The sequence below is a fragment of the Alligator mississippiensis genome, chromosome 13 (genome assembly GCF_030867095.1).
Source record: "Alligator mississippiensis isolate rAllMis1 chromosome 13, rAllMis1, whole genome shotgun sequence".
Lineage (NCBI taxonomy): Eukaryota > Metazoa > Chordata > Crocodylia > Alligatoridae > Alligator > Alligator mississippiensis.
The window spans coordinates 40,973,957-41,046,045 of NC_081836.1; positions in this window are offsets into that span (position 1 = coordinate 40,973,957).

A 72,089-nucleotide genomic window follows, 5' to 3' on the forward strand; every position below is an offset into this window, starting at 1 on the left:
AGCTGATCTGAGAATTCCTGGTCCAGTTCTTCTCCCTAGATAGGTGGCCTGTAGTAGACCCCCACCGTTAGGTCCCTTTCCCCCAGACCCCTTGTATTCTGGCCCAGACTACCTCCGTCTGCCCTACCTCAGACCCAGTGCTGTTTGCAGAGGACGTGTATTGCTCTTTGAAGTAGAGCGCCACACCCCCACCTTTCCTCCCTGTTCTATCCCGCCTATACAGCCTATAGCCCTTGATGTTTACCACCCAGTTGTGCGTTGGATCCCACCAAGTTTTGGTGAGCCCCACTATGTCTGGGTTTGTGTTAGCTAGCAGGAGGGCAGGTTCCTCCTACTTGTTCCCCATACTGTGAGCATTAGTGTAGAGGAATTTAAGGCTTCCTGATGGTGTATGCACCTCCTTCCCAATCCCCGGACTGTCTGGGCCCCTGTCTCTTACCTGGGTATTTCTTGTGCTCGTCGCCTGACTTGGCCGGGCTGTTCTTGTGGGTGTCTCTTGGTTTGGTGTTCTGTGGCTCCCTTGGTCCTCTTCCTCCCCCTCCCCCAACGTGCCTAGTTTAAAGCCCACTGGAGGAGATCAGCCAACCTGAAAGAGAACACATGCTTACCTTTGGGGGAGAGGTGAAGCCCATCCCACCCGAGCTTGTCTCTCATTCTGAAGTGAGGGTCATGATCCAGAAAGCTGAAGCCCACTGCAAGACACCATTCCCGAAGCTATAGTTTGGTCTGATTTAATCTGTATAGTTTAATCACTATAGTTTGGTCTGATTTAATCTGTCCTTTAATCTCCCCATTTATGATCTTATTTTACTTTGATAACCAACTTATGGTATCTTTAAAGTCAAAAGTATACTGGGATAAGTGTCTAAGGACACCATACTAACTACACTCACACTCATATGCCTGCAGGGAGTTGCAAAGACAAACATATTAATAAATTCATAGATTGTAGTCAGAAGGGACCACAATGGATCATTGTGTCTGACTCCCTGCCCCTGGCAGGAAAGAGGACTGAGGTCAGATGACCCCAGCCAGGTGACTATCTAGCCTCCTCTTGAAGACCTCCAAGCTAGGTGATGGTACTACCTCTCTTGGAAGCCCGTTCCAGATTCTGTCCACCCTTACTGTAAAAAATGTCTTCCTAATGTCTAACCCAAATCTACTCTCCACTAATTTGCACCTATTATTCCTAGTTAATCCCAGGGGCTCTCTGGTAAATAGCGCATCTCCAATTCCCTGTTGTCCTCCCTTGATAAACTTATAGGCAGCTACAAGATCTCCCCTCAGAGGTTTCTTGTGAAGGCTGAAGAGATCCAGATCTCTCAACCTCCCCTTATAGGGTCTTTCACGGAGGCCACTAATCATGTGAGTGGCCTTCCTCTTGACCCTCTCCAGATACTCCGTGTCCCTCTTGAAGTGCGGTACCCAAAACTGGACACAGTACTCCAACTGCGGCCTGACAAATACTGCATAGAGGGGAAGCATCACCTCCCTTGATCTGTTGGTCATGTATCTACTAATACACGACAAGGTGTGATTGGCCTTGTTGATGGCCTCATTACACTGCCGGCTCATGTTCATCTTGGAGTCAACTATGACTCTAAAATCCCTCACAGCCACTGAGCTGCTGAGGAGGTCATCCCCCAACCTATAGGTGTGCTGGGGATTCCTCATTCCTAGGTGGAGTACCTTACATTTATCTTTGTCGAACTGCATCCTATTTCATTCTGCCCATTGATCCAACCTCTCCAGGTTGGCCTGTATCTGCTCTCTGCCCTCTGGTGTGTTAACTTTGCCCCATAACTTGGTATCATCTGTGAATTTGGAGAGGGTGCTCTCTACACCATCGTCCAAATCACTGATGAAGATATTTAATAACACCAGTCCAAGGACCGAACCCTGTGGGACCCCAATGCCCACTTTCTTCCAGGCCGAGAATGACCCATCCACCACCACCCTCTGGGTATGGTCCCTAAGCCAGTTGGCCACTCACCTAACTGTGTAGGCATCCACTCCACAGCCTGCTAGCTTCCCTATGAGAATAGGATGTGAAACTGTGTCGAAGGCCTTCCTAAAATTCAGGTAGATGACATCAGCCTCAGCTCCTGTGTCAAGGCAGTGTGTGATCTGGTCATAAAAGGCTGCAAGGTTTGTCACGCAGGATCTAACATGTGACAAACCCGTGCTGGTTTCCTTTCAGCATCATTTCCCCCGCTGGGCCTTCACAAATGCGCTCTTTGATGATTTTTTCCAGTATTTTCCCTGGGATAGAGGTAAGACTGACTGGCCTAAAATTACCCAGCTCACCCCTTCTCCCCTTCTTAAAAATAGGCACCACATCGGCCCTTCTCCAGTCCTCAGGGACCTGGCCGGAGCACCATGAGTGCTGAAACAGCCATGCCAGTAGCTCAGCTATGACACTGGCCAATTTCATCAGCACCCATGGATGGAGGTCATCTGGGCTGGCTGACTTGTACCCATCCAGCCCTTCCAAGTGCTTCTTAACTAAGTCAGCACTAACCTTTGGCGGTCTGGTTCCTTTTGGACATCTGTCTATGCTCAAGGTGGGGGAATTGTCTTGGTCAGTACTTAGGAATACTGAAGCAAAGAACTAATTGAAGAGCTCCACCTTTTTCCTTGCATCAACCACCAACTGTCCTGATTTGACCTGTAGGGGCCCTATGTTACTCTGGGCTTTCCTTCTGCTCGCTATGTATCTGTAGAAGGACTTTTTATTGTCCTTAATTGTTGTAGCCAGCCTAAGCTCCAGCCCTGCCTTGGCCTGCCTAACTGATTCCCTGCAATAGCGTGCTAGGGAGGTGGGTGCCCCCTGCTTCCACTGCCTATAAATCTCTTTCTTTGCCCCCTGTCTTTTCTGGAGATCCCTGTTCAGCCAAGGGGGATTTTTATCCCCTTACCCCCTTTCCTGCATAAGGGGATAGACTCCTTTTGTGCCCCAAGGATTACTCCCTTGAAAAATCTCCAGCCTTCCTGGATCCCCCTTTTCTCAATACTCTTGAGTTCTGCCACCTCACTAACTAGCCTTCTAAGTTTACTAAAGTTGGCCCTTCTGAAGTCTAACACTTTATCCTCACTGGATATTTTTCCCACCCTTCGCTGAATAGTGAACTCTACCAAGTGATGGTCACTATCTCCCAGGTTACTGTGTACTTGCAGGCTCCCCACGAGATCATCCCCTGTTGCTAAGACCAGGTCTAGCAAGGCGCTACCCTTGGTGGGACTGGATACCACCTGGGTTAGGTGGAGGTCCTGCACATGATGTAAGAACCTACATGAGTGGCTTGTTTTGGCTGTCTGCTCCTCCCAGCAGATGTCTGGGTAATTTAGATTCCCCATGACCACTGCCTCCTTCACCTGTATGGCATTTGACAGCTGCCTGGAGAATACCTCATCTAGCTCGTCATCCTGGTGATGAGGTCTGTAGTAGACACCCACTACCAAGTCTTTTTCCCCTGGCACCCCCTGGATCCTGACCCACTATGCCTCAGTATTCCCCTTCTCTACCCCCTTCTCTGATGATGGAGGACGTGTACTGCTTCTTAACATAGAGAGCTACACCCCGGCCTTTTTTCCCACTCTTCTGCTCCAATACAACCTGTACCTCTCAATGCCTACTGCCCAGTCATGGGTAGAATCCCTCCATGTTTCAGTTAAGCTGACTAGCTCATAGTGGACAAGCGCAAGTAAGAGTGTGAGCTCCTCCTGCTTATTCCCCATACTCCTGGCATTTGTGTAAAGACATTTTAGCCCACCAATGGGTGTTCTTGGTGCCCCTTTGCCTCGATAGTTTGTGTTCCCCTTAATGCTTACCTGGTTAGGTCCGGTGCCTTGTTGTGGCTTTCCAACCTGAGTTCTCATTGACCATCAGTTCCCCATTCCCCGTCGAACCTAGTTTAAAGATCTTTGGAGGAGATCAGCCAAACTGCGGGAGAACAGATGCTTACCTCTGGGAGAGAGATGAAGATCATCCCTTCCCAGGAAGCCTCTTCCCTGGAAGTGCTGGTCATGGTTGTAGAATCCGAAGCGCTCCTGAAGACACCATCTCTGGAGCCGCCACTTGACTACCCTGATGCAGGCATCCTGGTGCCTCCGGCTGCTGCCATCTAGAACGATGGTGAAGAATACCACCTGTGCCCCCGAGTTCCTGTGCCCGACCCCCAGCTCATTGAAGTCCTTCATGATGTGGTCAGGACTAATCCCAGCTGCATCATTAGTGCCCACATGGACAAGGACCATGGGGTAGTAGTCGGAGGGCTTGATGAGATCAGGAATCTTTTCAGTGATGTTGCTGATCTTTGCTCCAGGCATCAGGAGACCTCTCTCACCATAGAATCTGGTCGGCAGATTGGCCCCTCCATGCTTCTCAGGATTGAGTCACCTACCATAATAACCCGGCGTTTCTTCTTCTGCCTGGGTAATGGTCCCCCAGCCTGCCCAGTGGGGTTTGCAGGGAGCACCTCCTCTGCATCCTCCTCTGCTGGAGAAAGTTCCTCTGCTGCTTCCTCCACCAAGGCTGCCAGGGCCCCGTACCTGTTCCCCAGATGCGATGGGGAAGCAGACACTGGCTCCTGATGCCTGGGTCCGGATGTGAAAGTTTTCCACTCCTCTGCTGCAGATTCTTCTTGTGGGGTTTCACCCGTAGGCATCTGGAGCTGTAAGGAATGGAAATACCCATCAATCACAGCCTCATCCTCCCTGATCCCTCCCAGCCTGCTCACTGCCTCCTGGAGTTCCCTTACCTGCTCCTCCAAGGCCCAAAGGTGGACACATGAGGGACAGGTGAGGGGGCTCCCCCTCTCCTCTCCCATCTCCGATGGCAGGGTCCCCACCAGGCCACCCGTGCAGACAGGGGGGCAGGGCTCTACCTGGGTGGAGACCTCCGAGGAGCTGGGGGTGGGCAGCACTGCCGGGGCAGGGTCCCTAGCAGCAGCACCCTGTGCCCTGTGCAGCACAAGTGACACTACATTCTTTATTAGGGTTGTTGGTTGTAGCCACATTGGTCTAAGGACATAGGAAGGCAAGGTTCTTTGGGTAGATGTGATGTCTTTTTTTAGACCAACTAAATAGTTGGGAAAATTGTTCTATACAAGCTTTTGGGCAGAAACACCCTTCTTCAGGCATAGGGAGAGTTTGTTGGTGTTTGTGCCCGAAAGCTTGCAAAGAACATTTTTTCCAGTTACTTAGTTGGTCTGATAAAAGATATCACATCTACCCAAAGAACCTTGTCTGCCTATGTCCTCTTTTACCTTTTTATACCTGTGTTTGCAAATTATACTGGATTTTCATGAGACTTGCCTCTTGCTTACAACAACTATTATTGAGAGACAACAGTGAGAAAATATGGGTGGCTACAATTTTTTGAGACCAAGAAAAGGGCAGCATTTCTTATAAAATGGAGCAGCTCAGTACAGGATTGCTTCCAGCCTGTTCTGCCTCCCTGTAGCAGCCGGAGGTAGTTTCAGGATCTTCCCCGTATTAGCCCAGGAGCTGGCCAGGGGGCACAGGGTGGTCCCTGTGGGCATGGGGCCAGGAGAGCTCTATCAGTACCAGTAGCAGCTGTCTCCTGGCCCTGTGCACATTGGGAGGGGACTTGATGTGCACAGGGCCAGGAGAGAGCTGCCACTGCAGTGGGCAGAGCTCTCCTGGCTCTGTGCACATCCTGACAGATATATGCTTGGCCAGGAGTTTGCTTGGAGCTGTCCAGGGTGTAAGGCAGCTATGGGTGAGCCTTCTGCTTGGTGGGAGGTCACAGGGCTTGCTGGCAGCTGCCCTGCTTGGCATGGAGACTGCTGCTCTGGGGAAGAGGTGGAGGGGCTGGAAATCCACCCAGTATGGAGCTGGCTGTTCTGGGGAGCGAGCCTGGGCTAGGAATCCAGCCCTCACTTACTCCCCGGAGCAGCCAGCTCCTCACAGAGCTGGTTACTTTGGGGAGCAAGGGGGGGCTGAGAATCTATTGCACAGTAAAGCGTCTCATGTAGACATACCCTTAAGCATGCCTTAAGTTTGCGCTTAAGTGAAAGTAGGGATATTCCTCTTACCATCATCCAGTTAGTGTCAAATAAGCTCGTCCTCCTGTATTGACTGTATATTGTAATTTTAAAATGACACATTTTAGCATTGAGCTGATAGACTTAAATCGGCCCAATTGATGACAAGAAGAGCAAGGAGTACTAATTCAGAAATTTACTGTAAATTGGTTCCTGAAGGACTTTCAAAGTCAGTCTAAGAACCTTTATAAATTAATAAAACTTGAGTGGTAACTAGAGTGCCTGGGACAAAAGTCAGGCCATGATGGAATGTCTTACAGCAGTCAGATTTCTAACTGCTACATGCTATATTAATGGAAGATTATTGATCGAACAGTTTGGCATACCAAAGTCAAGTACAGCAGGAAGTCACACAGGGATACTTGTCAGAAAACTAGCACCAGTAAATTAATAAACTGAGTGAATTCTCTAAAAATGTAGGAGAGGTAAAGATGGAAGAGTATATTGTATATGACAATTTTATTTAATTAACATATAAGACATCATGTTTTAGTGTCCTTAAAAAACAGGCAGTAAAATATGAAATGTAGAAGGCAGAGCAGAACCTATTCACTTGTCTTGTTTAATCCAAAAGAAATAAGTAAATCCTTAATAACAATGTACCAAAAGAGAATCCTAGGACCTAGGGAATATAAAAGAAAAAAAATTTGCAGCTTACAGTAATATGTGGCAAGGTAAAGGTAAAAAAAAGCCAAAAAACTATCATTTTTGGAAGGAAAAAAAAAACCTGCCTTCAGTTTGTGAGATCAGTGATACCCAAATGTAGCCAGAAATTATGATCATTCAAAGCTGATAGCGCTTTTCATTAGTTCAAAGAATTGTTACATGCACTGCGAAACAGAACGTTCACTTTAAAAACAGTATGCTCTGTGTACAATAAGTAAGTTGCAAAACTGTCTGTCAATACTCTAAAAGATTGCTAGCAACAAAATGTCAAGACAATTGCCTGACTGTGACCCACTTGAGCACTTCTGCTTGAAGGAGTAAATTAAACATTGTTCAATAATTGGATGGTACATCATGATCTAATTCACTTTCTTTCTTTAAAGGACTAAGGTTTCAGAAGGCAAGGCTTAGGAACTATAGCAGTAATTTAATATAGTTGAGAGTTATTAGCACGTTGCTAATGAGCATCAGTAAGCTTAGGGATCAAGAAAACAGAGTAGAAATGTATGTTTCTGAACTAGTTTCTTGACCTCAATTTACTAGACAGCATTAAACTTGGAAATTGTTGGACTGGAACTAAATAGTATGTAACTGTTGCCTGTTAATCACCACTGTAGAAATGAGAGATGTAGTGAACTTTGAAGATCTTCAATCTTCTCTTTTGAAAATGCAAAAATTCCTGTATCAGGGAGAATCTGTCACTTTACTGCCATTATGTAAAAGAAATTGATCCAAGGTTTTAAATGGGGTTTCTTTGAGATTGTCAGAACCATCCATAACAAGACCTGTCTACTGCTTCTCCCTAAGTAGTCCTGTAGACTGACTGTATTCAAGAAGGTATTTTTTTAAGTAACTTGCTGAATAATAAAGGTAGTTGGTCATTCTAATGATGTTTGAGTTTACAATTTCTCAGCTTCTGCAGCTGGCTGGTAAACCAAGGGGCAGAATAGTCCTGGAGATCCAGCATTGACATAATTAGGACACTTGAATTTATCATGTTAGGTGCCTGATAGCTTAATATCATTATCCAGTTTGGTCAGACCTTCCCACCCTTCCTCCCCCTCCTTTCCCCACCCTTTGTATTCAGATCACTCACTTCACTCAATATACTGCGTTATGCTGTCTTCTCACAGCATCTAATGAAGTATAAACTTGAGTTCACAAAAGTGTGTGCTCTCTATATATCTTGTATAGTTAAAGTGTAAGGTGTATAGCTACCTGACTGCCAGACTGCAAATGGCCAATACGTAATGGAAGCGGGTAAGGAATTGCATTCAGGATCACGGGACTGAGGATAACACTCACTTGAACACTGACCAGTTCAACCTGTATCTGTATTTCCCAAATGTTTGTTAAGCTTTTTCCCCTAGTTTTATCACATATTGAAAGATCTCTAAGTATGAGTATTTCTCTATACAGTGCATGCTTTTCTGGTTTCAGAGGCAGCTTTTAAAGAGGGTCTTGGAACTGTATCATCATCGTTTTAAATAACAAATTAAAGATTAGAATAAATTATGTATCTTACCTAAAAAGTAAGAGAAATATATTATATCAATTAATATTTGTACAGTGTATACAGAGAGGATAACCATGGGACATAAAATCCATTTCTATTTTCAGTTCATGTGAAATATTTAATGTTAAGCTGTTATAGGGTTTTTTTAAAATGTAAAACAATTCACAGCCAAGTAAAAGAGCAGATCTGAAGGTCCCTGACTGAAGGCTAGCTAAAAGATCTAAGTCAGCAGGAAGATGACACCTTTGAGGATTTCCAAGACATAGTGGGTAGCATGTGAAATGATGTAGACTTAGGCAATCATCAATCCTTCTGGATCATGGTGTATATGTGAGAAGTCACCAGGACCTTTAATGCATGTGCTTATGCAGGAGTAGAGGCTGCCCAGATCTTCCACCCCGACTTTAGACAGACTCCAAAGGCTAGACTAAGTCCAGGCATTCAGTGCCTTGATGGCTGTGGTTATTTGTGCATCCAGGAATCAAACCTGGATCTTCTGCATGGCAGGGAGGGATTCAACCAGTGAACCACAACAGCAAGTTGATCTAGATTTAATTGTAGAAGAATGAGAGCAGTGTCTTTATGTATATGAAGTGAGTTTGCTAGGTACAAATAGAGCAATAGGAGATTGTAAATGATGCATTTTGGCTTTCTCATTGCAGGTTAGCAGCTTGAAACAAGGTGAAGAGCCAGCATCATGTGTTCAAAACAGTCTGCAACACGTATTCCACAGATTACAAATTAGGCATGGCTATTGTAGAAAAACCTTGACCATGGTGTGGTTCAAATTGAGGTTATAGATAAATATATTAATAATTCTTTTAAACAGAACTTTATTTTGCTGCCAAAGCATGTCAAGTTTCACTTGTAGTTATCTTTGATCTTTCAATCTGGGTCCCTTTCTAAGTAGCAACTTTCAATTGTATGTCAAGTTTGCCAGGCAAACGGGTAAAAATGGAAACTACCTGTTATTCATGAACAAAACCTGAGTCAGAATTTGACCCCTAAGGTATATCCTCTAATGGAAAGTTTCTGACATGAAGATTTCTAGGTGTATTATCATGAAATTAGATCTTTTTAAATGGCAGTTGTAGTTTCTCACTTAAAAATTCTTGCCCATTTTTTATTTTTGCCCATACTTCCCCACATTTCAGATGCTTGGGCTGTCTGTTTGGAATCAAATATGTTACTGTGACAGGTTCATGCCCAGGGAGGCTGCCAGAGAGTAGAGGGCATGCTTTGTTCACCTGGTCACAATGCACCGTTCCCCTTTTGCCTGCCACAACTTTGCTGTTTCTCTTGGATGGAATCTGAATTATGAGGAGGTGGTATCTGTGGTTCTTTGGTGGTTCTGGTGTGGTCGAGTTTGGGTAGAACTTCTTGGAACTTCTGTGGGGCTTCTCCTCCACTACACCTCACTCCTTTCCACTCAGGTGTTACTGTCACACCTTGATGGTGAGTCAGGTTCATATTTGCTTCTTTTAGAATGGTGCCTGTGCCTCTGTCTCAGGAATTACAACACAACAGGTGAGGAAACTTAAATAGCCCAAGTGCATTGGCTGGACAGGGTAGCGATGCCTCTGTGTGAGCTGGGCTACCTTCTCCTAGGGTATTGACCTTAGTCTGGGGTGCCATGGGCCCTGCTCCCTGTGCCTTCTGGCTGGTTACCTCTAACCAGCAGTCTCTCCCTGCCTGGGTTCCTGGCAGGGTATCATGTGGCTCAGGCTAGCCCACACTGGCCTTGTATGGGACTTGCAACCAGCCGGTCACTTTTTGGTGCATTTTGGGCGTGCAGATTTTCCTCCGAGTCCTGAAGAGTTAGAGAGCCAGCTTGGCATGACTCCTCTAGCTGTTCTCCTGCCCAGCTTCTCTGTGCCACCCACTCACTTTCCCACATGACATGCATTATTGTGTGTGTGGTCCCTGGTATGGATAGTGCCCTGACAGCGTTGAATGCAGGGCAATTTCCTGCTCCAGTGGCAGGAAGGATGCATGGCTCTTTCTTGGGAGTCCCAGCGTATCCCCCATCCTTTCCTTCTGGCTCATTCTTTAGCCCATTTCCTTTGAGAACTGGGCCAATTGACATTTCCCTTCCAGCTGTTGTGGCACTGGCCAGACAGATTGCACCCTGGCTGGCCAGATTATACCCTGGCCACCTGGGTCCAGGCTCATTTGGAGCACATGGGTGTGTGGGTTTTTGGGTGGGTACCTGTGCTCTTCTTACCAGGGCCTGTGCTGACCACCTGCCGTTTGGTGAGTTGACAGCCTATGTGATGGTACAATTAACTGCTGTTTCTGTTCTTGGCTGACACAGAATCTGGACTTTTGAACATCAGGGTAAAACCTTTCACTGAGCATATCTATACAAAATGTTTACTGTGGAGTAGACTAATTAGCTCCTCAGTAAACATTGTTTATCTACACATGCATCCCTATTGGTTTACCCCTATTAGACTGGAGTAAACTAATTAACTCTGCAGCAGGGTAGTACTTGTAAACACAAGTACTATCCTACCGTACAGTTTTTTTACTCTGCAGTAGCGCACATGTAGATGCTGCCCCAACTGTCTGGGGCACAAAGGTACTTCAGTGCATGAGCTGCCTGCTGCCTTCTAGAGCACCCTCTTGTCCTAGCCAGTCCTCTGCAGCATGCTGAGCTGGTGGCTGGGTGGGGAAGGGGGGCAGGGATCAGCCCTTTGGCTGGCAGGCAGACCCCAGGGGCCTTTGTCAGCTGGGGCTGCTCAGACCTGACTCAACATGTTGCAGTCCCAAGGACATGTTCAAACAGTGTGCCCAGGAGCAATAAACTCTGCAGCAATAAGCTTTGAAGTTTATTTCTTCTTATTAATTGTATGTGTAGACACACCCACTATTTTAGAAACATTTATCCTAACTTTACACCGTGGGTCAAAAACAGTTCTTTTTCCAAATGTGTTCATTCCTCTGAACTCATTTTAATGGGTACTCTCAAAGGTATTTCCTGATAGCTAAATAGCATGCATAATTTCTTAAAAGAGAACACAATAGCAGACAGAGTAAGTAGAATGCTAAATAAATGTAACTTATTCTTTACAGTTCTTAATTTTCTGTAACCTTTTGCTCTCTGTTTGCATATTCACATATTCTCAGATTTAAACAAAATGGTATTAGTTGATTAAGTTTGTCAAGTTTTCAGCCTCAAATGTGTTTACTACTTTCTAAGGAAATTGCTTGGAGACTCCTTTTTTTTCTTAGGTTTTCTTCAGCATATTTTGCTGCTTCCCTCATATGTGGTCTTTGGCAATATTGAATGCAAAGAGGCACCAAGGCCCCTCAAAACCTAAACAGATGGAGACCTTATGTGGGTTTCCTGATTTACTTATTCATTTGCACTGTTGGGAAAATTCAGAGTCCCAGTGTGATATGGTTAAATCTGATTATCTAAATCCTGCAGAATAAGCAACTCAGTTTGTTCTCAAACTGAACAGGTAATACAGAGGTATGAATGGGGCAATATATTCTGACTAGTTCTTGTAACCAATAACAACAATGTGTGTGATATACAACTATATAGGTAAGGGCTATATCTAAGATGGTAAAGAGTGCACATTTTAAACATAGATTCATAGAGTCGGAAGGGACTTCAGTGGGCCATCTAGTCTGACCCCCTGCCTTTGGCAGGCAAGAAGAGAAACACCAACCCTGGGGTCATGTGATCCCAGCCAGGTGCCTATCCAGTCTCTTCTTGAAGACCTTGAAGACCTCCAAGGATGGGGCAAGCACCACCTCCCTTGGGAGCACATTCCAGATCCAGGCAGCCCTGACCGTGAAGAACTTTGTCCTAATGTCCAGCCTGAATCTTCTCTCTAGTAGCTTATGGCCATTGTTCCTTGTTGTTCCAGGGGGTGCCCTGGTGAACAGATTGTCACCTACTTCATGTTGTTCTCCCCTTATGAATTTGTACGCCACCACAAGGTCCCCTCTCAGCCTTCTCTTGGAGAGGCTGAAGAGGTTAAGGTCCCTTAGCCTTTCCTCGTAGGGCCTTCCCTGCAGGCCTCTAATCAGATGAGTGGCTCTTCTTTGGACCCTTTCCAAGTTGTCTACATCCCGCTTGAACTGCAGTATCCAGAACTGGACACAGTACTCCATCTGTGGTCTGACCAGTGCTGCATGGAGGGGGAGAATCACTTCCCTGGACCTGCTTGTGAAGCACCTACGGATGCATGACAAGGTGCAATTGTCTCTGCTGACTACTTTATCGCATTGATGACTCATGTTCATCCTGGAGTCAACAGTGACTCCAAGATCTTTTTCTGACTCAGTGGAGCTGAGAAGGTCGCCCCCCAGCCTGTAAGTATGATGGCAGCTCTTCCTCCCTCGATGCAGCACCTTGCATTTGTCCTTATTGAATTGCATCCTGTTGCTCTCTGCCCACTTCCCCAGCCTGTCTAGGTTGGCCTGGATCTGGTTCTTCCTCTCTAGGGTGTTAGCTGCACCCCATAATTTTGTGTCATCCATGAACATGAAACCATCCACAGTTGCACAGATCAATGTACAATTCCATTAGCTGAAAACCTGGCCAGCTTTTATAGTCTACAGAAGTCTGCACCCTTTCAAAAAGCTTTCAATCATGTCTCTTCTATGAAATCTAGTAACAGCCTGTCAAAGGCCAGATTATTTTAGCTTTTATGTAGCACCGTATGCTCAAGACTTGTTCAAACATTAGCTACTAAATCTTCAGCAGTAGGGGAATACATTTTATTTCCTTGTTTTGTTGATGTGAAAACTGAGATAAAGAAGGGTTTTAAGTGACTTTTCCAGCGTACCTGATGGAAGACTCAGACGTGAAACGCATGCTTTTTTTGGCTCCCCATCCTTAAATACAAAAGTTCCAAACATCCCTGTTCATTTTCCCAGGCCCACTGGAAAAGAAAGTGACACTTTTATCTCTTATTTAAATAATATTAAAGTTAGGGAAAAAAAGTTTTGAAATATCCTACTCAAATATAAACATGGTGAGGAAGAGAACTGACAATTATTGTGAGAGGAACTAAGAAAGATGAGGTGATGCTCAGAGATGAACCTCTTCCTATTCTGCTCAACTGCTAGCTGTGTCTATTTTTCTGTAGAATGTGTGGAGCAACCAGCTGGGCTATGACGCTTGGAAGAACCTGGATCAGTGGAGCAGGGATGTGTGGAAGTCCTTTGTAGATACAATTACACAAATCTACACATATACATGTGCACATGCACCACTTAAGAAACTACAGGAGTGTTAGAGTGGCAGTGTGGCATGCAGGACAATGCAATTATCCTCAGCAGGGATGTGCAGGCAACTGCTGTGCAACTATAGCAACGTCTGTAACCTCGTCTGGAGAGGGATTCAATTAGGACAATGCAAGGTGTGGTGGAACAGTCAGAACTCAGTCTCAGGGAGCTTTTCTTATGATGAGGCTAAACAAGAACACAGTTGGCACAGTTGATTTCTACTAACTGACGGACCTAGGGATAATAATGTACCATTTTAAATAGCCGAAGTCATACAAAGACGGAAAGGAATTCCCTCCTGTCTTGTTTGTCTGTCTGGATTAGACAGCTCTGCTTAAGCCCAATTGGGTCACTGAATTGCATGGTGAAATGACATTCACTGACTCTCCTGATTGCATCAGGTTGGGTAAGCTAGCTACAGACCCAGAAGAAGCATTAAAGGACAGACTCTCAGTTAGTGTAAATCGGCACCATCCGTTTATGGTTAAAATTAAACTATATAGTAGCTGAAGACCTGACCACATATGTGGTCTTTTATAGTGGAAATGGGAGTAGTGGACGGTGTCCCCCAGTGCTTGCAGATATCAAGATGGAATTGAAGTTTCATATCCTGCTCTTTTGAAAATTTCATATATGTAAACTAAAGAATAATATTTCTGGTTTTTGACTACAAATGTAAATTAGACTTAGGTAGATTTTGAGTATGTTTGAGGTTTAAACTGAATGTTCTGCACATATCTAGTTGCAAGAAATATTCTATAGCATCTAGATCCAGAAAGGGATTAATGTATGTAATTCTAACATAGAAGCCACAATTAGGATGATGCATATTAGTTAACAGTTTTTCTAATAGGTGACCATGGTTGATTCATAGATTCATAGATGTTTGGGTTGGAAGGAATCTTAGCAGATCATCAAATCTGACCCTCTGCCCTGGGCAGGAAAGAGCGCTGGGGTCAGACGACCACAGCCAGGTGCATGTCTAGCCTCCTCTTAAAGACCCCCAAGGTAGGGGAGAGCACCACCTGCCTTGGAAGCCCATTCTAGATTCTGGCAACCCTTACCATAAAGTTCATTCTGATGTCTAACCTAAATCTGATCTCCGTCAGTTTGTGGCTGTTGTTTCTAGTTACTCCAAAGGGTGCCCTGGTAAACAGAGCATCTCCTATTCCTTGCTGTCAGCCCCCCGCTCTCCGATGAATTTGTAGGTGGCTACAAGGTCACCTCTCAGTCTTCTCTTGCATAGGCTAAAGAGATCCAGGGCCTTCAATCTCTCCTTGTAGGGCTTTGCCTCCAAGCCCCTAACCATATGAGTGGCCCTCCTCTGAACCCTCTCAAGATTCTCCACATCCCTCTTGAAGCACGGCATCCAAAACTGGATGCAATACTCCAACTGCAGCCTGACTAGTGCCGCATAGAGGAGAAGTATCTCCTCCCTGGACCTGTTTGTCATGCACCTGCTAATGCATGATAAAGTGTGGTTAGCTTTACTGATCACTTCGTCACATTGACGACTCATGTTCATATCTACAGGTATATTTAACTAACACTGAGTTTATATTGTGTTCCTATATGTAATGAGTTGTCTTATAGTATTTTAACTGATAACTCGGGAACCAGCAGCGGGAAGGAGAGGAGGCAGCACACGTGTGTCCCGCACGCACGTGTGCCCTTCTTACCAACCAACTGACCGGAGGCGGCGGCGGCAGCAGCAACAACAGAGGAATCGGCAGCGGGGGCAGCAGCAGCTGATCCCCTGAAGGTAAGTGGGGCAGAGGGACCCGGCGCAGCTGAGCCGGATCCGGAGGGGAAGCCCCCCGGGTCCCATATAGCTGAGCCGGTAGGGAGCCGTGCTCCCGAGCTGCGCGGCGCGAACAGAGCACGCAAACAGGGAGGGCTAGGAAGGGGACTGTCCTCCCAGGCCAGGGGGCACCCCTGGGGCTAACCCTTGGGGGAGCAGGCTCCTGTGGCAGCGGATCCCCCCAGCGGGGGAGCGTAGAGGCAGAACTGCCAGCAGGCACTTCCGGGTAGACCGGGGCGCCTGATTGGCCGTTGGAGTGGGGCGGGTAATTCAAACCGCGGGCTTTAAAGCCACGGAGTGACGTAGTTCCCAGCACTCGGGAACCGGCAGCGGGAAGGAGAGGAGGCAGCACACGTGTGTCCCGCACGCACGTGTGCCCTTCTTATTTCATAGATTTCATAGATTTCATAGACATTAGGGCTGGAAGGGACCTCGGAAGATCATCGAGTCCAGCCCCCCGCCCAAAGGGCAGGACGTCAGCTGGGGTCATAGGATCCCAGCAAGATAAGCATCCAGTTTCATCTTGAAGGTGTTCAATGAAGGCGCTTGAACAACCTCTGGCGGCAGGCTGTTCCAGACCTTGGGGGCTCGGACAGTAAAGAAATTCTTCCTTATGTCCAGCCTGAAACGATCTTGTAGTAGTTTGTGACCATTCGTCCTCGTCATCCCTTGGGGCGCTCTGGTGAACAAACGTTCCCCTAGATACTGGTGATCACCCCTAATAAACTTGTAGGTGGCCATCAGATCACCCTTGAGCCTGCGCTTTTCCAGGCTAAAGAGCCCCAGGGCTCTCAGCCTGTCATCGTAGGGTCTGCTTCCCTGACCCCTGATCATGCGCGTGGCTCTTCTCTGGACTCTCTCAAGCTTCTCCACATCCTTTTTGAATTGTGGAGCCCAAAACTGGACGCAGTACTCCAGCTGCGGCCTCACTAAGGCCGAGTACAGGGGGAGAATGACGTCCCGGGATTTGCTTGAGAAGCATCTATGGATGCAAGCCAGCGTTTTGGTCGCTTTACTAGCCGCAGCATCGCATTGCAGGCTCATGTTCATCTTGTGGTCAATGATGACCCCCAAGTCTCTTTCTTCCATAGTGCTAACCAACATAGCACTGCCGAGCCTATAAGGATGCTGCGGGTTTTTCTTCCCAAGGTGGAGAACCTTGCATTTATCGGCGTTGAACACCATCAGATTCTCATCCGCCCACTTGCTGAGCCTGTCCAGGTCAGCCTGGATCACCCGCCTGTCTTCTGGCGTGGATGCTTTGCCCCAAAGCTTGGTGTCATCGGCGAACTTGGCCAGTCCGCTTCTGACTCCAGTGTCCACATCGTTAATGAAGATGTTGAACAGTATGGGTCCAAGGACAGAGCCCTGGGGGACCCCACTGGTCTTACCAACCAACTGACCGGAGGTGGCGGCGGCAGCAGCAACAACAGAGGAATCGGCAGCGGGGGCAGCAGCAGCTGATCCCCCGAAGGTAAGTGGGGCGGAGGGACCCGGCGCAGCTGAGCTGGATCCGGAGGGGAAGCCCTCCGGGTCCCATATAGCTGAACCGGTAGGGAGCCGCGCTCCTGAGCCGCGCGGCGCGAACAGAGCGCGCAAACAGGCGCACTCTGTAAGAGCACGCCGGCGTTTGCGCGGGCGTTCGCGCCGGAGGGCGGGCCAGGAGGGCCAGGAGTGGGACTCCTGTAGGGGTAGGGCGTAGACACCGCGCAGGTCTACAAACAGCAGCTTGTAGAATGGTGTCTACGAGGAGTACTGCTAGGGCCTCTGCCCAGGGGGACAAGGCTACCAGGGGCAGGTCTGAGGCCTCCACCCAGACCGAGCCCATGGGGGAGCCGGTGTCCCCCTACCTCCTGGCCTGCGGGGGATCCCCAGCAGGGCCAGGGGGAGCAGAGATTGGGGGCTCCCACACCTGTCCAGCAGGTGCCCGTCTTAGGGCTCTGGAGGCGCAGGTGAGGGAGCTCCAGGAGGAGGTTAGCAGGCTGAGGGGGATCAGGGAGGCGGAGGATGAAATTGACAGTTATTTCCTTTCCCTGCAGGCCCAGGCACCCAAGGAAGAAGCACCCCGGGGAATACCCTCCACAGCAGAGTGGCAGACGGTCACAGCCAGGACCGGAGCGGCACGCAGCGAACCGGTACCAGCTTCTCCAGTCCGACTGGTGAACAGGTACGAGGCCCTGGCGACCCTGCAGGAGATGGAAGGGGAGGAGGAAACCCTTGGGCAAGAAGAAGCACCACGTTCTTCACACGCCAAACAGATCAAGAGATCCACGAGGACCCAGAGGAGGAGGCGACGAGTGCTCGTCATAGGAGACTCCATCCTGAGAGGTACGGAAGGACCCATCTGTCACCAGGACCCCTCGGCACGAGAGGTATGCTGCCTCCCTGGAGCAAAGATTCGGGATGTGACGGAGGTAATCCAGGCCAGGATCAAGCCCACCGATTATTACCCCATGGGTCTAGTCCATGTGGGTACTAATGATGCGGCCAGGAGAACCCCCGATCACTTGATGGCGGACTACTGTGCTCTGGGCGGCGTGCTGAAGGAGTTCGGTGCCCAGGTGGTTTTCTCTTCCATCCTACCAGTGACCGGATGAGGAAGACGGCAGGAGAACTGCATCAGAGAGACCAACTGGCGGCTTCGGCAGTGGTGTCTCGAGGCAAGCTTCGGCTTCCTGGACAATGACCCGCACATCACGACGAGGGACATACTCAGCTGGGATGGGCTTCACCTGTCCCCCAAAGGTAAGCGTGTGTTTTCTTCTAGGTTGGCGGATCTCCTCCGGCGGGCTTTAAACTAGGTTCGTCGGGGGGAGGGGAGTACGAGGGCAGGGGAAGCTGTGGACCACCAAACCATGTGGCACCCACAAGGACAGACCAGCCTGAAGAAGGAGAACATTGGAAACCTGAAAGCCATGGAGGCCAGTACAACAGAACAGGTAAGGAACAAGAAGGTAAGAAACAATGGGCCCCATGGGACTGGGAGCGGGGGGGCAGCAAAGGCACCAGTCGCAGGGCTCAAGTGCCTATATACTAATGCTAGGAGCATGGGGAACAAGCAGGATGAACTAGCGCTCCTGCTTGCACTAAACACCTATGACTTAGTGGGGCTAACAGAGACCTGGTGGGATTCATCCCATGACTGGGCGGTACATATTGAGGGCTATAGATTGTATAGAAAGGACAGGTCGGGGAAAAAAGGGGGGGGGGGTTGCACTTTATGTCAGTGAGCAATACACATCAACCCTCATCAAGACAGAATCCGAGGCTGAGGAAGTAGAGGGATTGTAGATTAGGCTACATGGGGGGCAAGGAGAAAGGGATTTGGTGGTAGGGGTCTGTTACAGACCCCCACACCAAGGGGAAGAAATAGATGCGGGGCTCCTGAGGCAACTCTCGGAGACCATAAAAGCTAAAGAGGCGGTAGTCACGGGGGACCTAAACTACCCGGACATCTGCTGGGAGACGCAGACAGCAAGGTCCCATCGCTCATGCAGGTTTCTAACTTGTGTACAGAACCTCCACCTGACACAGGAGGTTCATGGTCCCACTAGGAGGAATGCCATACTGGATCTGGTATTGGCAACGGGAGATGACATGATAGGGGACCTCCAGATCGGTAGCTATCTGGGAGACAGTGATCACCTTATAATAGAATTCAACATAAGACGGCGAGTGGGTAAGGTAACTAGTAGGGTAAAAGTGCTAGACTTTAGGAAAGCTGATCTCATTGCACTCAGGCGATTAGTCAAGGAAGCACTGCAGAGTAGGAGTTTTGATGGGATGGGTGCCCAAGAAGGGTGGCTGTGCCTAAAGGAAACGATCCTTTGGGCACAAAGCAAGACGATCCCCGAGCGAGGCAAAAGAGGGAAAGGGGCCAGGAGGCTTCCATGGCTGACCAGAGAAATCCAGGGCAGCCTAAGGGCCAAAAGGGGAGCACATAAAAAGTGGAAACAGGGTGAGATCACTAAAGATGAATATACCTCCTCTGCTCGTGCTTGTAGGGAGGCAGTTAGGCGGGCCAAAGCTGCCATGGAGCTGAGGATGGCAACCCAAGTAAAGGACAACAAGAAATTGTTTTTTAGATATATAGGGAGTAAAAGGAAGGCCCAGGGAGGAATAGGACCCCTGCTAAATGGACAGAAACAATTGGTGACAGACAGGGGGGACAAGGCTGAACTCCTCAACGAGTTCTTTGCCTCAGTGTTCCTAAGCGAGGGGCACGACAAGTCTCTCACTGGGGTTGTAGAGAGGCAGCAGCAAGGCGCCAGACTTCCATGCGTAGACCCTGACGTGGTGCAGAGTCACTTGGAAGAACTGGATGCCTTTAAGTCGGCAGGCCCGGATGGGCTCCATCCGAGGGTGCTGAAGGCACTGGCCGACGTCATTGCAGAGCCACTGGCGGGAATATTCGAATGCTCGTGGCGCACAGGCCAAGTCCCGGAGGACTGGAAAAGGGCTAACGTGGTCCCCATTTTCAAAAAGGGGAGGAAGGAGGACCCGGGCAACTATAGACCTGTCAGTCTCACCTCCATCCTTGGTAAAGTCTTTGAAAAAATTATCAAGGCTCACATTTGTGAGAGCCCGGCAGGACAAATTATGCTGAGGGGAAACCAGCATGGGTTTGTGGCGGGCAGATCATGCCTGACCAACCTAGTCTCTTTCTATGACCAGGTTACGAAATGCCTGGACACAGGAGGAGGGGTGGATGTCGTATACTTGGACTTCAGGAAGGCCTTCGATACGGTATCCCACCCCATACTGGTGAACAAGTTAAGAGGCTGTGATGTGGATGACTGCACAGTCCGGTGAGTGGCGAATTGGCTAGAGGGTCGCACCCAAAGAATTGTGGTAGATGGGTCGGTCTCGACCTGGAAGGGTGTGGGCAGTGGGGTCCCGCAGGGTTCGGTCCTTGGACCGATACTCTTTAATGTCTTCATCAGCGACTTGGACGTGGGAGTGAAATGTACTCTGTCCAAGTTTGCAGATGACACAAAGCTATGGGGAGAAGTGGACACGCCGGAGGGCAGGGAACAGCTGCAGGCAGACCTGGATAGGCTGGACAAGTGGGCAGAAAACAACAGGATGCAGTTCAACAAGGAGAAATGCAAAGTGCTGCACCTAGGGAGGAAAAATGTCCAGCACACCTACAGCCTAGGGAATGACCTGCTGGGTGGCACAGAGGTGGAAAGGGATCTTGGAGTCCTAGTGGACTCCAAGTTGAACATGAGCCGGCAGTGTGACGAAGCCATCAGAAAAGCCAATGGCACTTTATCGTGCATCAGCAGATGCATGACAAATAGGTCCAGGGAGGTGACACTTCCCCTCTATAGGGCGTTGGTCAGACCGCAGTTGGAGTACTGCGTGCAATTCTGGGCGCCACACTTCGAGAAGGATGCGGATAACCTGGAGAGGGTACAGCAAAGGGCAACTCGTATGGTCAAGGGCCTGCAGACCAAGCCCTACGAGGAGAGACTAGAGAAACTGGACCTTTTCAGCCTCCGCAAGAGAAGGTTGAGAGGCGACCTTGTAGCTGCCTATAAGTTCATCACGGGGGCACAGAAGGGAATTGGTGAGTATTTATTCACCAAGGCGCCCCCGGGGGTTACAAGAAACAATGGCCACAAGCTAGTAGAGAGCAGATTTAGACTGGACATAAGGAAGAACTTCTTCACAGTTCGAGTGGCCAAGGTCTGGAACGGGCTCCCAAGGGAGGTGGTGCTCTCCCCTACCCTGGGGGTCTTCAAGAGGAGGTTAGACGAGTATCTAGCTGGGGTCATCTAGACCCAGCACTCTTTCCTGCTTATGCAGGGGGTCGGACTTGATGATCTATTGAGGTCCCTTCCGACCCTAACATCTATGAATCTATGAACTCCCAGTAACTGCCCTGTACTTATGTCTTCTTCTCTGGCACAGAAGAACATACCTACACCTCCTGAGCTTTCTTTATACTAAGCCTGTGGGTTGAATGGAGCATAAATTCTTCTTAGTCAGGGCCACAAGAGGATGATTTATCAAACAGTACTGTGTGCCATCTGTGTCTATACCTAGAAATACATTAGGGTTTAAAATGTCAACAATAAATTAAGCCAGGTGCTCAAACAGAAAAAGGTTTATTGCAGTTCTCTTGTGAGAACTATAATTAGGATGTCTTAGCTGGTGAAATGGTAGATGCTTGTGTTCAGTGTGACTTCATACTTTCCTTCTCAGTAATCAGATTTCTTGTTCTTGCCAACATTTTGACATGGAAAGCTAAATTTCCCCTATTTGACTTGTAAGTTCAGTAATTATCTATCTATCTATGCATTTATCTGAGAGTTCTGTGCTGTCTCATCACTACAGTATTTGAGTGCCTGCCATGTAAAATCAAGAGTGACAGCAAAGTCCTTCAAAGGCTTCACAATCTCTGGTATTGGGTTGGTTGGTTTTGGGGGGAGGTTTGGGAGAGACATTAAAATAAAAGGTATGTTGTAGAGCAGGGTATCAAATGCTGCAACTGCATCTGGCCTGTGGGGCTGGTGGACCAGGGAGTTTGGAGGCATAGCCAGTGGTAGGCATGGCCTGCTGCAGAATGTGGGACCCTGGTGGACATGGGTGACATGGCCATTGGTGAGCAAGGGATGTGTCTGTACATTGTTTTTTAGCCCTGCTGCTGCTTGTACCATTTGGCCACAGCAAGTTCCCACCTTGTCTGTGGTTGCTTGGTGCTGGTGCTGTGGTGGCTACTGCCACATGCCCCAAGCTGGATCTGTCCTATGAGAAGGCCCATTATCTAGATCTGCTCATATGTACAAGGTGAGTTTGACACCCACATTGTAGATATATGGTTTGAAGGATGGTCAGATTGGCTCTGAGTGTGATTTCTGAACAATACAGCATCCACTTAAGATGAAGATAATTTATTTATTGGTCTGTCTATTACTGTGTACTTATTCTCTACTTAATGGCCATTAAATTATCCTGATGGCTATTTCCATTTTACACATACAGGGTGCCAGTAGATGTGCTGGAAGGCTGCTCTGATGCACTGTAATTATGGTGTGCCTATAGCACGTAGGAGTAGAATTGACTTACTGAGTGCATTGGAGCATGCTAATTAGTGAAGTCCAGCCTCTACATCTTGTGTATCAGTATCCCCACACTTCAAAATGGTGGCAGGGAGCTTTAACTAAAGTGCTCCTGGTGCCATTTTGAAGTGTGGGGATGCTGATACACAAGATGCTCCAGGTGCTTTAATTTGAGTGGCTCTCAGAGCCACTCTGAAGTGCCCCCTTCTCTCTTACCCCTGGAGCATGTGTAAAACATTCACAGAGGGCAGAATGCTGTTTCACTTTTTGCACCCAGATGACAGTTACCCAGCCATGGCACTTTGAGAGATGCAAGTTCAAAACATTTCTGAGCAAGGGGTCCTACTACTGTCTGTGCCTCCTACTTCTTGGATGAGTGCCTTAGGCCCTCCCATGTTTTAGCTGAATAACCTTTCTCCTCATTTTAACAGTCCAGAAGTTTGAGGATGATGCTCAAGCATTCATGCAGAGAGCCATGTAGCTGCCCAGGTGCTTCCTCGGAATCCATATCACACATACAGTAGGTTAACAAACTGCATGCAAGTACAAAAAAATGGCAGTTATGTGGCTGGGTAACTGATATTTGGGTGCATAAAGTATAATTGGGTTCTGCCCAAAGTGATCAAAAATATTAGGACATATTAAAAAAAAATTAAAAAATCATTAAATTGACGTTAGAGATCCTGTGTGCTCATTATAGAACGTGTGGGACAAGTGCTGACTTAAATGTTCATGCCTGGTTGTCATGAAAAGAGGCAAGAGCTGGGTACATGCACCTAAGGGCAGAATTTAATTTCATGGCAAGATTAAATGATTTACCATTTCGAAATCTCTGGAAGACAGGGTGGAGTTAAAAACGAACTGTCATTCTCAGGTCTTGGTTTCCTGTTTTTTGTCAATTTAAGCAAACCCCTTAATGCAGTTGTAACAGTGTGTGTGTGCTAAGCAAGAGGGAGTCTCATTCCATGTGGTGAAGGAAAGCCTTCTTTTGATCACATTCTGAAATAGAAATCTTATTAGCAGGCCTGTCAAGTCTCACTGATTCACTATATGACAGGCAGCTTTCAAGTGGAAAGCAAGGTCAGATGATAAATCCATATAATTCTCATGGTTTTTATTGGGCCAGTCACACCATTGATTTCTGAACTGCATTGTGTCACACTTGTCCTCTAACATCAGGCATTGGGGGGGTGGAGCAGTGAGAAAATCAGACAGTCGAGTGAAACAGTTGAAATTGACCTGGAAAGAAGCCAGTTTTCAGCAACATGTCTTAGTATTGGCACACCCCCAGGGGAAATGGCAACCAAATCAGAGGGTCCTCAAACGGGCATTTGCCAAACAAAATAACATTTTATTGCATTATGAGTACTTTGCAAAGCTAGGACATGTTTAAGTTTTAGTAACATTGGCAAGAAACAAGTTACACTGTAGTCCAACATGATAGAACTGTGGTTTATGATGGGCAATTTCAGCTGAACTAGACTGTACCTCTAGTCATTTATAGAATTAAATAGGAAGCAAATACATTTTTTCACGATTCTGATACATTTGGAAAAGATTTTTTGACACTTCTACTTTTTTTACCTGTGTACAAAAATGAAATCTCATGAAAGACCCTGTACTTGGAAGATTCCCAGGGATTGATTGATAGTTTGGATAGGTTTTAGATAACTTCAGTATTTAAAGTCTTTTCTCCAAGACTCTCAAACCACTTCATAAAGAAGTGTTTTACAAAGTGAATTAAACTACACAATAATATATAGTCTGGGCAGTGGAACTCATCTCTTGTGGCATTTCCTTGCTTTAGAGGATTAGGTAAACCACAGTTGCATTTGGAAACTTTTTAACCTTTCACATATATCCAACACACATCATAAAGCTGAACTGTAGTTACTTCCTATGACCTCAGTAATGTTGAGGATCTTTTCAATCAATAATTTGCAGTTACTGGTGGACTACTAAATAATACAGGAACATGAAACTTCCAGTGGTCTTTTGGGCTTGAATAGGCAATGGCCATAAGAATAACAGTTTTTTGTTGACCAAAGTCCTGTTATTCTTTAATCAGATCTGACAATCAGCTTGGTACTGTACAATTTAAAAAATAAAGGCAGTACCTGCCCAAATGAACCTAAAATTTAAGAAAGACACCAAAAAAGTGAATTATGCCCTGAAAGTGCTAGTGCTATTTCTTTTGGACATAAGTCTGCTGCAATGACATATGAAACAGGATTTTAACTGTAAACAGCTCTGCAATTTGTCCTGCTTTGATTGACACCAGAATTAATTAGCAGTTGTTTTGCAACAAGAGTAATATTTTTGATCGGCAGTAATTTCTTCATTTTTTCCCTTTGTTTCCTTTCTTAAAATTCAGCTGAGTGGTGAGAGTGTGTTAATCTATAACCATGTAGGTAGCAAAATGTTAATGGAAATACAGCATCAACACAAATATTAGGGAATTGCATGCTTCTATTTAGCTACAAGTGATACTCAATAGAAGTGTTTATATTGATTAAATAAAACAAATAAAAATTTTACCACAGAGTTCAAACAAACTATTAAATGTGTGTGTAATATGAATGCACAGAACCTGGGGTACCTCTCAGACATAATTTCATAGAAATGGTATTGTGTGTCTTAGTTTCCTGTCTTTATAGAAAGTGCTTAAACGTTGTTATTTTAGCAAATTTTAGACAATTAATGCAATTAAATGTTGACAGTGAAAAGTATTTTTCACACAATACTGTCAATTTATGGGGCTCCTTATAGACATGTAGGAAGATAAGAGGCAAAACTTCCAAAACTGCATCCCTAAAGGTAAGTTTACACGTCTTTGTTTAGCCACTTATGTGATCTCATTTTCAAATGTTAAGTTCCTATCAACTCACATGGAAACCAGTGAGAACTAACTGGTGCTCATTTTTCCTGAAAACATGACCACTTATTTGGTGTAGGCTGCTTATGAGTGCTACTATAGGGTACCCAGCTTTAGAGGACTTCTAGTGCTTACGCCCTCTGGTCTCTCCTTTATTCAGTAATCTCACTCACCACATCTTGATGTCAAAATTAGTAGGGGATGCTGCACAGAGGGCCAGGTATGCTTTTGAAGAGGGGACCTATCTGGTCCAAGACTTGCCCCCGCACCCTGGCCTTATCCCAATTGTACTCTCGCTGAGCCCTCTAGCTCAGGGCTCACTGTTCAGGGCCACAAACTCCTGTCCCAGGCCTGGTAATGCCCCTTGACCTCAGGATCCAGAACCCGCAGTATCTGTTACATAGGCAGCTAGGGACCTTGAGCCCTGTCACCTCTTGCCTTACAGTCTGGGCAAGCTCAACCTCATTTGGCCACAGATCATACTCCAGGCCTTATCCTCTGTCCACTCATCAGAATTTCAAGTTCAGGGTGCCCCCAGGCATTCCCTTTCAGTGGTTTCCACCTCCCCTGCAGCCACAAGCCAGCCCTCTGGGAAAAAACCAAAACCCATAAAATACAAGCACCAGTCTCAGTTCAGAGGAATGTTCCACATAGGGATCGCCATACCCCTTGACAGCAGTTTTGTAGATAAAAGCAGGCTTATGGATATTTGAAGGTACTATTGTCAGCCTTCAAAGTGAGAGTCTCTGTCCCATGAATGTTGCGGGGATAAACTGAAATCAGGAAGAATAAGAAAGCTCAATGAAGAGAACTACATAGTTGAAACAAAGCATGTTCTGTGGTTGAGACCAAGATCTATGGGTCTGATATGAAGTCCCTTGAAGTCAATGGGAACATAACAAGACCTATATACATGCAGTGTTTCATAAACACAGATATATGTACTCTGATTTCCTCCAAAACTGAAGAGATTGTAAATAAACTTTGTGGCAGCGAAGATCGCGCTGCCTATTTGGGGGAGATTCCAGGGACCTGAGAGAAGGGCCCCAAAGATAATAAGGAGTGCCAGAGTGGGTGTTCTGAGCACAAATACTTACCTCACAACAGACCCAAAGCAAGAGGGCAGGATGCAGGAAGATCAAAGACACCCAGATTCATTAGTTCCTGTCAGTTCTGGTTGACTGGGCATGGGACAGAAAGCAGTTAAAAGCCGCACCAAGCAGCAACTAGAAGGAGGAGAGAGAGAGAGGGAAAGACACATGGGAGGAAGAAAAGGAGTAGGGGTTGATGTCTTATACTTAAGACTTCAGGAAGGCCTTCGATACAGTATCCCACACCATACTGGTAAACAAGTTAAGAGGCTGTGACTTGGATGACTGCACAGTCCGGTGGGTGGTGAATTGGCTAGAGGGTCACACCCAGAGAGTCGTTGTGGATGGGTTGGTATCGACCTGGAAGGGTGCGGGCAGTGGGGTCCCGCAGGGCTCGGTGCTTGGACCGATGCTCTTCAATATCTTCATCAGCGACTTGGACGTGGGAGTGAAATGTACTCTGTCCAAATTTGCAGATGACACAAAACTGTGGGGAGAAGTGGACACACCGTAGGGCAGGGAACAACTACAAGCAGACCTGGACAGGTTGGACATATGGGCAGAAAACAACAGAATGCAATTCAACAAGGAGAAATGCAAAGTGCTGCACCTAGGGAGGAAAAATGTCCAGCATACCTACTGCCTAGGAAATGACCTGCTTGGTGGAATGGAAGCGGAAAGGGATCTTGGAGTCCTAGTGGACTCCAAGATGAACATGCGTCGGGAGTGTGACGAAGCCATCAGAAAAGCTAACTGCACTTTATCGTGCATCAGCAGATGCATGACGAATAGATCCAAGGAGGTGATACTTCCCCTCTATCGGGCGCTGGTCAGACCGCAGTTGGAGTACTGCGTGCAGTTTTGGGCGCCACACTTCAAGAGGGATGTGGATAACCTGGAGAGGGTCCAGAGAAGGGCCACTTGTATGGTTAAGGGCTTGCAGGCCAAACCCTATGAGGAGAGACTGGGGCACCTGGACCTTTTCAGCCTCCGCAAGAGAAGGTTGAGAGGCGACCTTGTGACTGCCTATAAGTTCATCACGGGGGCACAGAAGGGAATTGGTGAGGGTATTCACCAAGGTGCCCCCGGGGGTTACAAGAAACAATGGCCACAAGCTAGCAGAGAGCAGATTTAGACTAGACATTAGGAAGAACTTTTTCACAGTTCGAGTGGCCAAGGTCTGGAACGGGCTCCCAAGGGAGGTGGTGCTCTCCCCTACCCTGGGGGTCTTCAAGAGGAGGTTAGATAAGCATCTAGCTGGGGTCATCTGAATCCAGCACTCTTTCCTGTCTATGCAGGGGGTCGGACTCGATGATCTATTGAGGTCCCTTCCGACCCTAGCATCTATGAACAGAGGAAGTCTTTTGGGGGAAAGAGACAGAGACAATGCCCCAGGAGGGGTAAAAGGAGGAGAGTAGGAAACTGTCCTTTTGAGACTTGGAGGAGTCTCCACACTTACTGGAATGAGGGAACAGGAGGATGGGATTGGCGGGATCCGGTGGAGCAACAGTTCTTTCAGCTCGGGAACCTGCAGAGACATACAACAACTAATTGTGAGTGGCTGTGGTGCAGGACTGGGGTACCTGAAAGAAACTGGGGACCCACAGTTCTGCAACCTGCCAAACTTAATGATAAGAATAATGTAAGTCAGGAGTAAAAACAGTAGCCTCGGGTTAACCAGGCCATGTAAAAAAAAAAAGAAAAAAAGAAAAAAGCGGAACTGAGCATGGGAGAAAAAAATCTATCGGCCAAAGTTCAACAGCCATTAAGAACAACAAACCTCCCTCTTTTTTCTCCTTTTACATCAAGTCATGGCAGGCAAGACGGGGCAGATGTGCCAAGTAAAAACCTTAATTAAAAGACCAGCTGTGACCTCAGAGCTAGTACGCTTCAAAATCTTGACAGCTATGTAAGCAAATCATCTAATTAGATTAACTCACCCCACTTATAGATTTCTTGCATCTAGTTAGAAAGTTCTGTCTTTTCTGTGATGTTCAAATGAGTAGGAACACAGTGGGTGCATCTACATGTGTGCTTTACTTTGGAGTTGACTAATTCACTCCGCAGTAAACCGTCACCATCCACACACGTGCCAGTATATGACAGGAATATTACAGTGCAATAAATCAATTAATTCCGCCGTAAATACTGTTGGGGTCAATACTATTTTATGACAGAGTAATTAACTGCAATCAAATGCTTGTGTGGATGGAGACCACTGGGCGCAAATTGTGTCCAGTCAGCCCAGCATCTCTTTTTTGAGATGCATCAGAAGATGCAGGCCAGAGTTTTGTTTGCTTTGCCAGCTATGGCATCACATTGGTGGCTTATGTTCATTTTGTGATTAATTATGACCCCTAAGTCTCTTTCATACATAGTGCTAGCTAGTGTAGCACTGGAAAGCCTGTAAGTGTGGTGTGGATTTTTTCTCCAAAGGTGGAGCACCTTGCATTTCTCAAAGTTGAATGCCATCAGGTTTTGATCCGCTCACCTTGTAAGCCTGTCAGGGTCAGCCTGGATTGATAGCCTATCCTCTAGGGTGACCGCACTTCCCCATAGTTTGGTGTTGTCAGCAAAATTAGCCGGTCTGCTTATAATACCCGAGTCCAGATCATTTATAAACACATTAAAGAGAATAGGTCCAAGAACAGAGCCCTGGGAGATGCCACTGGTTACAATGTGCCAAGTTGATTTAGTTCCATCAACTCTTACTCTTTGGGTCTGTCCACAGAGCCAGTACCCCAGCCATTGGACCATGAAATTGTCTAGGCCACGACTCCCCAATTTTTCCATGAGGTCTTTGTGGGACACCAGGTCAAAGGCTTTCTTGAAGTCTAAAAATATTATATCCACCTCTTCTCCCTTGTCCAGGTGATGCATCACCTGGTCATAAAAGGAAATCAAGTTGGTCAGACAAGATCTACCTATCACACAGCCATGTTGGCTCTCTCTCAGAATATTACCTTCTGTTAGGATGTTGGTAATGGTTTCCTTGATGATTTTTTCCAAGATCTTTCCAGGGATTGAGGCCAAGCTAATTGGTATGTAGTTCTCTGGATCTTCCCTTCTCCCTTTCTTGAAGATAGGCATCACATTGGCCCTCTTCCAATTGTCAGGCACCTGGCCTGGTTTAGAAAGGATTCAATGTTACCCTTGTTCTTTTTCTGACTTTCCACATATTTGAAGGAGGACTTTTTATTGTTCTTGATTTGGGTAGCCAGTTTGAGCTCAGTTTCAGCTTTGGCTTTCCTAGTTTGCTCCCTACAGGTACAGGCTAGTGCTGAATACTCCTCCTTAGTGGTGTTTCCTGTCTTTTACTCTTTATAAACTTCTTTTTTTACAGTAATATCACTTAAAATTGATTGTTCAGTTTCTAAAAAAGCCTCATATATGCTATTTTCTGTGATAATCTTAGCAATTAACTATAAATAGTAATGAAACAGACCACTTACATTTCTTAAGCTTTTAAAGGCAGAAGTGTGTAACCACTATGGCATCCAAGACTCCTATCCAAAATTTCATGAGATGGTGGGTTCAAATATAAAATGAGGAAGAAGGACAAAGAAAGGAATTTACATGGTAATTCAGAAAATAATCACTAAAGTCACTTGGGTTTGTGCATAGTTTGACATGTTATTTTTAATGTGCTGTTAACCATTTGAATTTCAGAAGACTATGTGCAATAAAACATGTATGTGGCTGGAATGAAAAGTAAAAGTAAAATTGCTTCAGTGTTTTTGTGGTAAAGTGGGAACTCCCTTACCAGCCACAGTGCTAGTCTTCCACCTGCCTCTGGGCATGCCGGCCACCTCTCTCTCCTGCCACGCCATGTTTTTAAATGATTAGGGTCTCAATAAGGCAGGAGGCTGCACTTTGAATTCCCTGTTCTCTTGGGCCTATGTATGCAGCTCTATTCATCCCTGTACTGCATCCCAAGCCTTGCAGATGACACACACACACACACATTCCTTCACACCACGACTAGTGCTCCTGGGTCTCCACAGGGACTCTCCCTCCCTCCACTGAAGCAGCAGGTCCTTGTGTTCTCTCTTGCTCTAATTTTTGACCCACACTTGGCCTCCCCTCAGTGGAGGACTTACCAGGGTCAGGGCTTACCCCTAGCTTCCTGGTTGAGTCCCCCTATTTGGCCTCAGGCCCACCTTTGGCTTCAGACACCTGAAAACTTACCTGGACCTTGCAAATCCTGTCCTCAGGACCTCACCTCATTCACCCCCTTGCTCTCAGGGCCTCACCTCACTGGCTCCCTTGCTCTTAGGGCCTTACCACTCTTGTGCAGGCTGATAGGTGCCCCTCTGCACCTCTGCTTTTTCTGAGGCACATACTCTGCTCCCTACACTGGGGCCTGGAGTCAAGCACCCCTGCAGGCTCAGGTGCCACTCGTTGGCATGCCTGGGCCACCATTCTTACTCTCTGGTGTCTGGCACCCCCCATGGGCTCAGGTGGCTGCAGCCGTGCACGGCCCCACTTTCCACTCTCCAGGGTCTTGCACCCCCCCCCCCATGGGCTCAGGTGCTACACTGGGGTGTGCCTGGCCCTCAACTGCCACCAATGATAAGTAACCCACCCAAAGGCGGGGGTTGGGGTTAAGGCACCCCTCCTCACCTTTCACCGGGGAGGTAAGTGACCTGGCACTTCCTGGGGGCTCCCATGCCACTAGGAGGCCCACGGTAACCCTTCCCCAGCAAGGTGCAGTTTTATGTCATGCCCAGTACCAAGAACCTCCTAGCCATCCCCATAAACTTCGGCTCTTACCTTCTAGTTCTCAGAGCAGCAGCTCCTCTGGGAGATATTGCTTCCCTCAGCACCACACTGCAACTGCTGCCTCCAGCTCTGCTGGCCTGGATCTGAAATGGCTGCTCATCAGAGCTGGGGCAACACCTGCCACACCGAAGGTGTTCTGCCACAGTATTCCAACAGATTTACATTTTACCTTATAATGGAAAAAAGGCAGGGATGAAATCAAACAGAAATTGTGATAAATATTTATAGAATTCAGTTTCAGCCATAATTGTCATGAACCATTCTATAGAATTCTAATGCAGGGATAGAGTTCCCCAAAGTATTTTTAAGTCATCTTGTAGAGCTATTGTAGATAAATTTCAGAGTTTTTCCTAAAGGAAAGATATAGCTCTTTTTCCCTTTAGCTGTAATCAAATTCCACAGTAAATTGAATTCTACAGCCCCTGTTGTTCGTAGGGGAGGTGTTGAACTTGGACAAGAGCAGTCATCTTGCAGACAGCAGGTAGATTTATGCTATAGTCTTTCACTTCTCATACTCAAAGTATTCTACATTTTATTAAAACCATTTTAAAAAACCTCTGGAAAAAGTCAGTTACTTTCTGTATGCTATGCTGCTTACTAGGATCTCCAGCCAAATCCCATTAAAGTAAATAGCAAGACTTTCGCTGAATTCACAGAAGGTGGACTGAGTCTGAATTTACTCTATGGTAATGCAAGTTGCAAAGTAACCTACAAAGAGATAACTGTTGTATAGGAAGGAGACATTTTAGCGAATGTTAACTTAAGTATAACTACAGTGAACAGTACTGGGCAGGGAAACTTAATCTTGCTCTGAGTGAATGTAACAGGGCCCCACCTGTTACTAGGGGTGCAGGGGAGTCTGAACAGCCCCACCCTTCTTTTGTTTGTTTTCTATTGCTGGCAAGCCTGGGGTAGCCTCTGGTTATTATCTGCTAGCCTGGCTGCAGCAGAGGCAATGGCCCTGAACAGTGGGTCCTTGGCCAAAGCCAGCAGCAAAACTAAATTGGTCAGCTCTACTAGTTTGACCTAACATACCCTGCTGTGATCTGCCTAGAATCTGCCCATAGCAGCTTGCAGTGAACTAGTTTGTGAAATAGAAGCAATATATTCAAGCTGTTATACTGTCTTCTTCACTCATCCTGCAATAATTAGCAGGGACCCATATTAATCCTGGACACAAGCACCTAAATCCTATAGTGAAGCTGGTTTTGCAAAAGGTTTCAGTTGTCCATTAGATCAGTGTCACAATATTGCCTTGCTTTGGTAGTGTAGAAGATAGGCTGGTCCCTCACAAAGTATTATAAAAAGTGAAGTCATAAAGCACATGGAGTACATGGGAGCAGCATTCTACATCCTGCTTTGTTTGCTAATTTAAAAATATTGCTTCTAGTTTCTGATCAAACTCATTGACGTTAATGTGAAGAGTTAGGGAACTTTAAATCAGTCTCTAGTGACATCAGTTTCTTTGACATAGCATGACACAAACCATATTCTAGTGAATCAGCAGCCTAAGAAGAAAGGTTTGTGACCATTGCAGAGCATAAGTGTCAAAGGTTTTGTTTGCTTAGATTTTGAAACATTAACAAATTGCTCACTGGAGATCTGATAATCTGTAACTGAGCACTGAATAGCACAGCCCAACCCAAATCTACTGTACCTTAAAAGTACATGAAATTCCTTGGGGCATTTTTCAGAAAGTCTGCTCATTTATCCACTCTGGCAGCTGTCACACCAGCATACATATATTTTGGTGTGGGTTGCTTTTTCATTTTGGAATTGTTAATATTTTATATTTAAAAGGATGCTTGACATTAGCATAATGGAAAGAAAGTCACTTATAATTTTTCTGTAAAATGCTAAGCTATGCTTAGCAAAAATCTACTTTCTGAAGAACATTTTGACTTAAGAACATTTGAAATGTGCTGGCTGATTGACGGAAAGTTTCTGAAATATAACTGCAGCAGGAAATGGAATTTGCAATCTGACTTTACAGAAGGTGCTTCCTCATTACTTCACCAAAACTGCTGCTTACACAGGGGCAGATCCAGGTGGGGCAGTGGTACAATTGCATCCTCTCCCAATCCTTTGATTCTTGCTCCCCCAAGACTTTAAAACCAGCTTCCTGGCAGTGGCAACATTATTTATATTCAGGCAGCAGTGACAAAGTCAATTGACATCATGACTCATTATAATCTGCATGATTTTTTCTAAACTCTTCATTCTGCAGGAGCAAACCTGAACACTCCTGGCTTCTAAAGTCTTGTCCCAGCTAGTTGGTCTGAAGTCCTGGAGTGGAGTCTGGCAGGGATGCAGAGTGGCATGGTGCACCAAGGAGGCACCACCCACCTTGCTCCTGCCCAACAACAGCAGAGCCTGCTCAACCTCCTGTCTGGTGTACCATGCTGCTCCACATCCTTGCTGGCCTCCGCTTCAAGACTTCTGACCACTCAGCCAGGGCAAGATTACAGAAGCTGAGAGTTTTTAGGTTTGCCCCAGACATATAGTTACCCTATACAGGTGTTAACCATCCTTTCTTCTTCAAATGGTCTTGATCTTCAGCTAATCAAGTCTGCCATGAATGAGCAATTCTACCCATCCAATGCCAGTCCTAAACCTGGATAAAGAAGGAGGGTTAGCACCAGGAACCCTAGCTATTAAAACATCTGCCAAATCATCATGATGTAGATCCAAGAACAAACCTAGCTAGACCCCATAGGTAACATGCAGGATCAACGTCCGGATTCTGTGGGAAATGGGCAAAGGCTTCTGCACCAAGGATGGATGCAGCCAAAGAAGCTAGTCCAAAAAAAGGATTTGACAGTTGCGGCACTCAATGTGGGGAGTATAGCATGGAGAAGTGACAGACTTGGAAAAGAGGAAAGTACATATTGCATTTGTGCAGGAAACAGTGGAAAGGAAACAAAGTAAGAGAGATTGGAGGAGGATTTAAATTCTTCTATAGCAGTGGAGACAGAAGAAGAAAAAATGTTGGGATCATCCTGTGCAAAGACTTGAAGGACAAAGTTTTGGAAGTTGAAAGGAAGAATGGCAAGGTCATGAGACTGAAATTGGATATTGGAGACCAATTAATGAGTGTGATGAGTATGTATGCCCCACAATCAGGGAGTCCAGTAGAGGAGGAGAACTTCTTGGAAAAGTTGGATGAGGTGATGCAACAGGTGCTGGCCAGTGAAATGCAGAGGTAGACAAAGAGCTGAACCAATGAATAACAGCAGGGTAGACAAACTGGAAATTGATGACAGGAATATTATGTGACAGTATCAGTGAAGCTCAAGGGGAAAGTCTACAAGACGTGTGCATCTAGCACTGTTGTACTGAGCAGAGACATGGTCCCTGAAGAAAACTCAAGAAAGGAGACTGAATGTGACAGAGATGAGAATATCCATCTTCGTCATTCCACACATCCACTGGAGCAAAGTGAGGAATACTTGCATCAGAGGATCGGTGATGGTAGTGGAGTCATCTAAGAAAGTACAAGAGAGAAGACTGGCATGGTATGGGCATGTTCAAAGGAGTCTGGAAGAATACGAGGGTAAAGAAGTTACCAGAATGGTACTACCAGGGAGAAAGGGAAGAGGAAGACTGAAGATGAGATAGAGATCTAGTGGAGAGAAACATGAGAGAGAAGGAGTTGGAAGAAGATATGTATGACCAAAGCCAGTGGAAAGCCAGGATCTGCAACAGCAACCCTATTTAGATGGCACAAGTAAGGAAAGAAGATGTTCAACTAATCAAACAAGCCTTTTCATGCTTTTCCCCAGTCCATTAGCTTCTCCTGGAAGCTCGTATTTCACAACCCTGCAGATTTGTTTTCTAGCTATAGCTAAAAGCATTAACACAGGAGTGGAAGTAAATTTCAGTGGATGCAATGTTAAGATGCTCAAGAAGACTTGATTATGTTTTATGAATCTGAAAAAGAGAAGTCCAGTTAATTCTAGTGACTACACAACTCATGAAATAACATATTTTGAATTATAGTTTACCTACTTCATTTTTTTTTATATGATATAGAAATTCTAATATATTTATATTTGTTTTTGGTCTGAAATGGAATAATATAGCCCTAGGCCACTAGCTTATTTCTTAAACTTCTAGTATATTTTTAATTTGATAAAAATATGCATGTTATATGTTATGATGCACCACACCACCTGCACCACCCTTTTCAAAATCCTAGATTTGCCCATGTATTTACATAATTCCTTAATGTATACTTATGTCTTCATTTCCTTAATGCATAAAAGAAAGTGATTATGTAAATAAATTAAGGGGAACACTACTATGCTAAAAATATTTTATTTTTTAAAGAACTCAGTCTCTCTGTAGATGCTTCTTATCTTTATACATTTAAAATTTTAGCAAAGCAATCATGGTCTTGCCTATTTTCTCTTCCTCACTGTTGGGTGACTAACTTAGTGTGTGGAAACAGAAGTGCAAAGTGTTTTGAAGCAGGCTTCTATTCCATCTAATTCATTAAGTGATTTCCAGAGAATTCTCCTAACTTAGAGAGATGGAGGGCGTGTCTATACATGCATTTACTGTGCAGTAACTTATTTCTCAGTAAGCGACTTTTAGACTGGCATCTACACATGCAGCCATTAAAGCACAGTAACACTGTGTGGACTGACTTGGGACTAAAGTTAGTCCCAAGTCAGTTCACATACACAGCAGTAATGCTCAGTGAGGTGTCTAAACATGTGTTACTGCACAGTAACCAATCAGCTGTATATTTGATACCTGAATGATGCAGATATCAAATTTACACCGAAGTTGGCATGTCACCATAGTTACTGCACAATACAGGTGTGTACATGTAGATGCACACCCATACTGTGCAGTATTTTTTAGTTACTGTGCAGTAACCTAAATTACTGCACAGTAAATGTATGCTGTAGAAATGCCCAGAGAGATGCAATTCTAAAATAAGAAGAAATGAATTCTGGGGCCTGATCTGGCTGTTGCTGAAGTCAATAAGAGCTTTTTTTGCTATTATGGTTCTGAATCGTACTGTTTACAAGAATTTTGCTAATGAAGGTAGGATAGAGCTATAAATCAGACTGGAAATACTGGTGGGTGCAGTTGGGCAATTAGTAATTAGGGAGTGAAAAGCTTTTTGCCATTATATTGGGCTTGCTTGTACTTTAGCTTATAGTGGTACTATGAGGAAGGGAAGAAGTCTTCCACCCTCTAAATGCCTTTGTGGAAGAGAAGTGCAACAACAGCCCTTGCACCTATTATGTATATGGCCTTTTCTTGACTGCTATGGACAGAGTTGCTAAACTCCATAAAAAAGTGTGTGCAGGGGATGCAGCTATTGGAGTTTCCTAATCCTCCTTCATCACAGTCAGCAGTTGGAAAAAAAGAGAAGGGAACATCTTAGACTTTTTCTGGGCAGGTAGTAAATAGCAGCTATATTTGTAGGAGCTTTGTCTCTGCCACAGAAGCAGTGGGCTTGAGGTGTCCCACTAGGACAGTGCACATCCACATCTCGTGTCCTAAGGCACTGTGCTCTAAAGGCACCTTGCTTATATTCTCTTGGGCAACAACTGTCATAGCACAATGAGGTCTTGATCTATGACTGGAGCTCCCATAATACTATAAATAATGTTGCTCATTATCAGAAATGCAGAAGAGATGCAACAAGAGCTACTTGGAATATCTGAAAAGGGAAATGTCCTATCTTTATAGGCAGCAGGTCCCTTCTTTAGACATCCAAGCTTACCTAAAATTTCCTGCCACAGCACTGAAAAGGAAAAAATATGGATTTAATTTTTCCATGAGGATAAATTTGGAAACATTATTACATAGTGAATGACATTTTAAGTCTATTTACATGGGCTATTGTGATGAAATATCAGAAAAGATATGACATTTTGGAGTGTGCTATAATTCTATAATGAATTCCATTTTACATTTCAGTTAATATGAGAGTGCAAGACTGAGCTTGAATGCAGCATTGTGTGTCTTATGACCTATGCTTAGCAGAACTTGATTTTTATTTTTTTTAGAATTTCAACAGCTAAACTTTTCCATGTCCTTGTTAAAGTGCAGCACCCAGAACTGGACGCAGTACTCCAGCTGTAGTCTCACCAATGCCAAGCAGAGTGGAAGAATCACTTCCTTGGTTTTGCTTGAAATGCATTGATTGATGCATGCCAGAGTATTATTTGCCCTACTGGCTACAGCATAGCAGTGCCAGCACATATTCATACTGTGGTCTATTATTACCCTCAGGTCCTTTTCATTCATGGTGCTGGTCAGTTTGGTGCTGCCAAGCCTATAAGTCTGTAGGGGGTTGTTTGTCTCCAGGTGGAGGACTATGTTTCTTGCTGTTGAACCTTCATCTGGTTCTGATCCGCCCAACTTGCTAGGCTATCTAGATCCACCTGTATCTGTAGCCTATCTTCAAATGTGACCACTCTTCCCCATAACTTGGTGTCATCTGTGAACTTGGCCAGTGAGCTCTTCACCTCCACATCCAAGTCATTGATAAAGATGTTGAAAAATACTGGATCAAGCACCAACCCCTGTGGGACACTGCTGACCACTTCTCTCCAGGATGACATAGATCCATTCATTAGGACTCTCTGGGCGCATCCACACATGCAAGCATGTGCGCTTGCAGCAGCTCAAATAGAAGCAGTATAAATTTGAGCAAGGGCTTTTTGTTTCAGCACACATGCTCAGACATGCACTTTGGTGTGGAGCAAATTATGTCACTTGGGGCAAATCACCCTGCCTGGCTTCTCCCGGATCTGCAGCCAGGGTGAGCTAGAGCCTGGGGCCAGCACCTGTGCTGTCCCCAGCAGTATAAAAAGCTGCCCTGTCCTGGCCTCAGCAGTATAAAAAGCCACCCTGGCAAGTAGCTCAGGGCTACTAGCTCTTAGGAGCTTCTAGGGCCCAGCCAATTGGTACCTGGGGACACTACCCCTTGTGCCAGCTGGACTGCTGAAGCAGCCCTGAGAGTTCCCTGCACACTTTACCTACTGCAGCAGTCTGGCAGTGGGGGCTGCTGCCAGGCTATGACCTGCTGTGCACCTGCCAGACCCGGATGGGGACTACACAGTCAGTAGAGGCATCTGCCCCTCTGGACCAGCTGCCAGTGGACTGTGGTTGCAGGGTTGGCCTCTGTGTGGCACTACTGCCATGTGTTCCCCCTGCCCGGCCATCTGGGCAGCCATTGCCTGGAAGATGTTCCGGGTGTGGTGTCCTGCTTTGAACTGTCAAAGCATGTCCTCCTGGTCCCATTTGGCCAGGAGGTCAGCCACAGCTAGATGGGTCCAAGGTGCCAGCTCTGAGCAAGCAGGGTCCTGCCACTGGTCTCTCTAGCAGGAATTCTGGTGTTCCCTATTGGAAAACTGAAAAATCCCTGATAAAAAAAATCCAAAAGTCACTCTGTAAAATACCCCTAAATCCATGTTCCTCCGCAAGTAAAACAAAAGACCACTATAAAGACAGAGAGAGAGAGAGAGAGAGTGAGAAAGAGACAGTGATCAGTTGGACAATGTTTTATTGATATATTTTACAGTGTTAAAGCATGTCTCTTATCATAATAATAAAGTGAACTCTAAATAAATATTTCATGAATTCATGAATACATATTTTGCTGCCTTCCCACAAGGTGATGGCCCCCACAAAGGGGTTCAGCCCCCTCAACAGAGGGTTCAGCCCCTACACAAGGGGTTTGGCCCCCCAACAGGGGGTTCGGCCCCCACAGGAGGGGTTCATCCCCGCCAACAGGGGTTTCAGCCCCCCAACAGGGGGTTCGGCCCCCACAGAAGGGGTTCATCCCCCCCAACAGGGGTTTCAGCCCCCCAACAGGGGATTTGCCCCCCACACAAGGAATTCATTCCCCCAACAGGGGGTTCAGGCCCCCCAGCAGAGCATTTGGCCCCCACACAAGGGGTTCAGGTCCCCCAACAGGGGATTTGGCCCCCACACAAGGGGTTCAGCCCCCCAACAGGGGCTTCAGCTCCTACACAAGGGGTTCGGCCACTCAACAGGGGCTTTGGCCCCCACACAAGGGGTTCGCCCCCCAACAGGGCGTTGACCCCCACACAAGAGCTACAGCCCCCCCAACAGGTGGTTTGGCTCCCACACAAGGGGTATGGCCCCCTAACAGGGGATTCAGCCCCCATAGAAGGGCTATGGCCCCTACAGGGGCTACCCCCCTGCAAGGCTCACATGCCTCACCCCAGCTCCCGGATACCTGCCCCACCTGGCCCCATCCCCCACCAGCTGCTGCAGCCCCCCAATGGCTGCCCCACCCCCCACTCCTCCAGACCTCCAAATGGCTGCTCCACCCAGCCTCACCCCCTAACTTGCACCCCCAGGCCCCCAAGGCTACCCCCACAACCCCAGGCGCCATCACTTAAAAACAAAATAAAACCCCAAAACAGAAAAAAATGGGGGAAAAAAGCCTCTGCTTACCTTGGAAGCAGGGGTGGGGGGGTCCAGGGCCTCCTGGCAGAGCTCCCTGGGCAGCACAAGACAGCAGGTGTGGGCAGCAGGGCCCAGGCTGGGGCTGCTGGGACTGTCGTGCTGCCCCGCACAGTGCGGGTGGGGCCTCAGCCAGCCAGACAGCAGTTTGAGCTGCCAGTAAGTACTGGGGGTGTTGTTAGTTTTTTTTTTAAAAACTATGGGGTGGGGGGGCAGGGATTGGGGGGATGGGGCCAGGCAGGGCAGGAGTTGGAGGCCTCGGGGGGGCTGGCAGGGGGAGGGGCCAGCCACAGCAGGGGTCAGGAGCTTTGGGGGGGCTGGTGGGGGGAAGGGCCAGTCATGGCAGGGGGAGGGGGCTCTGGGGGGGCCAGAGGAGGGAGGAGCCAGCTGTGGCAGGGGTTGGGAGCCTCAGGGGGGCTGTTGGGGGGAGCCAGCTATGGCAGGGGGACGGGGCTTTGTGGGGGCTGGTGGGGGGATAGGCCAGCCAGGACAGGGGTCGGTGGGGCTGGGGGAGTGGGTGGGGCTATCGGGGGTTCCCCTCATGGTCCCCTCCCCACCTTCTCCAGCCCCCCCAACCCCTTACTCACCAGCACTGGAGCCCTGGTGCTGAAACATGTGTCCTGGCTGGCCATGTGTTTCAGCACCAGGGCAAAGGGCCAACCATAGAAACGCTCTGGCAGCCAGAGCATCTCCATGGAGGACCCAGCCTCCAGTTGCCTCAGGGCATGGTCCAGGACTGTGCCCTGGTCCACTTTTTTAGTCTTTGATTTTTTTAGACCCTTGGATATCCAGGGGTCTAATTTTCTCCGCGCTGCAAACTTGCAGTGCAGGAAATATTTTTTAATTCCCGCATGTGCCTGTTGCCCCATCCTGAAAGGGGTTTGAGGCGGGGCAAGAGGCACGTGTGCGCTCTTTTGGATGCACCCTCTGAGTCCTACCCTGCAGCCAGTTTTCCACCCATCTGACTGTCTCAGAGTTAAGCCCTGAATCCTTCAATTTTCTGATGAGGATATCATGGGATACCAGATCCAAATGCTTTTTGGAAGCCTTTTATTGATATTTACTGATAAAAAAATCAAATCCTGCCAAGCCTACTTATGACCGATCTGATCATTTGATTAAACATTTGTCCAAAGACCTGGTCTACTAAAAACATAATCATCAAGAACTAAAGAAGTCACCTCAGCAGTCCATGAATGACTTATTTCTCGTCTTGTTTTCACCTTGGTTTAATTCCATTAATATGAGTTGAGTACCTCCTGATTCGCATAATGCTGTGATGTTTTGGGTTCACTGGACAAAGAACATCAAAATAAAAACAAGGGGAATGAAACTGCCATCCAGCTTTGCCAGAAATATTCACTGAAAGTGGTTGAATCTATCCATTTGTAGTTCTGATTCTCTAAGGTCTCATTTTGCTCTGCCTTCTGCCTGACTTCAGGCTAATATGGCTAACTACCTCAGTCTAGTTCTAATCATAGTTAAGATTGTCAAAACTGTAAACACACATGACATTTCCAAGATTTTCTCTGTTACTGTCTTCTACTCTATTTAAAGTATTAAATGCTGAATAATAATAGCAGAGCCCCTCTTATTGTCAGTGGAAGTGTAACTTGTCAAGGAGAAAATAGACCTCATAGGAAGCAACAATCCACATTTTCTATTTATTTTTTATGAAAACTTTTCATTATTAATAGTATTCTCAAAAGAAACTAATGAGCTGTAATAAATTTGCATACTTATGAAGCCTGATCATTTATTCATTGGGATGGCACAGAGAATGAAGGGCTTGTATTAATTCTGCTGGAAGTTTGCTGAGAATACATACTGCTCCTCGCTGTGTCTGCTTTGGAATTCTCTTAAGTTTTGATTGAAGAAAGATGCAGGAAAATTCCATTTAAAGAGACTTTCCTTTTCAGAAAATTCTGCTGAATGATAAATAGCCATGAAAGCTGAGTCACATGAGTGTTCATTTAAAGACTGACGTCAACCAGAATTCATTTTAAAACTCTTGAAATATGTGAAGAAGTCCAGGCTGCATTGACAAATTGCAGAGGCAGAGACATTTGTTCTGGGTACAGATGGCTAGGTAGACTCGTATTATGGCTGCCTATAAACATGCACATTTTGAGGTTTAGATAAAGTGCCACAGTGACCATCTTTTAAACCCATGGGGGCTTATGCATGTAACAATGAGGCCATGTTGGAGCATTCTAATTTGAACGTGGAGCAGACTTGATTAATTGAGTCTTCTCTAACGCTTTCTAATTGGAACACTAACCAGCACGTGTATAGGCAGCCATTATTTTGTATTTTATTGGCCTTAATCTAGCACAGGGATGTCAAAGATATGGCCTATGGGCCAAATCTGGCCAGCGGAACTGTATCATCTGGCCCCTGGTGCTACTCAGAATGACCCATGGGCAACGTGCAGGGCACTCTACATGGTCCCACATACAGAGCCTGCTCCAGCCCATGTCCTGGAGCGGCTAAGCAGCCACCATGTACAGCACCTCACCAGAGCAGCCTCATGCCCCGCTGGGGCCACACTGCACAGAGCAGTGGCTCCTCTGGGGCCACACAGTACAGCTGTGGAGTAGCCAGAGACCACTCTAGCCAATCTAGGACACATGCTGGAATATGGGTTTGTGGGTCTGGTCTGGCCTACAGACTGGCCCTGGTACTAGGATTTTGACCCCTTTGATCTAGCACGTTTAATGCTACTTAGAATAGTGAATTATGTACTTGTAGCTCAGTGATTATGCAAGCCAATGCAATACCATATGCAATCAGCAATGTGCCCCCTAAGACTATACAAGCTTTTCTATATCAGAAGTAGTTAAAGTAACTGAGACTGAGTACTATCTAGGGAACCATGACACACCTAGCATTGCAACAACTCCAAATATATTTGGAGAAGTAGCGAGACTAAGCTGAAATAATAATGGTAACAATATTTAGCTCTTATTTAATTTCCTATCTTCTAACCTTTGTATAAACTTAAACCCTTGCATCATTGACTGTGAAGTATGGTGGATATTATACAAGCAAGGCAAACAACTTGCATGAACGCATTCAGTGAATGCAACCTATTTGTGGACCATATAAGTGGTCCATAAACGGACAAGAGGTTTAACAATTGTGTTCAATACTACAGATTGTTCAATTTATATTTTATAGGGAGCCAATTTCAGACTGTAAATTCCTCCAAAATTGGGGTGTGTATCTTAATTGGGAAGGATTATTTTTCTTCACTGAAACAGAAGCATGGGGGCATAGATGCAAGCATACTCAATAACTTATATCTAGCAAGATAGCTGGCACTTTATCCCTTCTGCTTTCAAGGCCACAGAAGAGTCCATGGTTAACTCAGTCTGAGAACTTTGAGCTAGCTCAGACCAAGTGAGCTTCTACATACAGTCTATAGTATCTTGATGAGGCTTGTCATGCAGAAACAACTTTTTATTATTTACAGGAACTTATATAAAAATCTATTATGGTAAACAAGTAACAGTCTTGATACTGCCCTCACAAGGGTCTAGGGCCTAACCTTCTTGCTGTCCTGCACAAGGAACTTACTGCTGCCTCACCCAGACTCACATTTCCTGGAGGCTCTGTGTCACACAGTTAGCCGCAACTCTGGGAAAACCTTTTTTTCTACATTCTGCCTTCCAAAAGTAAGTTGCATGTTTTATATAGAGGCACGTGGTATGTAAGAAAATAGATAATAGAAAATTGACTTATATGACTGGGACCTGAGTCACATGATATCATTCCTTTTCCAAAACTGAATAAAGCAACTGATGTGAGAAGCTACTTCCACCCCATCCGGTGTAATCATTTCATGGCTGCTGTTTTGTGATTAATGAATTTCTGTTTTGGACTCAAAATTTACTTTCTGTAATGTTTACACTTACAAAATATTGGGCAAACAAATGCTTATGAGCTCTGAATAGAAAAGGATAAAAATTTGATCCAAGCAGTTTTATTTCAGAATCTCTGAATGCTCTTTTCCACTCACATAGCTCTATTTGATTGAAATTAAAGGGAAAGTCAAAAAGCCAAAGTAATCAGCTCAGAATCCTAGGATACTTTTGAACCTGAGGTTATCTGAAAACACTCAAGGGTATGCAATGCATATCTCTTTCTATTTCATATTTATTAGACAGACAAGGTTCTTTGGGTGAATCTGTTATCTTTTATTAGACCAACTTAAATAGTTGGAAAAAAAGTGGAAGCAAGCTTTCAGGTTTAAAAACCCCTCATCAGGCTGTGGAAGTTTATTCAGTTGGTGTGTGCTCTTCCTGGATAGAATGAATAGTAAAGAAGCCAGAGGCTGGTCTGGTATGTATGCAAGAAAGGCAGTCAGTGAAGATGTAAATTGAGGAGTCAGTGGGTGAGAGACAGGCTACTTATTAGAGCGATCTAAGCTGCAAAGTTAGGTTCTCAGTGGAAAGCTGGAAGATATTCAGATCTGGGGTTCTGGTTGGGCCCATATTAGAGAAAAGAGGTACCAGTAGAAAAAGTAGCTTTAGTTTGGACTCCTCTCTGATATTAATGTGTTCCAAAATATCACCAAACAGTTTTGGGGGTTTTTTTGATTGTTTTTGTTTTGTTTTGTTTTATTTTACCCATTTCAAAGGGCCAGAGATAAATACTCCATAAAGTTTTGGTCAGAGCACTCTGTTGGACTCTACTTCTAAAGGTTACATATGATAAATGACTAGTAATAAGTGTCAGTGACTACATTAATCATTCTAATTCAGCTTCATGTGTTTGGGCAGTAGAGAAAGCATGTAATTTTACTACATAAGTAATATAAATGGTGCAAGCTAAAGCTACAGCTTTGTCTGGAAGCCAAATGACCCACCCCCATATATATACACAGAGAGAGAGAGAGAGAGAGAGAAAGCTCTATAAAATATCGAATGTGTAACACACACTAGAAACCACCCCCTGAACAGAGTATTTTCAGTAACAACAGGAGAAAAAATGTTTTGACTTATTTTCCTCTTTAAACAATTGTCAGTATTTGTGATTATCCAGATATATTCTGAATAGGTTTTCATGCCTAAAATAGCTTTAGAAACAACAGCCTACAGAAACTTACAGCAGAGCTGAGAACATTTGTCCTTTTTCTTTTAAAATTCACTGATAGTGTTAATTCTTCCTTTCTTCAATTGCAGATTTATGGAACTTATTCTCAGAGGCTGTTTTGTAATTTTACAAGGACCTTAAAGCTGCCAGGTTTATATAGATTTTTTTTTAATGCCACGCAGCCTTGGCTCATTTCTCTTCCTCCATAAGGGGATTAGAATAATCACAGGTGAGTTAAATTGTAATATCTTTTGAGTTGTCAGAGTTGGTTGGGTGTATTCATGCTGCTGTGTCACTAAGAAGTATGCTCAGTTGTAAATTCATTATTGAAGGTAACAAAAGCATAAAGTCACAATTTTCTGGGGTCTACTTAGACAGAAATAATAGTCACACTTTAACAAGATCACATAATGAGTGTAACAAGACTATCATGTTACCTTGTCTTATATTTGTAATATATTATTGTTTTATTTGTATTATAGTCTAGATGAAACTTTTTCCTCAAAAATAAAATGCCAATTAGAGATAATTATGCACAAAAAAAGCCAAAACAAAACATGGAACCAAATGTTTCTTTGTAATTCATAGGATAGTTGCTATATCTTTCCATACACACAATTATTTTCTATGCAGATACTTTCAGTCAAACTTATTTTAAATTAAGACAATGACAAACAAAGAAAAGAATCTCCCTGTAGAGTAGCACTCTTACTCCTCTGTGACAGTTTATACAAAACTGAAGTGGTACAAAATCGAATTCTTTATTCACTTGCAGGTAACTGTTAATCTACCATGGTGTAAGTACAAAACTATCATTAGATCAAAATCTTTCCTGGGTTTAGAGAGTGTAACTTCCACAAAGGTAAACGGCTGATTAAAGTACTCAACATACAATCTTCAGTTCGCCCCAAATATAACTGAATTGCCAGGTGATCCTGGTAGCAATTCTAATCATGCTAAATAAAATCTTGTGAAGAAGAATCCAAAACCTAAAGTTAGATAGGTTTTCAAAAGTACCCGTATGGTTAGATTTGGAACATAAGTCTCATTAGATTGATTTTTGTAAATTCTGAGCACTTGACTGCTATAATTGAGCAGGAAGAGTAGTTTTTGGTATTCTGGCAGAAAGATTGACAAGAGGAGACTAGATTAGATTTGTAGGCAGAAGCTTTTCGGGGAAGTAGAGAGGGAGGTCAACTTAGGCACAAAAATTGCTTTTTTTTACACTAGTCAATTTCCTCAACTGGTATAAAAAAGTGACTCTCTCTGAATATTTACATTTGTCACATAGCAAAAGAGAAAACTAGTTTCATTAAGAGTAAAAGAGGAGTCCTTGTGGTAGGATATAATTTGTTAAGGTAAAGAAGGCAGGCAAGGTTCTTTGGGTAAATGTGATATCTTTTATTAGACCAACTTCCAACATCCCTTAAGGGAAAGAATATTCTTAGTGAGAAGGGAAGGAAAAGGAGAATTTTATGAGAAGCTGGCTAAAGCCAGGAATTTCAAGAGATGAGCCTGAGCCTGGAGGAGTAAACTACTGGATATTTATCTTGGTAGAAATGATCATAACTTGCTATTGAATTGATTTATATTCTTATCTTTGTGATTGACTCTGGAGTATATTTACTCTTCCTATTTCAACCAGGGTTTTTTTGTTTGTTCCTGAAATACTGTAGAACATCTGACAAATCCTTCCATTATATTTTTTCAAATTAGAATCTTCCAACAGGCAAACAGTAATAGTCCATCTTTATGTAGCATTTTGTTCATGGATTAATTCTCGGTTGTTGCTTACTGCTGCCAGCCAACCATCTGTTTTGGACTAACCTTTCTTCGCATTCTGTCCAGTGGGAAGGAATTTAGCAATGGAGAAACCTTTTCATCAAGGAAAATAGAAATGTTTTCAGGAAAACTGAAATGGCTTACTGTTTTTCATTAAAGTTCTTCTGTATTCCCACTGTTGATGATCATTTGACATTTTGAAAGCACAGACATTTGATAATCAGAACCAGCAAATTAAAAACAGACTAGATTTTTTCATATATTCTTATAAATACCCAATATATAACAAATACTATACACTGATATTATTTTTGTCATAGAATCAGGACAAAAATGATACAATATCAAAAAAGTTTTTGGTTTTCCAGAATGGGGTAGTTGGGTATGACCATAGAAAGTAATAACTGAGGCAAACACCTGTCTCTGCTGTTGCCTATTTAGTTACCCACTGCATATAGTCCCAGTCCTGAATTACAAGATCTTTGGTACAAATTCTGTCTCTGCTGTTTGCTTGTAGAATGCTTAGCACAATGGAGCCCCTAACCTCTGCACTGGTGGCTTTAGGGTGTAGAGATATTTAGCGATTTTGTGATTATCAAATATCAGCTCTTTCAGTGTTATGTCTGCTTGATTCTGTAGTGATAAAAGCATAGCAAAACAGCCCCAACTTCATTCAGGGTCAAAGTTGGGGTTATTTAGCTAATCTGTATTGCTATAAGATCATGCAGACATACGCATTTGAAATCCTCAGATCTGTGAGAGTTCAAGTTAACTCTCCAAGACTTTTACAGATATTAAAGTAAAATATGTTTTGATTTCATGAGGTGCTTTCAATAATGTCTGGGTGTTTTTTAAAATACCCATTTCATCTCCTGTAGCCAGGAAAGCAAAGATACTTTGATCTCTAGAGTCACCAGTACTTAGTTAATATCATTCATATACTACCATAGTTTCTTCCCAAAGGTAACATGATTGTCTGCACACACTTATTCTCAAATTCAGTATTCTGTCTGATATATTGATACATGTGCACATTTATAATGGTTCCATTTGGAAATAGACCCTAGAGAGGGTTGTCAGCTTGAAGATACAAGGCCTCTTTTTATGCCCAGAGGAGGTAGTGACAGAGCAAGCCTTAAATGCAACTTGCTGTGGCCATCTTTAGCCGTGTAATGATTACTTTAATTTCTGTACCTATCTAAGAGTACAAGCTTCTGATGAGACAGTGGGTAATTTTGACTAATGAAAGGTTTATTAGGAAATACTTTGAGAGTGCAATTTAATTTTGCACAGACTGTCAGATATAAATAACATATGATTGTTCCCAACAAGGGTCAAATTTAACTGGAGATTTAAAAGTGTCCATGTCCCAGCTTAGCATCTTGCTAAACCCTCTATTCCCCATAGCTCTTGATATTTATTATTATTTCTTTCTGAAAATTACAAAAATAAGTACATTTAAAAAGCTTCTTGATCTTGATCTTGAATTGCAAAAGGACCTGCTTATGGCATTCATTGACCTATCCAAGGCCTTTGACTCCATCAGTCGAGAAGCCTTGTGGAAGGTGTTGGCTAGGTTTGGTTGCCCACTGAAGTTCATCAGTGTTCTCAGGCTATTACATAACAGGATGACCGCTGCAGTCCTTTGCAATGGAATGGATGGTCAGCTTTTCAACTTACACCGTCTTTGCAGCAAAACAATTTACCAAGACTGGCATCAGCAACCTTCAGACTGTTATCCTTGCGCACACTGAGACTGATCTGGAGTTCACCCTTGACCTTTTCTCAGGTGCCTATTACATCCTGGGACTTTCCCTTAACATTCTGAAGACCAAGGTGCTCCATCAGCCTGCCCCAACACAAGCTGCCCCCATCCCCGCAAACATTACTATTGGTGGAGAACCCCTGGAAAACAATCATTTCCCATGGATGGAAGCACCAGCCCCCTTTCCCCCGTAGCCCAGGGACTGGTCCACCAGCCAGCAGCTTGCTTTCCCCTACCTGCTGCCGGAGAGGCTGGTAAGTTCAGGTGTGTGGATGACATGGGAGTTTAAAGGGCCCTAAATTGAAGTAGTATTTTTAAAAACCCACTGCTTCAATTTAGGGCCCCCATTTTCTCTACACACGCTGAATAATACCTTGATTTTTTAATGGCAAAATAGGTATTTTAACGTATTTTAGATAAGTACAAAACTAAATATAATTCGCTTTTTTACTTTCTAAATACAGACATTGGGTGGAAAACTTTTCCATTTCTGCATCTAAATACTGGTTTAGCCCAGGCCTTATATCCTGGATCATGTATATGTAGACTGAATACGCAAAACAGGGCTATGCACACGAACTTGAGCACGAGTCCTGGAAAAAATGGTAGGGGACCCTCTCATGTTTTAGCATTAATAATTGAGTGGTTAGGGCATTCACCCAGGTAGCAGGAGAGCTGACCAATAGGCACTCCGCTGCCCGTAGGAGTTTTGAGTTTCTAGCTCTTTAACTTCCTAGTACTGTGTAAATTATTGTTTTTCTTCTAAATTGTAAATATTTTTCTGAGGTGGCAGTTATAAAGGAACCCTCAAGAATTTTGCAGGGATGATTCACTGGGTCTATGTTACTGAGTGCATAATATTTCCAGGGATAGCCTTAAGTCACAAGGATTTCCACAGAAAACTTGGCCAATGCTGTCTAATCTCAGCTGCACTGTAACAGGCTTTTCAGTTAACCTGCTACTGCTGAAACAATGGAGAGCATGACTGTGAAGAAGAGGAAAAGCCGAAGATACTTATTGAGAGCTGGCACGAGCCAGCAAAGGCGAGAACAGTTCCCCAGGAATTGCAGTTCTGGAGCAGCTGCTCCATGAGGCTAGAGCAGCCCCCAGAGGGAGAAAGGGGAGCAAAGCCCCAGATGAGGAGTCATGGGGTAGTTCAGTGTCCTGGGAACTGAGGAGATGGGTGGGATGGCCACAACAGTAGTGAGCCAGCAACTGGCTGGCTGAGTAGCTCAGAGGAGCTTGATTAAGCCAGGGGATGCCACGGAAGAGGTGCCGCTGGGTGGGGTGGCACAGGCAGCGGGGAGGCTGTCAAAAGAAAAGTTAGGGCCAGCTGAAAGAGCATGGCTAAACTCTATAACAAGGTGTTAGTTCTTTTTATAGTTACTTACATGGTCCTTTTCCTTTTGTTGTTGTTTTCCAAGCCTCTGTCTCTGCAAGGAGACAAGACATTGAGGTAGGCAGAGGAAAAAAAAACAGAGAAAGAGAAGCCAATCTGGCTAGTTTAAAGGGAAAAAGTATCTTCAAGACTGAGTTAAATACCCTGGGCCCAAGGACAGATCAGGGACATCCATCCAGATGGGCTTGATTTCTTTTCTTTACATAACCTTATAGTATAATAAATATTAAAAGTAAGATAAACTCTCAAGAAAAATTAAACACAAGACTCACCTGAGATGGAAGAAGAAGTCCAGTAGTACTCAGTGACTTGGTTCCATTTAGACAGCTGTTGAGATGTGCATAAGCCTAAAATAGAAAGAAAAAAAATCACCTGCTAAGACTGTCATCAACGAACGGTAACATAACATCTGGGTGGCTTGAGGCCAGAGTGTAGGGGAGGTTGGAGCCCCAGAAGAAATGCGTTTCATGATAACATTGTCCAGTGCTAGAAATAATTGTCATCTCTAGCTCAAGATCAGATTTCAACATCTGGATGTAGCAGGCGGGAGTTGGGAGCACCACTACAACCTACAGGCAAGTGAGCGAGATATGGGCAGTAAGGGTCAGAAAAGTATTCAGTTTCTGTAATCTCAAGTATAGCCATATTTAGACCCTACAATGACCTGGGAGACAATATTCTTCTCTTAGAAGTGCAGCATCATGTGTTATTCTCAAAAGACCAAGGACTTAAACTTGTAAAATGATAAGGATTGTTTATTCAGAAAGCCTTCTTAGTACTGATCTGCTGTTCCCTCCTGCCATACATAACACTTTTAAATGTAGGGGTGTAGGTCTAAGGACATAGGCAGACAAGGAACTCTTAAATCTTCCCCTTTTGGTTGTAGCATGTCCCCATGTAACACTAGCATTGGAAGTTTAGTTCAATCCATTGTTAAAGCACATTTTAACAGGTCTCTATTAGTCTTTGTGTTGGCTTTTTAGCTCTAAGTGATCTTCTCACTTTCTCTGCATTCTCAATCCTTATTTAGTTCTTGTTTTGTTTCCTTGTTCAGATGTCTCTACTTCTGTGTCATTTTCAATCTCCTCTGTTGTTTCTTGTTGTTTTGATGTTATCTCTGTGTCCTTTGGTGAATCTGGTGATGCTGCTTCTTTTCTCCCCTTCATGAGCTGCAAGTGTCATCTGTTCTTTCTTAACACCTGTCCTTCAAGTGTGACTGCTTTATAGGATCTGGGAGATACTTGATGGGAAACTAGTGCTTTTTGTTTCCATGTTCATCCATCTGAAATAAGCACCATATCTTTGTACAGTTGTAGTAACTCCCTGGAGCCCCTGTCATAGTATCATTTTTGTTTGAGTTTGTCAATTTTTAAAAAATGTTTTCACATCCTGCTTTTTATTCTGATGAGCATTATCCACAAGATTTGGCAGCCTGGTTTTGAGCTTCCTGTTAAACAACATTTCTGCTGGGGGCAATCCATGTTTCATGGGTGTTGCCCCATAATTTAAGAGTGACAGGTAAACATCAGTATGTGAATCTGTAGCTTTTTTCAACAATTTCTTCACTATTTGTATTCCATTTTATACAGACAATTGGATTGTGGGTATTTCGGATTTGAAGTGTTGTGATGGAATCAATATTTGTTTGCAAACTCTTTATAATTAAGACAGTTGAAATGAGGTCCATTGTCTGTTTTCACAATTTGTGGAATCCCATGACTAGCAAAAATCAATTTGACATGAGTTATGACATGGTTTGCTGTTGTGCTTTCAAGCAATGCAATTTCAGGATAGTGAGAATAATAATCCAGAACTAAAACATAACTTTTTCCTGCAAGCATGAATAAGTCAATGCCCACTTGATACCACAGAGCTACAGGCTCCTCCATGACCATCATAGGCTCTTTCCTTTGCATTGATCTATACTTTAGGCACTCTGTATAAGCCTTTACAGCATCTTCTATATCAATATTTATGTTGGGCCAATATAGAGCACCCCCTGCTCTCCTTTTGCATTTTTCAACGGCTAAATGTCCCTCATGTATTCTGTTTAACTTGTCTTCCTTTAGCACTGCTGGAACAACAAGTTGTGAGCAACAAAATGCCATCCAGTACTGACAGCTCTTCCTTGAACTGAGAGTAGGGGCTAGGTATACGTTTTCCAGGCCAACCAGCACAAATAGCTGTTATCACTTTTTACAATGTGGTGTCCTGAGCAGAACCATCTGCAATTAGTGCCTACAGTTTATCTGTGACAGAAATCACTCTTTTAATTAGATTAACATGTACTATGTCTGAGTCTGGAATTTTCCAATGTGCCATATTGTCTGGACAATGCATCTACAATACATAGAAGTTTTCCTGGTGTGTACTGTGTGTCTAGATCATACATTTGTAGTTGAAAGATAAGTCTCTGTAATCTGGGTGCCATGTCTGATAACACTTTCTTTGCTATAGTTACCAAACTTTTGTGATTAGTTTCAGCTATCACAGGCTTCCCATAGATGAATATATAAAATTTCTTACAGCCATATACCGGAGCTAAACTTTCTTTCTCAATTTGTGTATATAGACACTCTGACTTAGAGAGGGTCCTAGATGCATACGCTACTGATTTCCAGCTGTCCTCATGTTTTTGAAGCAAAGCTGGTTCAATGCCTTCTTTAGAAGAATCTGTTCACAATTTAATGGGTCTTTTGAGGGTCGTAGTATTTTAGTATTGAAGTTTTCATTATTTTTCCTTCAAGTTTTTACATTCAGCTTCATGTTCATGTTCCCATATCCACTGAGCATTCTCTTGATCTAAGGTGCGTGGTCTGCTCTGCTAATTAGATAGATATTTCCCCACAAAATGGATCACTCCCAGTTATCTTTGCACTCTTCCCTTATCTGTAGGGGGTGGCATGTTGGTAATGGCTTTAATCCTTGCAGGATCAAATTGCACTCCTTTCTCAGAGAGATTTTTTTCCAGATATGTTGTTTCTTTGACCCTGAATTTGTATTTTTTTTTGTTCCGTTTCAAACCTGCTCTGCAAGCTCTTTCCTAGTGCCTTTCTTAGCCTGAAGTCATGTTCTTCCATGGTATTTCCTCAAACCAATACATCATCAATATAAACCATAGATCTATCAAGACCTTCAAAAATTTGTTGCACCTTTTTGTGAAATACTTCAGATGTAGAACACAGTCCAAAAGGAAGCCTTTGGAAGCAATATGTTCTGAAGGGCGTATCGAAGGTCCATCATCTAGTTCTTTTCTAGGGGAACTTGCCAAAACCAAGAAGAGGCATCCAAAGTGGAGAAATATTTATCTTCTGCCTCATTACCAAAAACCTCTTCTCTGGTGGAAATGAAAAAATGCTCCCTTTTGATGCATCTGTTCATTTGCTTTGGATCCAGACACAATTCAAGGATACATCTTTTTTTTTTCTATTATGAGCAGTGAATGAACCCAAGCAGTTGGTTGTTCTACTTTTTCTATTATGTCCATGTTAACTATTTTATCTAATTCCTTTTTCTATTTCTCATTTAGTTCAAGGGGAACATTTCTTGGAGCATGTATGGTTGGAGTATTTGGCCTCTTAATTCTATCTTGAACTCAGTTAACAGTTTCCCTATCCCTTGAAACACGTAATAAAACTCTTCTATGTTCTTGCTTCCTAGTTCCTCAATGGCATCCACACTCTTAACCAAACCTAGAGTTTTACATATTCACAACCCAATAATTAGCACTAGCTTCCCTGGGATTGTTGTAACCTGAACTTTTACTATAACCTTGCGTCTAACATGCAGTGCACAAACACCCTTGGTTGCAATTGTGTTCCCATTATATGCTCTAAGTTTCACTCTTATTCTCATAGTACATAGGTTTAGTTTTCATTTTTTGAATACTGTATTCTGGTATTACATTGAGCTGTGCCCCTGTATCTAATTTTAAAGTTACCTTTAGTCCATTGGTATCCAGGGTGATTGTCCAATCCTCAGAAGAATTAACTTTTTGGATTATGCCCATGAGGAATTCTTCCTTTTCCTTGTTGCTTAGAGCATGCACCTGCTTTTTCTTGTGTGGTGCATCCTGCTCCTTTCTGCAAACTCTTGCAAAGTGATTGAATCTTTTGCATTTGTTGCAGTACTTACCAAATGCAGAGCATTGCATGGATTTGTGGTAACCCCCACAAATCTGCAGATGACCATTGTTTCTTCAAGCAATTCTCTTTGGCCTCCACTTGCCTGCTTTATAGTGAAGTCCTCCTTTCTGTATTGTTTATGTGTTGCCTTAGGCTTTAGCAGTCTTGTAATCTTGTCTAGTTTAGTCTTTTCCTGAGGATTGTACCTCTTATACCTAATACTATTTGGTCTCTGATCATGGACTCTTTCAGGCCTCCAAAGTTGCACGTCTGACTCGGCTAGAGAGAGAGGTGAGATTTAGCTGATTTAGAGGAAGGAAAAGTAGCAGGTGAATCTAGCTAACAGGAGAAACTGGTGAGGGTTGTACTGGCTATATCTTTTAGAGGATCAAAGCCATACCTTGTAAACAAATTGGCATCCAGTGTATGTTTGTATACTTTATTTGTTTTTATCATGAAGTAACACTGATGGCTTATGTTGCATAGACAGTTTTATTTTTTAATTAAGCTATGGATAGGTAGAGAGTTTAAGCCTTTCCTTGATGATACATGTCAGCATAGTTATCCGTGCTTTTATCTCCTTCCTGTTGAATGTCTGCAGTACATTCTACTTGGCTGTGAAACTCTCATGTTCCACTTGCTCTTCACAAGCTGCACTGGTTTCCAAGGTGCAGTTCAAAGTGTTGGCTCTATTCTCTAAAGCTAAATGATCTCACTAAGCTCCTGTAAGTGTCTCTTTGTATGTGAGAAGGGATTGTGTCCTCTTATGACTGTCCTCTTCCCATCTCTTTTTAATATTTACATTGTAAATTTTCTTTTGTTCTGATTTACTTATAGAAAAGAAGAAGTGAAAGATTTTAATTACCAGGGCTAGGGACAGAAGTTATACGTAAACTGGCTTAAGTGATCAGAAACTAGTTCAAATCTGTAACACAACAGAAGTTTAGTGCTTGTAAACTGCTTTCAAAATGGCCCAAACTGGTTTACGATAAAACTGGTCAGATGTAATATCAGGCTGAACTGATTTAGGTCAAACCTAAATCTTCTGTCCCAGACCCCTTCCCAGTTCAGATTAACTCACAGCCCCCCAGCATCCCAGGATGCTTTGCAACCCAGCGCTGTGCAGTCTGTTCCAGTGAAGAAGGGTTGGCCCCACCCCTCTTCTCCTTAGCTGAAGCACTGTCACTGCTCTGGCTGGTTAAGAAGTGGGGAGGGAGGAAAAACCTGGCTCTGGATCCAGCTGGGATCTGATGGGGAGGGTGAGAGGGAAGGAAGCAGCCCCTTACAGCATAGGCCATGGAACGGGGTGGGCCACCCGGGCCATGGCCTGACCAACTTTTAGCATGTTAATTTATATAACCCACAAATGTGCAATTGTCATTCTGGTTAAAACTGTATAGCTATTTTTTTAACTGCATGGCTAGCTAAATTAACATGCTCAAAGTTGGTCAGGCTATGCCCAGGATGGCCCACCCTCTTCCCAGGCCTGTGCCTTACAGGCTTTGTTGTGGCCAGGCCCTGAGACAAGCGAGCATAATGAGGTAGAGAGAGAGGTTTAAACTCCTTCTCTCCCACCTTCCCTTCCTTCCCTTTGGCAGTGTTTGGAAGGTGTGCCCTAGTGCTCCCCAGGTTCTGGCCTGAGCCACTACAGGCATGTGGCTGCATTTCCAGAAACAAAATGTCTTGTCACTTACTTTTTGATTCAATCTACACAGCTTAGACTAACCTGCAAAGACTGCATTGATTCAGCCTTGTGCTTTTTAATTAGAGGCTTAGAGACAATGTCTCAACTGCTTTCTAGATAAAACAAACTATAACTGAGTATTATGTGGACACATTCCTATAATTTCTTTTTAATTGCTAATGTTTCTCTTTAAAGTACTTTCAGGAGTACATGCTGAATGGTAGAACCTGATTCATATGTAAACATCAGGTTGTTCTTTATAGGTAAACTGCTATTTAAAGTAGGTATAACCTAGAACAGGGTTTTGTTTCATTTGCTTAATTTGTTGAATGCAAGTGAGATAAAATGCTAAATTCAGTTTTTTTTAGCCTCTTTGCAGTGCTCTAATGCTATATTCTCAGTTTTTCTTTTCAATTTGTAGGATGCTTTCCTGTTCCAGATACTTACTAGAACTGTCATTGTCTGGCCCAATAAAATGTACTTTAATAATGTGACCAAGATAGAAAATATTTTGTGAAGGGAAAGCAAGGAGTCTGCAAAACAAGCTTGCAAGTGCTGTAATAAATTATAGATTTCAATACATTATTGTACGCTGTAGCGTTTCAATTACAGCAACACATAGTTGACACAAGTAATTACTGCAGAAGCACATCTATTCATTGAATTACAGGACATAAATTTGTCCTCTGATTGCATTTTTAGTTGCAAGGATAGCAATCACAGACGCATATCAAGCTCTAATAACAATCCTTGCAGGATTAAAAAATGTTAGCCGATGAGGAATGTGGGATAAGCTGATAAGAGGCTGTTGATTGATATTCAGAAAGAGAACAAATGAAACAAGTTAGTTGCAAAGAAGGAGTTTTGAAAGTTGATACTTAATCTAGCCAGGTTTTGTCCTGTTGATGGCTTTGGAGAATACTTGAGTACAGTTTTGCTGTATGGTATTTGGGTATATGCATTTATTAGATGCATGCGTGTTGTGGCGGGCCAGTAGGGGATGCCCCTGCATTGAGCCACCCACCTCTCTGCACCTGATCACCTTCCAAGCTTCAAGTGCCTCCCTGGGGGCACCTCACATCTGGCTGACCCCCTTCTTGGAGCACACCCACTAGCCTGGGGGTAGAGCTGCCACCATCCAGGGATGGGCTTGATTATGGCTCTGTGTGCCCTGGGAAACACAGGCCTAGTAGTCCTCAAGGGTACTTGACTCACTTCAAGAACTTGGGGTGCTTCCCTCAGTTAGAAGCACAAGTAGTGGTCTCTCTTAGTCAGCTGAACCAAGGGGACCCCAATGCATAATCTAGACCCACTCCCAATAAGTCTCCCATGCTACGTACAAAGGAGAACTTTATTGGTTATGAGGGGTAGGGTTGGAATAGGGTACAGAGTTGAGTAGTATCAGAGAAATCCCATAGAGCAAACAGGGTGGCTGGAGTAGCCTTTGATCATGCATCTTGAGTTACTGCAAGCTATATATCTAGTTAGATCTCAGGTACCTTACTCACAAGGATCATCCAGAGGCAGGTGGAGATTCCCTCTGGAGGCAGGCAGTTCCTTGATCATGAGTTTTGAGAGAGAGAGCAAGTTTCAGATGGTCTAGCTCTTCTCTCTCTCTGAGTCTTCCTCATGGCTGCTGCCTCCATCCCCTGGGCAGTCCTTAACTTATGAGCCTTTGTGATCTCATTTACTTGGTCCAGTGGAGGCCAGAACCTGCTGGCTGTCAGCCAACCAATTTGAAATGCATCACTGGTTGCTGGGCAGACTGGCATTCTCTAGCCCACCAGGGAGCCCAAGCCCCTCACCCAGGTATGTGATGCCAGTCACATAGGCAGAGGGAGCAGGTTTCCCCCTCCCTCAGGAATGTATCCACCTCAGGTTACCTAAAGAGAGAGGGTACATTGTGTACCCTCTGCAGGGCCCATCCTAACCAAATTGTCACAGAGCCGAGTTTCTGGGGAGAAACAGAGATGGTCTTCTGCCACACGTGTTACTTATGTGTACAAATATTATATATGCAGTTCAGTAATATACTGTGTGACAGTGTTTGATAGTCTGTTATTTTTACGAGTATTGTAAATATTCTTTGGAGTATGATCTTTTAAGTGGCACTTTAAGTGTTAACTAGGTCCTAGATGACCCTGTAGCCCAACCTAGGAAACAGTATTCAAAGGAACTATACACATATTAGTTCCTTTGTAGTTTACCCTAGCTGATGGGGAAGTAAAAGTCTAGCTGAGGAGGATGGTGGAAAGTCTGTCCCAGCTTGAAAATTTAGGCAGAATATATTAAACATAAGATTTGGAAATGGCTAAAAAGAGTAATGCCAAGGCAAAGAATAAGAAAGGGTCTCTGTAGTTGGGGAGAATTATCCAAAAGGCTAGGATACCTGGGTAAGTCAGACCTATATAACATTAGGCTAAAGTTCAGGTTTAAGATACGATGAGTGTGGATCTTTTTTATCTGTTTGCTCCATAACAACTAGTCATAAGTCCCAAAAAGATATCTATGTCAGAATCAAAATGTAGTTGGACCTTCTGAGAAAATATAGAGTGCAAACAGATGTGGCAAAAAACCCAGCAGTTTACCAAAAGAGGAATCACATCAGTTTGACCTGGCTTGCCTAGCATCTGAATAAGTTGCGTGCTTCATCAGGGCTTTTTGGTGCTTGTATCTAATAGCTGATTAAATTGGTTATTAGATTGGTTATTAGATAAAAGTGTCAAAAAGCCCTGCTGAAGTGCATGAGCTATCTGATTCAGCCGATTTGGATTCATCCAATTCAATTCGGAGATCTGAATCGCTTTTCTGATTCGATTCATCCGAATCAATTCAGAAAAGATTTGGAGATTTGGCCATAGGGTATAATGGGGAATCAATGAAATATCTTGTCGCAGACCACTTAGGTGTCCTGCTCCTTTAAAGAGTGGAAACTGCTAGGAAGGAGCCCTAGCAATGAGTGGGGAGCCCCAGCTGCTGGTTACCAGGGCAACCAGAGTGAGCTAGTGGCTCACACCTGTCAGCAGTCAGCTGACCAGATGGGGCAGGGCCTGGCTCACATATAAACCCCAGGGCTTAGGCCAGGGAGGCAGTTCTCTGCCAGTAGCCAAGGGGGAAGGGGCTCTCTCAGAGCAAGCAAAGGGGAGAGGCCTGACTGCAGGAGCAGCTTCTGACACTGGTCTGCCAAGTTTCACGGAGATAGGTGCAGGGGTTTTTGGGAAACTGCATTTCAAGCTGCTGACATGCAAAACTCATGACATAGACTGTGTGTGCGTTAAGGCACGGGGGGGGGTGACAACTGCAGGGGGAAGGCAGGCTTTGTGGCCTTAGTAAGAGCTACCATCCCTGCAATTTTCACCCCACTGTGGCTTAACACACACACGTGACATGAGTTTTGCTTTCAGGATTTGAGGTGCAGTTTCCCAGAAACCCCTGCACCTATCCCCTTGAAACCTGGCAGGCTTCATGCCCTTAGCAGTGGCTACCACCCCTGCATGTTTCATCCAAATCAGTCAAAAAACAACAAAGTTATAGATATTTCATTGATTCCCCATTATACCCTATGGCTGAATAGCCGAATCGCCAAATCTTTTCCACATCGATTCGGAAAGCCTAAAGCTTCTAGTGATTCAACTTGGATTTATAGATTCAGCCTCTGAATCATCCAAATCATCTCTGAATCTGAATCACGATCCGAAGCTTTGCATAGCTCTATTATTTATGTGCACCATTTCTGTAGTATCTGAGTTCAGTCTTTAACATACCAGCCCTCATAACATCTATGTAAGGTAAGGAAGTGTCTTCACTTAGTCTTTTTGCAATATCTAAGCTGGTTTGGTCATCTATACTGCAGTCTAGTTATGTGTTGTTCATCCTTTGAATTCAAAGATGACCGTGACATCACTGATTGGTTTGGTTTCTGTGAACTTGTGAATGGCTGATCTGGGCAATTTGTGCCTTGAACTGTCTATGTCACACTGAGCTGTTTTGGATTGCTTGATCAACTGCGGATGTGCTCCTGTTGTGAGATTTATGCTGTTTGTGCTTCTGCTCTGCCTCAGCAGTTGTTCTCTGCTTATAGACTGTAGTTCCAGTATAGATGAGGTTTTGCCAGGTGAAATGATCATGAGATCTTCCCAAGACTTTGGGTCAATTTTGAAATGTTTCAAGGATAACTTGAGGGAATCTTTGAAACATTTCTTCTGGCCACCCTGAGAGCACTTTCCCTCCTTTAACTCATTATGAAAGATCTTCTTTGGCAGTTGCTCATCTGACATTCTGGTGGCATGGCCTGCCCATCTCATCTGCGATTTCATCAATAGAGTGTGGATGCTTGAAATGCCTGCCTGTGTAAGAACCCCAGTGTCTGGGACTTTGTCTTCCCCTCTTATCTTCATCAGTTTCCTCAGACAGCCCATGTGAAAGTGGTTCAGCTTCATACCATGGCGTCTGTTCACTGTTCAGGTTTTGCATGCATACATAAGGATTGGCAACACAATGGCTTTGTAGGGCTGTGCAAAATGGCTGTGTTTTAATTTGGTTTCAGAGTCGGTCATTTCAGAGGACAGTGATTGATTGATTGATTGATTTGGATCACTGTCCTTTTTCATTTCAGCTGAATCTGTTTCAGAACGGATCTTTTCTGAATCTGTTTTGAACGGGCTACAAGGGAAGCTTCACACAGCCAGGTGGGGCTTGGGGCCGGGGGCTGCAGGGCCCCAGTGAGGATCAGGATGGGGCCATCAGTGGCTCATCCAGGGGAGGAGGCGAGCTGCTGCCTTCCTTGGAGGTGAGGAGACCCCCGTGCAGATCTCTGATCCCTGTCATGCTGGGTTGCTGGGCAGGGAAGCAGCGCAGAATGGCAAGCAAGACTGCTGGTCCTTGCCGCATGACTCGGCTCTGCAGGGAGCAGAGATCCATGCTGGGGTTTCCTCACCACCACTCCCCACCCCGTGCAGCCCTACATTGCCGGGGCAGCGCGGGGCAGGCAGCAGTAGCGAGGAGACCCTGGCATGGATCTCTGCTCTCTGCAGAGCCAGGTCACGCAGCAGGGCAGTGCTGGTCCCTGCTGCGTGACCTGGCTCCACAGGGAGCAGAGATCTGGGGCAGCATGGGGCAGGCAGCAGCGGGGAGGAGACCCTGGCATGGGTCTCTGCTGCCTGCGGAGCCAGATTGTGCAGCAGGGATTTCCCAGCCCCTGGTTCAATTCCCCAGCTCTCTGATTGTTTTCCCAGCTCTTCCTGGGAGGCTTAGGCCCCCAGATCTGCACACTAGGTTTCAGCAGGCTGCCACTGCAGGCTGGGACCAGTGGCAGCACTGCAGTCTTCTCAGAGCTCGGCATGGGCTGTGGCAAGGAGCTGCTGGTGGCCCCAGCCTGCAGTGGCAGCCTGCTGAAACGCCATGCACAGATCAGGGGCCCGCATCCCCTGGGAAGACCTGGCAAATGATCAGAGAACTGGGGAATCAAACCAGGAGCTAGATAGCAATATCAGCACAGTCCTTTCCCCTCCTTCTTAGTTTTTGTTTCTCTGCAAGCCCAGCTCCAAAACTCAAATTCTATGAAACGTTTCCAAAACATTTTGTAGCCTTCCGATTAATTTCGGAGCTGTTTTGGAGCCTTCTTTTTTTATTCAGATTTGATGTTTCAGGCACTGAAATGGCCCAAAACACCTCTGAAATGAAATGAGTACTGAAATTTCTCACAGCCCTGTCTTTGTAGACTGATGCCTCTGTGCTCCTACATATTTCACATAGTCTGCTGAAGGCCATACTTGCTTTAGCAATTCTGGCGTTGGTTTCATCATCAATGTTAACTGCACGTGACTGTGTACTGTTGAAATAGGTGAACTTGTCCACTGCCTGGAGGGTTTGGCCAATCACTGTAATGGTAGGCTCTATGTAAGGCTTTCCTGGTTCAGGCTGGTGCATCACTTGTATCTTCTTAGCATTGATTGTGAGACCAAAGTTGTCACAAGCTGAAGACAAATGGTCCATACTCCATTGCATGTCAGACTCAGATTTGGCATTCAGGGTAGAGTCATGAGCAAATAGAAATAGCAAAAGTCACTTCCTGTAACTTCGTCTTTTCCTATAGTCTCCTCAAATGGAAGAGTTTGCCCTTAGTCTGGTAACTGCTGTCAATCTCAGGGTCAGTCACAAAAGGCAGAGACCTTCATACTGAAGAGGCCGGGGGCCAACACACAGCCCTGCTTGACTCCACTGGTGACTGGGAATGGTTCAGATGACTTGTCACCATCATCCACAGTGTGAGTGAGCATGCCATCATTGAATTGCCAAACCACTCCAATGAATTTCTCCAGGCAACTGAATTTTGCCATAATCTTCCAAAGGACCTCCTGACTGATTGTATCAAATGTTTTTTTCAGGTCAAAGAAAGTAATGTACAGGTTGGAGTTCTGTTCCTGGTATTTCTCCTGAAGTTGATGAGCTGCAAACACCAGGTCTATGGTCTTGCGTCCTTTCTTGATACCATATCGACTCTCAGGCAGGAGCCCTTGTTCACAAGGTGAGTCAACAGAATTCTGTCAATGATTTTACTGGCTATTGACAGCAAAGAGATGCCCCAATGGTTGTCACAGGATTGTCTATTGCCTTTCTGCTTGTACAAGTGGATGATGGATGCATCCTTGTACTCTTGGGGTGTGGTACCTTGAGTCCACATTGACTGGAAAAGTTCAGTCAGTTTCAAAGCCATGTGTGAACCTCCAGCCTTGTAAACCTCTGCTGGTATAGCATCTGCTCCAGGTGCTTTACCATTTGACAGAAGGTTAATTGCTTTCACAGTCTCAATCAGCATTGAAGGATCAGCAAGAGATATGTTAATGTCTACCTGGGGCAGTTGATCAGTGGCCTCCTTTCTAATAGATGATTGTTGATTTGAGGATGTTGTTGAAGTGTTTTGCCCATCTCTGCAGTATCTTTCATTTATCAATGACAAGTGTGGTACCATCAGCACTCAGTATTGGAGATGTTCCTGATGATCGTGGCCCATAGGTTGTTCTTAGAGCATCATAAAAGTTATTCATATCATTCTTGCCTGTGTAGGACTGAATCTCATCTGCCTTTTTGCTCATTCATGAGTTTTATATCTCTCTGAGTTTGCATTGGACAATTCTCTTCATGTTATTGACAGCTGTATTCTTAGATGCTGAAGTGCTGTCATCTAAGGAGGCCTTATGGAGCTGATGTTTTTCATTCAGTAGTCTTCCAATGTCAGTATCATTTTAATCAAACCAATCTTGATTTTTACATGTGTTGGGACTGAGGGTAGGTTACGGCCAAAGAGACAATCTCTCTGAAGGATGCCCAGTTTTCCTCAGTGTTATTGGAGTTAACACCAATTGTTACTAGTTGGCTATGCAGTTCTTCAACAAATGTCTGTTTCACCTTTTCCTGTTTTAATTTGGAGACATTGACATGTTGGGGTGCTTTTTTGCCGTGTGGTCACCTACTAGAGTGTATCAAAATATTCAGCTTGGATACGGAGCCTATGGTCAGTTTAGCATTCTGCACTTTTCATGGCCTTGTCACTGTGACAGCCTGTCTGTCTTTTCTCCTGCTGATGATGTAATCAGTAAGATGCCAGTGCTTGGAGTGTGGGTACATCCAAGATGTCTTGTTGCGGTTTGGCAGGCAGAAGACTGTGTTGGTGTTGAGGTCATGTTCAGCACATTTTCTCAGCAGCAGAAACCCATTGCTGTTGTATTTCCCAAGACCATTTTTTTCCAAAATAAAAATTGGGCCCTAGGTGTGACCGAAAACTGCACCCTTTTGGAATTTGGGGTCACTGTGGTGGGACTGATTATGGCAAAGCAGCCCCTGGAAAGTGCCACCAGGGCCAAACCCCAAAGAAGGGTGATTCTGTTGTGCCCTAAAACCCCATCTCCCACTGCCTTGTGGGTTACCCCTTGGTGGGGAAAGGCTGGGGGAGCTGACCCCAAAATAGAATTAAGGGGCTACACTGTTGACCAGAGTGGACAAGTACACCTGGCTCCCTCTGGAAAGTCCTCTCTGGTGGATTAGGAAGGCAAACAGATATACTCATTTCCCTGGCTGTAAAGCAGACGGCAAGAGCTGTGTGGACAGCGTAGGGCATCAGTTCAGGTGCTGCAGGATCTGATGGCCATCCACTGCATCCAGACTTGTCTCCAGACGTCTTGACTCTGTCATGCCACTGGATTCAGACAGGCCTGGATGAGAGAGTGAGGGTGACTCTGCACAACTTTCCTTCACTTAAATCCAACTTGCACGCAAATCATGACACTGCTATATACTCCCATAGATACACTCAAGTCCTGTGGTGTTGGGTGAGCAGCAAGCAGGAGGTGTGGATACATTGGGAGCTGTAACTGTAATTCTGCACACAGACAGCTCAGGACATCGGGTTGTTTTGCCCTGGACCAAAGCAGCAATGGAATTTAGCCAACCCCCTGTGTGACTGAGCAGCCCTATTTAGGATCACACTGCTTACATCTGTGGCATGAGGAAGGGGCTAGAAAAGGTGCCCTAAACATTGTCTGCTGCACCTTAACCCTGGTCAGCATACTGTGGCTGCTGGGGATCACACCATAGCAGTCAAAAACACACAAAAAGATAAAAAAGACAAATGTGACACCATTTGTCAGGGATGCTTAGAATGTGTGTACTCTAATGGACAGTACAACAGCAAATAGGCCAGAGAGAAGGACAGCTCTTGTTGGTACAGAAATGACCAGATTCAACTTTCAGATAGTGGCCCTGAGTGAAACTCACCTAGCTGAAGAAAGAGACAGCTACACGTTCTTCTGGAGTGACTGTAGTGAAGAAGAGTGACATTAAGATGGTGTTGGGTTTTCCATCAAAACACAGCTAGTTAGCAAGCTTACAAATCTCCCAAAGAAAGCGAATGACATGCTCATGCTAATGAGACTCCTACTATCTGGACAAGGATGAGCAACTACCATCAGTGCCTATACACCCACTATGACCAATCCAGATATGATTACAAACAAATTTTACAAAAATCTGGAGTCTCTTATTGCAGGAGTGCCGAACGCAGACAAGCTCATTATCCTTGCTGACTTTAATGCTAGAGTTGGCACAGATTACCAAACATGGCCAGGCAGTACTGGTATGCTCCAAGTGACTTGACTGTAGTCTTTGAGGCGGTTTGTAGCACAACAGGGAATCTGATCTATGTCTCAAGTCCCAGGCAAATGCCTTAGACCAGTATCATCCAACCTTCTGACCCCATGGGCTGGATAAGTGGTGCAGGGTCAGTTTGCAGTACAGATTGTGTGTGGGTTCAGGGCTGTGACAAGATGGCTATTCAAGGATGGCAATGGCACCCTCTAGCACAGGGGGTGGGCAAAATATGGCCCACAGGCCAGATCTAGCCCACCAGGACATCCTGTCTGGCCTGCAGACCTCCCAAAATTTAGAAAATATTTATTTGCTCCTGGCAGCCTGTCAAAGATGACAGGAGCCAGGGGCAGTAGGACCCAAGGGGAGCTGGCAGCAGGAGCCAGGAACCCAGCTCCGCCCTACCCCCCGGCCATTTCCCTACTTCCTTGCCCCCACCCTGCTCCAGCACCACGTAGCTTCTGGCTGCATCGCCCAACCAGGGAGCACCTACACCGATACCCCTGGGTGTGTGTTCATAGGGTGAGTCCCACACTCACACCCCACTATATGCATACATCCACACTGCGCTTGCACTGCCATACACACAGACCCCCACACCCCCTCACATACCCCAGCCACTCTCCCCCCACACCTCACATATTCACACACATACATACCCACTTGCTCTCTCACCCCACACCCACACCCCCCCACACCTATCCACCCCCACAGACACACCCACACCCTCCCCCACACCCCATATACCTACACACCCACACCCCCACAATATACAAGAGTAAGACTTCATTTTAAGCTATTATATACAATCACCTCTATGTACACTACACAAACATATGTAAACCAGGACAAAAATATTTTTTGAAATCAAATTAATGAATATTTTGGGTGTTCACTTTTTAGAATACAGTGTGGAATTTTTCTGGTTCTGAGATGGCAAAACGCCTTGCTGAAAGGAGTACTTCCAGGGACAAGAGGGGGGACTTCTGGTGGCAAAGGTCAGGGGTTAGGGGGTGGGACTTCCAGTCCCAAGCCTATGACCAGGGTGTGGGGCACCTGTCAAGGGGTGGAGCTACCCATGCAGCCCTCGACAGCTTGCCAAAACTTGATAAGCAGCCCACTGCCCAAAAGAATTACCCACTCCTGACAGAGTAAGTCCTACTGGGAATATAGCATATCTAGGAAGTGTGCAACCAGGAAGTTACTGATGCCAGCTGCCTCACCTGGACTGTCTCTTGGGGTGCTACAATTCCTGGACACTTTACTGTTGGCATGTCTATACAAGCAATTAATGCACTTGAATAAACTGTGGAGCAAATTGCTCTGCTGTAAACTACTCCCAAGTACAGTGTCTACATATATGCCCAAGTTAGGAGCAAATTGGGCAGAAGGAACAGTTTAGGTGCGGGTTGCTCCTGCCCTGCTCAGCTCCGCTGCAGCAGCAAGGGGGAGCTCGAGGCTTTGGCCACAGCTTCCCAGGTGCCAGCCCTGGGCTGGCAAGGGGCACCAAGGGTCAGCCCTAGGTTGGCAGGGGGCATAGGGGTAGGCCTTGGGAGTAGGGGGCCAGCTGGCCACAGCTCTGGGGAGCTCTGGGTGGTGGAGAGTTTGGGGCTTAGTGCTGGGCCCTGGGGGCAGGGGAGGAGCAGTCCCAGGCTCTGGGGGCAGCTCTGGATGGCACTGAACTTGGATCTTAGTCTCGGACTCTGAGGGTTGTGGGAAGAGCTGTCCCAAGCTCTGGGGGCAGCTCCAGGCCGTCCCAGACTCTGGGGGCACTTTGTCAAATGGCCTTTAGCTATGTGGTTTTTCAAAACACAATTTCATGATTAATGTTTGACCATGTGTGCACATACAAAGCTCCATACCTGCTCACCTGAGCTCAGCCTACTCTGCAGGCTCAGTAGTCTTGCGGATGTTTTACACATCCATGCTGCACATGGACTAGGATTGCAAAGCTTGTGTAAGTGCAATAAATATGTGGCTGGGTAACTAGTTTTGGATACATAAAGTAAAATTGGATTCTTATTTTTTAGTTGGGGACTTAGTAGAGTAGTGAATGTACTGTAAAATTCACAGCTTAGCTCACTGCGTGATTACTTTCCAATGAACAAGTCCTCCCTCTGGATTCAATTGATAGCTTTACTTAGAGTTGACTGGAAATAATTGTCAGTATGATTCACAAGGTGCCATTTTCATCCAAATAAAAAGCATTTGAAAAAGGTAGCGATTGTAACAGAATTTCTTTTTGAAAAAATTTAAAAATTATTTTGATAATATCAAAAATGCACACATTTCTGCATGTGCAGAATGGACTATTTTGAAGTTTTCATTTTGACACTAATTTAAAATCTATAAAGGTTGGATAGGTCAGAAAAAAAAATGGTTCTGTCAAGTGGTTACTTTTTCGCAGGTAATTTCAATTATTTTTAGTTTGTTACATTCCAAAATGGAAAAAGTAGGATTTTCTGTGAAATGAAAAAAACATTCCTTGCTTATATCACCTCTTAGTGCCACACTTCCTTGAGCACTAAATTAATTTCTGTGCTTAGTGTCAAGTCATCTTTTTGTGGAAGTATCAAGGACTTTGAAAACTCCAACTAACTGAGTTCCTGTGGGAATCATCTTAGTGAAATGAATAAGAGACATAGATGTCCCCAATAGAAGCCATCAAAGTCTTAGTAGCCATAGCAAAATCTTAAAAACATTAGTAGTCCATCAATATCAATTAAAGGCCCACGGTTATTTTTTCAGGAACTTTTCTATTTCTGGTATTGTTTAATCTCTTCCTAAGGGTGGCTTTCATCACTTTCTTACATTTATTTGTTGCTTGGTATTATCCACAGAATAATTCCTGTGAATAATGCCTGCATGCATTCACTCTTGGTGTTTAATATTAAAAATGCAACATTTGTGCCAGATTGGTTAGATATATGGATCCCTTGGTATCTTTGTCTCATCTTATTCAATAATTTGCTTGTAGGAGTGTATTTTTATATATCTTTAACAATTAAATGTCCATACAGAAGCATTGAGCACTATAAAAACAATTAAGCTTCCAATAACAATAATTACCAAACAGAATTAAATACTAATGTACAAATACATTACCTCTGCTAGCCAGCAGCATCAAATAATCAACTGGAGATAATTTATCTTGGCCAGCCAATAAATTGGAAAATTCAAAAAATTATTTCACCGTCCAATGAAAATGTGTGGAACTCCATTTATATGAAGAAAGTGCTCAAACTGTGCTTCATGGGAAACGTTAATTTTACATGATTGCAAAAATGAGATCTCTGTTATCTAAATAGGATGTCTTTGGGTTTGAACAAGTTACCGTGAAGCGAGAGGGGACGGAGCGCTATCGTGTATCATCTCTATAGAAACTACACCTTGGCCCTTAATGAAAGAGTAGGTTAATGCTGTTTAGCTTCCATTGCCTGTGGGTTAAGAGCATAATCATAGGCAGTTGATTTATGGTAAAGCTCCTTTTTCTTTTACCCCATACATTCAGGTAATTGTAAATCCATACATTGGTTAATTGTATATCCATATACAACCCATTGCTTAATTTTATATCCATACATTGAGTCAGAATTCTAGGTCCAACTAGCGAATACTTACTTTTAAAGTACTGGTCACAGGATTTAATAAGTGGGCTTAAGCTGAATAGGAAGTTCTCCTGTCTTTGCCTTGCTGGAATCTTTAGACGTACAGGAAAAAAGTACATCAGGCCCCTGACACACTTTACATCTATTTTGCAATTAATCGTTTAATTGCATAATACATATATATATATGTTACATGGGTAAAGTAATTATTGCACAATAAAAATGGCCAACAAGCTTCAAAATTTTTCCTTGAAAAAACGTAGAACACTTTTGTAGCTGATTTCCATCCAGCTTTAATTTGAATGTGTGGCATGTAGGGTAATAATGTTTGGCTAGATTGTCTAACATCCCAGGGTAGACTTCTCTCTCTCTCCACCACACTTCCTGCAAGGGGATTCACTTTGGATGCATCTACATGTGCAATTAATGTGCCTGAATTTTCTGTGAAGAAAATTAAGGCTCACTAAAGCATTCCTGGGTGCACATCTACATGGGTGTATCTACGTGAGATGCTTTACTGCATAGTAGACTACTCTACTGCATAGTAAAGAGTCAGTATGAAACTGTGTGCAGCAGCTACTGCACGGTGGATTAGTCTACTGCAGTTTTCTACTGCCTGTAACTACAGGGAGTAGACTTACTGCACAGTAGCACAAGGTCAGACAGCTGACCAGGAGCAAATTACTCCTGGTTAGCCCAGGTAGCAGGGGGTGGGAGAACTGTCCTCTGCCCCAGGCAGCTGCCTGCTTCCCAGGCCCCACTCTGATTGGCTGTTCAGAGCTGGGGCTGGAACATCATCACCAGTAGCAGGCAGCTGCCCCTGCCTCAGCAGCAGGCAGGTGGTAGGTCCCAGCTCTGAGATGAGATCTGGGGCTGGGACACTGTCCCCCACTCCAGCGGCACTCTTTCCTCCTTGTGTCTATCCCCTGGGCCTTGGTGCTGGTGCCCCTCCACAACTGGGTCCCCCCCCCAGTTTCAGTACTGCTCAGCTCCTGGCTTCTCCCCAGTCACGGGCAGGGAGTGGGAGCTGACTGGGGTGTGCACTGCATGGCAGTGGCAGGGCTGAGGAGACAGAGGAGCTCTCTGTCTCCTCAGCCCTGCTACTGCCCACACAGTACATGCCCCAGGCAGCTCCTACTGCCTGCTCATACTTAGGGGGAGTCAGGAGCTGAGCAGCTCTGGGACCAGGGACAAGACAGCTCTTGCATCCCAACACTGATCAGCTCCCAGCTCCTGGGGGGAGCCATGGGCAGCTCTCCCCGCTCACCTCCTTTGGCCCCCTGCTGCCTAGGCTGACTGGGAGCAAATTTCTCCTAGTCAGCATCTATAAGTGCACTAATGTGCAGTAGCTAATGCACCATTAATTTAGTACCTGTTTGGTACTAGCAAAAAGCACATTAACCTAATTTACTGTGCAATGAGTCTCATACATGTCTAATTTGCAGTAAAACATTTTGTGTAGATGCACCCTGTGACTCATGGTTAAATCTGCTGCCCCAGGGTGCAGTAGTAGATGTCATGACTCACTGCCCCTCCTCCCTTTCTTCAGCCAACCTTAAGTCGGCCTCTTTAAGAAGCTATTAGCACTAGGGGTGTGCAAAGTGAGCCCTATTTGATTCAGATTCGGCCCGGATCAGGGACTGTGATTCAATTCACTGATTTGGATCATTGTCCCTGTTTTGATTTGGCCAGATCTGAACCTGAAGATTCGATGCTGATTCGGAGAAACAGTGATTCGAACATAGACACAGCTTTAAATATTTTTTCTACGTACCTCAAGGTACCAGCATGACTTGTGAACGCTGTGATGCTGGGGCACATGGAGCATCCCACAGGAGTGGGGGGAGGGGGGGCCCTCCACGTGCTCAGTGGTGAATCTGCCAGGGAGCACATGGGGGGGCTCCCCCACACTCCCCCGACTCGGTGATAGGCTACGGGGGGATCCTGGGTGCCTCCCCCCCCGACCAACGAGGCACCAGTTGCTGAGCCCTCCGGTGCACTCCTCAGCAGACCTGGAAGTGGACCAGAAGTGCTTCTGGTCCACTTCCAGTTCTGCTGTTGAGTGTGCTGGGGAGCCCTCCATACTCTTGTGGGATGCTCCATGCACCCCAGCATCACAGTGTTTATAAGCCTTCTGCTACCCAGAGGTACATAGAAAAAACATTTAAAGCTGTGTCTGTCTGAATCGCCGAATATTTCCAAATCTCTCCAAATGGATTTGGAGGGTTCCAATTTGATTAGGAGAGATTAAAGGGCCTTCTGATTCGATTTGGATTTGGAGATTCAGCCACCAAATCAGGTCAAAACTCTGCCAAATCGAATCAGGGACTGAAGCCTCGCACAGCTCTAATTAGCACCTCTTTGTGAAAACCAAGGTTTAAACAAATACTCAAGTAACATGCTTTACTTGTCTGATACAGGGAGAAGTTGGGGAGTAACCTGCTTGGAGGACAAGCATATATACAGAAACACCTCAAGGTCATTAGCCAGTTTGAGCCCTGGTTCTCCTGCCCCTCCCCTCCCCTTCCCACAGGTCTCCCTGGATCTGCAGTAGGGTTGGAGTAGCAGCTCCTTCTCCCAGGTAGAGCCAAGCTAACTTCTCATTCCTAGCAGATGGAGAGGGATGGCAGGCCTTGCCCGCAGCTCTCCAGCTCCCCCTGCTGGCAAGTACTGGCAGAGCAAATTCCCAAGACCCATTCCCCTCTCTGGAGAGCTTGTCCTTTGACTGTGATGCAGGTTACATGGTGTGACAGTTGCCATTGAGTGATCTGTCACTTGATGGAAATAATGTCTGCCAGGGGCCTCAGTAACAGCCACAGTGTGGGTTACTGTTCATTTTGGGCCTTGCGACACCTTACACTGCACACCACATAAATGTTGATTGGCTTAGTGCTACCTTGGAGTTTGAAGCAGTCACACCTTTAGTCTAGAAACCATCTCTGATTGGTCCCCTATCTGCACAGCTGTGATTTGCTACTAGAGGACTGGTGATCAGGGGGATCCCTTCCAGCCCTCCTTCTCTATGTTTTTCCCATCCCTTGCATGCCACAGCAGTAGTGTTCTAGACTGTGGGGAGGGGAGGGAGGCAGTGGGGTCCCTTGAGAGAGGCTGAGGGACTTGGCAGTAGGCTGTGTGGGGAGGTAGCTGTCTGCCTGGCTCCTGCCTCTGACGGCAGAACTGTGCTTCCAGAAACCTGCAAGTGGGGAGCCCCAGGATCCAGCTGCCTGGGTGAGGGGGAGCTTTCCTGGGGGAGGATCATGGGATTGGGTCCCAGCAAAACAAGTGGATTTCCCCAAGCTTAGGGGGGCACCACGATCATAGCTACTCAGGTGCCTACTCCATGCCAGTGCCTGACAAACCCCAGTGCCTGGCTGATGTATAAAACCCAAAAAGAAGCTGCCTGATGCTGGGGCTTAGATCTCCCCCACTTCCCAGCCCCAACCCCAATCCCAGCCTGGCCTGAGTCTTGGGGTTATCCTGTCTGCAGACACCCCTGCCAAGCCTACTCCTTCCACCTCTGCTTCTGCCTGGGCCCTCTGGGCTGCATCAGTGCCTTTATAAGGGGCTCTGCTTTCATTCACCTGTAGCCAGAGACAACACTGGCTCCACAAACACACAGCATCAGGCTCTGCACACTGGCTCTTGCCCCGCCCAAACTCCCTTTCTAAGCCATAGTGATCAGCATGCCCAATGGGCTGCCCAGTGCTGGGACTCAGCTGCTTCTTCACCCCAGAGACAACTGCAGCCAGCTTCCAGTCAAAGAGCATTCAGCTCTTAACATGTTTCCTAGGGATGGAGGGCTGCTGCCTGGAACTGTTTCCCTGTGCTAAAGATGCTTGCTTGTTTGGAACCAATCTGGACCTATCATAGTCCAAAGAGAGATCTGACATTAACCTAAAGGCCAATCACCTTGGGA